This window comes from Rosa chinensis, chromosome 1, assembly GCF_002994745.2.
Source record: "Rosa chinensis cultivar Old Blush chromosome 1, RchiOBHm-V2, whole genome shotgun sequence".
Lineage (NCBI taxonomy): Eukaryota > Viridiplantae > Streptophyta > Magnoliopsida > Rosales > Rosaceae > Rosa > Rosa chinensis.
This window is the reverse complement of record NC_037088.1, coordinates 36,923,742-36,988,247: the sequence shown is the minus strand read 5'-3', so window position 1 is coordinate 36,988,247 and position 64,506 is coordinate 36,923,742. Positions and strand designations below refer to the sequence as shown.

Here is a 64,506-nt window from a genome sequence, read left to right as displayed (position 1 = left end):
CATCACACAGATCCCCAGGGAAAAGAATGCCAAGGCTGATTCACTGGCAAGACTGGCAACCGCTCAGCCACATCAAAGTCCAGCGGACACTAGAGTGGAGCGTCTTGACAGGCCAAGTCTTACAAAAACCCTGGCGGAGATCTTCAACATTGAGGTCAACCCCAGCTAGATGGACAAGATTATCGAGTACAAGCGCAATAGGACATTGCCCATTGCCAGAGGACAAAGTCAAAGCGCGACAGCTCAAGCGGAGGGCAACCCGGTACAACATCCAGAATGGCAAGCTTTACCGACAGGGATTCACCCACCCCAACCTCCGTTGTTTAACCCCAGAAGAGGGAAAGGTCGTGCTGGCAATGATACACGGCGGAGAATGCGGAAACCACTCGAGCGCCAGATCCTTGGCCAATCGTACAATGCGACAAGGCTACTTTTGACAAGGCTACTTTTGGCCTACACTTGGTGATGACGCCCGGCGGATATCGAGATCTTGCCACAAATGCCAACAATATGCTGATCTCCCACATGCACCGGCGGAATCACTGTCAATCATCATCGGTCCATGGGTTCACTCAACGTGGCGCTTGGACTTGATGGGAAAATTCCAAACCGCCAAAGGCCAGTTCAAATACATCATTGTTGCTATCGACTACAACAGCAAGTGGATAGAGGCAGAGCCACTGACGGCAATAACTACCGCCAAGGTAATTCACTTCCTCTGGAAGAACATCTACTGCCGCTATGGTGTCCCACATACAATCATTACAGACAATGGCACACAGTTCAACAACAAGGGGCTCATATCTTTCGCCGCCAACCTTGGCACCAAAATGAGTTTTGCATCTGTCGCTCACACCCAAACCAACGGCCAAGTCGAAGCAGCAAACAAGATAATCAAGAAGCTGCTAAAAAAGAAACTCGACAACGCCAAGGGTTTATGGTGGAGAAGCTTCCGGAAGTTCTATGGGCCATCAGGACGACCCCAACTTCCGCCACTGGCGAAACTCCTTTTTGTATGATGTTCGGAACTGAGGCTGTCCTACCTGTCGAGGTAACCCAACCTACAGCTAAGGTCGAAGGCTACTACCCAGAGACCAACAGCGACGACGTCAACCTTGACAAAGACCTCCTAGAGGAAAGACGACACAAGGCCCATTTGCACAATCTGCAAAACAAGCAGCGGATATCGCGTTTCTACAACACCAGGGTCAAAGCCCGGAACCTCCAATTGGGGGACTGGGTAATGAAGGAAGTAATTCCACCGCCAACAAAACTCCGCCCAACTTGGGAAGGTCCATACAAAATTGTGGAAGTCGTTAGCCCCGGCACCTTCTACTTAATGGACAAGGCTGGCGTCACAACGACCCACCCTTAGAATACCGAACACCTTCGGTATTACTACAAATAGTCATGCCACTACCCAAGAGCATCTTGGCTTAGCTAAATTTTTGTTCAATATTTAGCTAAGAGAAGCTACCCAACGGGTACTACCCCGCTTTTGTAAAACGCTGATCAGTCAGCTATCAATGAAACGAGGAATTATTCAAACCATTGTTACCAAGTCTGGCACTCTGAGCAACTGGCAACGCCAGCAATAGTCAGTGGACCACGTCCGCTACATCGTGCACTTGGACCAATCTTAATTCCTTTAATGTTTCATTGATTGACAAAAGAAAACTCAAGTCAAAACTCTAGCGGTACAAGCATATCATGACAACAAAATTTCCAAATGTCACTTCATATACGTAGGGCTGGGACTCCCCACCCAAAAATATTCATTACATTAAAATTTTTTTACACCTCAGCGGCTACAAAAAAGGGGGAGCTCAACATCAATTTCAAAGGTTGGCACGACTGCCATCAGCGTCTGCACCTTCGGCATGTGGCGACGGATGTAGGCGGCTTGTTTGGTCAGACCCTCAACCGGTGGGACTGGGAGTCTCTATAGTGCCATCCGCCCGGGTATGGGCAACCAGAAATCCAGCACGAGACACCTCCGACTGAGTGGGAGGAGGGGTTCGCTGAGAACCATCCGCCGGACGCGCGCTGCTTTCCCCACTACCCGAGCAAGCACCGTCAACCTGAGTGAGGGCCGTACCCTTCGCCGGCGGAGCATTCTTAGCTGGCGGCACTGCGGGCATGGATGCCTTCGCCCAATAAATGGCGCCCTTTTGCCTCAGCATCTCCACGTTGGCAATGGCACCAGCCTTCGCCTCCTCAGTCAGCGCCTTCTTATATTCCACCGACTGCTTGAATGCCTCCATAGCAGCGGCCGCAGCACGAATTCCCTCAGCTCCTAGGCGAGCGACTTCACCATCCAACCTCTTCACCTCGGCCAATCTGGCAGCAGACTCCCGCTGAAGGATCTCAACCTTCTTATCCTTGGCGACCACCCGATCTTGCAGCAGGGACACATCTTGCTCCAGCTTGGAGACATGATTATTCAGCTCCAGGTCCCGCTCAACGGCAACGGCCAACTTGCCACGGGCATCCGCTGCATCACAGTCAGCCTTGGTCAGACGCCGCTCCACGTCCGCCAGCCTGTCCTAGGCCTCCCCCACCTCCCTCTGAAGACCCGTCACCTCCTCCCTGAGCTCCCGCTCGACCCGAGGCTGTTTCTACGCCGGCAGGAACATCTCATGCAGTCCAACAGAGAGATGCCCAAAGGCCGTGCTGAAGGGCGATTGGTCAACGGCGGTTGAGTGTACAATCCCCTCCAGGCCGCTGAACCCAAGCCGCTAGCAGAGGTGGTAAAGAAACTCCCACTCACCGTCATTCAAGAACTCTGCGTACGCGGCAAAAGAGTCCAGGTCGCTCGCGGGCACCTCTCTCTCCGCGTCCACTGGAGCCTTGAGCAAAGCCTGTCGTGCTCTCTTCTGCTGACGGGCCCAGTGGTTTCCACATCATCCTCCTCTTCCCCGTCAGAGTCATTTTGAAGGCGCTTTCGCTGAAGGACCCGTGTACTTCCAGCGAGAGCAGGCCTCGATCCCCTCAGCTGCGGCTCCAACCCCGCAATGGTGACGGTCTCCGCCGGCCGCACCGTTTTCTCCTTGTGTGCCCCACGCCGGGTGGCAGGTGCCCTCTCTTTCAGTGGCACAGCCCCACTAGCCGTACCAGTCCCTGCCTGAACGATGGGCGTGCCGTCGCTATCAAGATGAGAGTGGTGCGGCATAGGTAGCACCACGGGAACCTCAGACTGACTTAGCGCCAGTGTTTCGGGATCAACAACCGTCGGCTGAGCCTCCAACCTGGAGGAGTACATGCTCGCCAAAAAATCATCGATCTCAGCACGATCCATGGCTTTAGCAAAGGCGTCCCAGCTCGCTTTGTTACCCGGCGGAGTTTCAAAAAAAAAAAAAAAAAAAGACTTAGCCTGGGGCAAACTTAACTAAGGCATACTGTGGAGGAAACTGCTTACCAACGGCACGAGTCAATTGTTGATCAACCAACAACTCCCACCCAGTGAGAAGGCGAAGGTCCAGAAGATTGCGATTCCGCCAACAGCCTCTGATACGTGCCACGCGACACTCTTCTTCACGAGTCAGATTATAGCGCAGGCCCGCTACAAAAAAAAGTGAAGTAACCGTTAGTACAAACTACAAGGACTCACAATAAAAATCACCAACTTTGGTCAGCGGAGAGCCGGAGACCGACACAACCTCGGATAGGCTGAAACTCCGACTTAATCCTAAACGCCGGTTCCCCCTCACTGGATCCCGCTTGGTATTCCCACCCTGCCGTGGCAATGCAGAAGGTACCCCGCCAATAGGACATGGAATCCTTCATGTTCTTAACAAGCTTGGGCGCCCCCTGGAGGCGACTCAAGTTCACCTGCCCTCAGCAACCTTGGCGCTTCACGTACACTAGCTTGTAGAAGTGTAACACCTCCGCCACAGTGGGCCCCTCACAACCGGACAAGTGCCATAGCTAGTTCAGCGCCATCATCAACCGCCACATGTTGGGACAAATTTGCCCAAAGGCGAGGCCAAACTCGCACACCAAAATTTGGAGATTTCGCAGTAGCGACACATCACTCCTTAGCGGAAGATCGCCTCATGCACGGCGGCACACCCACTGGCAGGATCGAAGCCTTTTCGTCCTACTTCGGCGGGCACAACTTCACTACACCTGGTAGCCGAAATATCCGCTTCAACCAGTTGACGGCAGCAACGGTCATCGGCCATCCCGCTTCGTCGACGGGTGTGCCGTCACGGAGGACCCACGCTGACTCAGTTTCCTCCCCATCCAACTCTCCCCCACCGGCGGAGCCGCTAGCAGCACTATTATTCGCCAACCGCTCCTCACGCCTATTTCGGGCAGCGACGGCCTCCCCCACCCTAGAACTCTCTGGACGCAAAGCACGGCCCATGGCTACCTCCCAGGGTATGGTTTGTAGCAGCTCGATCTCTAGCGGTTCTGGCAGTGAGGTTCCTGCACGGGCAGACGGACGCAACGAGTCAATAAAAATTCTATCCGCCACGCTAAACGACACGTCAGACCCGGAGTCCTCACTGCTTGAAATTTCTACGACGTTAGCCAACCCAAACCCTAAAACCCAAATCAGTCAGTTCACACAAAATCTAACCTATTCCTGTGTCAGTTGCATCAAAGAACATCAACAACAAGTACCCAGAAAATTCCAAAACAGGAACAAAACGCACACTCAACCCAGATTCGACCATCTACCAAATCCCTAAACACCAACTCTCTGCCAAACACCGTAAACCTACCCCCAAACTTCACTTTACACACTCGGAGCACACCAGGGGAGAACAGATCATACCCCAAAACAAAAACAGCAAAACCCAGAAACTGGCAGTAAACAACACAGATCCAATGAAACAGGAGTGGGATTCGAGATACCAACCTCAACAAAAACTCTGGTCCGATCGAGAGCGCCTGTCTTCACCGGTGAAGATTTCGTCCCCCCAGGTTCTATAACTCCACAGAATCGTGATAGTCTTCTTCACAAATCGCAGACGAACAGAGCTTGAAGACAACGACTCCGGTTTGAAGTTTTCGCAAAAGTGTCAAATCTCGCTAAGTTCCCCCCTTTTTATTTCAACAGAATTCTAGGCCGTCCGCTAAAAAACGACATTACACACCAGCCGTACACGTGTCCCACGTCTGCACTTATTCTCCGGATTAACCGAGGCGACAAAATCCATAATTACTCGCATTAATAGCGAGAAGACGGGCAGCCCGAGGAGACACGCCTCCACGAGCTAACCCTTTAGAAGCCAGCCACGTATCAACCACCTTCAGACGAAGCGTCTAATGGAAATAACTGGTAGAGGGGAAGATCGCCAAAGGGACGAAGTCTCCGCTAAGTGAAACTCCGCTAGCGAAACTTCCCCCTTGTCACCTCCCAAGGGGCGAAGTCTCCGCTAAGCGACACTCGGCTAGCGGAACTTCTCCCTTGTCACCTTCCAAGGGACGAAGTCTCTGCTAAGCGAAACTTTGCTAGCGGAACTTCTCCCTTCTCACCTCCCAAGGGACGAAGTCTCCGCTAAGCGACACTCCGCAAGCGGAACTCCCCCCTTGTCACCTCCCAAGGGGCGAAGTCTCCGCAAAGCGAAACTCCGCTAGCGGAACTTCTCCCTTGTCACCTTCCAAGGGACGAAGTCTCTGCTAAGCGAAACTCCGCTAGTGAAACTCCCCCCTTGTCACCTCCCAAGGGGCGAAGTCTCCGCTAAGCGACACTCGGCTAGCGGAACTTCTCCCTTGTCACCTTCCAAGGGACGAAGTCTCCGCTAAGCGACACTCCGCTAGCGGAACTTCTCCCTTGTCACCTGTCAACAGACGAAGTCTCCGCTAAGCGAAACTCCGCTAGCGGAACTTCTCCCTTTTCACCTCCCAAGGGGCGAAGTCTCCGCTAAGCAAAATTCCACTATCGGAACTTCTCCCTTGTCACCTTCCAAGGGACGAAGTCTCCGCTAAGCAAAACTCCGCTAGCGGAACTTCTCCCTTATCACCCTGCAAGGCAGATTCCGCCACACGACATACCTCAGGCGAAACTCCCTTCCCATCTTGCAAACTGCGTACTTTGCTGAGCACAACACCGCTCACTAAGATACTGCCAAGCACGTCCCCGCGATGATGGTTCCTGCTTACTACCAGCGGGGGGATTTTCGCCAGCGGCGGCTCCCGAGGCAACGCCTCATTCTGACGACGACCGCCACGTGGCGTTACAGTTAGATTACGTCCCTCAGGGACACGGGGACTTGTCAACAGTCTACGACGGTCCTGATCGGGCACGTTGACCCCCGTCACTTGGGTACTGAAGATTGGGCTCGCTACCCAACACCCTCTGCTCCGTGCAGCTCCCCCTCGACAAACAATTTACCGACCATCCGGAGGTCCATCTTCGCCTGGGAGTGGGGGACTCCCTAGGGGCCTAGCAGGGGCCCACCCGAAAGGGTATAAAGCGTTCGCTCAGTAAATCCATGGTTGACAACGCACTGACGCTAATTATGCCGTTGCAAGTCTAGCGGAAGGTAACGCTTCAAACCACTGGACAACTCCCCAACCAAGATTGCCCTCCTTGACTGGGGACTTAGGGGACTTGTACCTACATGCGCATTTGCAAGCATAATTAGCTATAATGAGCCACGCTCATGGTACCTCCAGAGGTACAGACTGTAACGCCCGGAAAGATTACGTTATAGCGCCGCAAGCCTCTGAACATGAGTCTGCAGCTTGTGCCACAAACCCATGCCACAAAAGCTTGCAAGGCCTTTTAGAATTGTGGTGAGAAAAACGTTTACAATTGAGGTTGAGAGTACGATTCGAAAGCTTAAAGATTTTACAACAAAAGAGTACTTTATTTACTGTTAACGTTTGGATCCGTGGGGATCTAATTAACGTAAAGAAAGAGATAGAGAGATTGACACAAGATGTATAGTGGTTCGTCTCCCGCCTTAGCGGGAAACTACGTCCACTTGAATGTGTACTAGTGTGTCGAGCCTTGCGGCCTAACAAGATTACAAGAGATGTAAATGGATTGTGTTTAAGTGGGAGGAGGCATTCCTTTTATAGGTGAAGGAAGCCATCTCCTTTACATGGTTTTCGATGTGGGACAAGCAACCACCATTTCTAGTCTAGAAAGCCTATTTGTGAGGGCATGTTGGCAAGGCCGGAAAGGTGGCTTCCCGGCGACAGATTTGCGACTTCCGGATACCGTGGCGTAGCTTGAACATAGGGCTACAAGATGCAAGTGGTGGTTGGATCTCATGAGGGTGTTGTTTATACTTGGTGAGGTAGCAAACTAGCTTTGCTAGTAGAGGTATCTACAAGTCCCCGAGTAAGAGGAGCTTCTTGGTTGGGGAGTTATAATCATGAAGTCATCAAGCATAAACAATGTCCGAGAGGCGCCTAGCCCCTACAAGTCCCCGAGCTCCGTAAGCAAGAAGGGACTCCTTTAACCTACACAATGAGACAAAAACGCGCATATGTAGAATGCTTGTTGTACTGGTTACCGCTCATATTAATGGAATGCGAAAAGAATTCGTTTTGTTGCAAACAACAAATGGTAGAAGAACTTAATATTCCATTAATGTGTATGAACATGTAAAATATTGGTAGTTGTATATGTGGATCTTATGGCCATATAACACGCACAATAGATAGTGGCAAGTGTAATGGGTGTCCAAAGTAACTTTGTGGGAGTAGTCCCGGTGACATAGAATGAAGCGTTTGTGAACTTGGGGCTTAAGTAAAACATGTTGGACATGATCGAGCAAGTTGGGTTGTTTGAGCAAGTTGGGTGTAGTTGAGTGTGTAGGCGTTGTGCGAGCATGCGAGGCGTGGCCCAAGCGCAAGTCGTGGCCATACTGGATACCCAAGCGAGTCGTAACCCGAACAAGTCGTTTATCCGAGCATGTTTTAGTAAGTCGTAAGTGTCACAAGCTTCTAGATGAGTGTCACATATTTATTTAATTGAGTTGCAATTAAGTAGTAGCATGGCATATGTGTATAGCATGTACTTGTAGTAAAGTTGCTAATAACATTTTATAGGAATGCTCAAGGGTTATAGAGACATGTATAGTCATGGCATTGGTGGTAGCTCAAATTGTAAGAGCGTAAAGATAAGAGGAAGGCACTTATCTTATGCCGATTTGAGGTTCATTTGCTTGTGGCGGATAAAGTATTTCGATAATGTACGTCAACTCGTAGTTGCGGTTGAAGAGCCTAGCGGCGTTGTCTGGCGGAGCGGAGAGCAGCGAAGAAGTGGGGTGTCCAGATGAAATCGATGGGTGTCCAGAGAGGTTTTGCCGCCAAGTTTTTTTTTTTTTTGGCAGTCAGTGTTGACTTTCTGACCATGGGCGTTAACTGAGCCTTCATCAGCGTTGACCAAGCTTGTCGGCGCTGACTAGCCTTGACCGAGCCTTGTTCGGCGTTGACCAAATGTTGACCGGCCCCGATGGCACAAGTTACCGCTAAGAATTTCAATTATATAACTCAAAGAAAGAAATTATTTTGAGCTTAGTTAAGATGACTTAACTCAATGGTAAGTGACGAAGCCTTTGTGTTGGCTTCCCACAGACGACGCCAATGTTAACGTTTGGATCCGTGGGGATCTAATTAACGTAAAGAAAGATATAGAGAGATTGACACAAGATGTATAGTGGTTCGTCTCCCGCCTTAGCGGGAAACTACGTCCACTTGAATGTGTACTAGTGTGTCGAGCCTTGCGGCCTAACAAGATTACAAGAGATGTAAATGGATTGTGTTTAAGTGGGAGGAGGCATTCCTTTTATAGGTGAAGGAAGCCATCTCCTTTACATGGTTTTCGATGTGGGACAAGCAACCACCATTTCTAGTCTAGAAAGCCTATTTGTGAGGGCATGTTGGCAAGGCCGGAAAGGTGGCTTCCCGGCGACAGATTTGCGACTTCCGGATACCGTGGCGTAGCTTGAACATAGGGCTACAAGATGCAAGTGGTGGTTGGATCTCATGAGGGTGTTGTTTATGCTTGGTGAGGTAGCAAACTAGCCTTGCTAGTAGAGGTATCTACATTTACATTCCACAAAAGTCACGAGTCCAAGGTTCGGGTTTCAAATTCACGCTAAGTAACACACACCAAAAGATAGGCAGGCGGATAATAACAAATTTACAAAGGTTCCCACAACAAGACAAAGTCACATTCACAATTTCAAAAGGAGGGAGACTGATCAACACCTGCCAAACCAATAGTCAAGTCCAAAAGAAGCTATTCACAACTTGAATATGCCAACACCCAAGTGTCTAAGTCTGGTCCTCAGCTGGCTCCTGCTCATTTCCTGGAGGGAAAGTAGGGGTGAGCATCACATACGTTCATCGCCCAGTAGAGGAGCTCAACCTCACTAGGTTTTATAAATAGCATGTAGTAAAGGATTATCACGAACTTAGAAATGCGTAAAACATATAAATAATGTAAAGAAAATCATTAAGTACACGACTCTTAGACGGGATCCCAATAGCTCACAAACCAGATGACCGGTCCCGTAGACCAACTACACGGCCTTACCTCAAATAGAATATTTACCAGGTAAGCGGAGCGAGAGCGTCCACTACCTAACTACACACACGTACCGGGCCCGTCATTACGATCGGAATACCCGGACGACTGGCGTAACTAACCCTCCGGAGGTTTTGGGGATCGAACCCAAGGAAGTCAGAGCCACCCTTAGCTCTCAAGTCATCTAACTAACTTGACCGTATAGCACGGCCCCGACACGTTAATAGTTATTTCCGTGCCGATAAAATAAAATAAAGTAGAAATATAAATATAAATAAAACATACCGAAACCGTGCATAAGTCATGCAACACTTAAAACGAATATGTGAATAAAACTCTAGCGAGGCGTAGGTGAGTCCCCCCTACCTGGAATCCGTGCTTAGACAATCTCTGAGCTTCCACCTTTGTTGCTCAAGCCTTGGGTAACTGGAAATCCTAAACCCGACAATCTTTGGTTAGTAACTCTCTAGAGACAAATGGTTATCCTTCACCTATATACCAATTTCGACCAAATATGAATTACAATCAAATGATCCTATAAAGAGTACATAACTTTCACCAAGGAGACGAGCTCACCGCCAAACATAGCATATACCAAACTTTAATAGTAACTTTCCTTTGATTTCAATCTAGTTTCTGTCAAGTACTCAATCACGTGTGCAACTTAATCTAGAATAAGACAATTATACCCAACAATCACGTCCATCACTTTGGCTCCCACAACACACAATTATGTATATAAATATACATATACCAAGACCAAACCATTGACTAGTCTTGCTGGACGTCACCATTCATAGAACATATTCCAAAGATCCTTTATTAAACAATTATAGTAACCTACACCACTACCAAAAGCTGACCAGATTTCTACTTTAATTATAATTAGGGTTAATGCTCATACACCCCAAATCCGGGAAAATACTTCTCATACACCCCAATGTCTTATTTTTGTTCCCCCTTACACAACCTTTTCTCATTTTCTTTCCTACCTACCCATCTTTTCAAAATCCCTACCATTAATACCCTTTCTGTTATCCTTTTGCTGTCTTTGTTTGTCAGAGTCTGCATATGCATCTGTCTCTTTTATAGTTTTACTATCTATTTTATTGTTATATAAAGGTTTTAGAAACGTGGTGGGCCCATCAGAGTTTTATTTGAATATATATGAAGTCGACAGTCATCCTCTAAATTCAAAAGGTAAACAGTACGAATTTACTATTCATAATTTCGATTGTAGACAGACTTGAGTTGATTGCAATCTGCAAAAACACTAGTAAAGAATTACATAAAGAGAGAGAAAAATTGAGAAAACTAAAACCTTATCGAGATAGTCTCGACAGAGAATCTCCCAATTATTGGGATATTATTTATAGACTACAGACTAGAATCTATAAAATAGAAGAAGAGATTGAAAATCTCCTATATGTTCTGGAAGAGGTACAAAAACCTCTTGATTATTTGAGCATTGGTTAGATCCGCACATCACTGGTATCAGAGCTTGTAAAAATAGCTCAAAGGAGAACCCCTCCTTAATGGGGACAATGTCAGAATTGTTATTAGAGAAAATAAACTCTCTACTAAAATCTTCTGATGAGAAATATCAGAAGCTGTTACTAGAAGTATCTAGATGTCAAAATCATCTAGAAAAACTACCTGCTATAACCCACCAATTGGAAAGATTGGAAAACAAACTGGATTATATCAAGGAACTTCCAAAAATGGAAGAAGAAAAACTAACAAGTGTTAGTAGAAAAATCAAAGAACAGCAAAAAACGTTGGATTCTATACTGAAGGACAAGAGAGTGCCTACAGTAAAAAAGAAGGCTAATGGGTTCAAACCATTAGAAAAACCAAATTCAAATCTTGTTCCAAACATGATTTTTCTGGAACCATCTACTAGTCAAACTAGTATTCGGTATGAAAAGCCGAAGGATACTCGAGATGTTAAAATGATGAGCATCTTCAGGAAAAAGAAAGGAGTACAACTCCTGAATTCTGAAGAATTTGAATACAATGAAATCAAGCAAGAGGTAAAAAACGCCTCAATTCCAAAGCTAGATTTCAAACAGATCTACAAAAGGGGATCATTTGACGTGATGGACAGCCATCATTTCAAATTACTTGAATTCACAACCCCCTCAACAGCAGGAGGAGAGACAGATCTCTTGATGATCACTCCAGCTGAAGTTGCCAGAGCACAAGCAAAGAAGTATCAATTTATGCACATTGGAGCAGTCCAAGTTGGCATAAAGCTCTTGGCAAGAGAAGGCATCAACTGTTCAGTCCTATGCGTCCTACAAGACAACCGACTGACAGACTTCCAAGCTAGTTTGTTGGGAACTCTAGAAGCATCACTGTGCAACCAAGTAGAATATTTCAACTGCTTCCCCAACTTCTCAACCAGCCTGAAGGATGCAGCCCACTGTCTCCGACTGAGAGTCAAGACAGATGGCATATCAATGAAAAATGATATGCAAGAATTAGCGATAGTATACAGAATATACTATAAACTGATGAGCACCACAGTAGAGCCGAAGACACGGATTTCCAACATCCCTGGTCTCACTACTGGATTCCTCACCAGCCAGAAGAACCATTCACAGCGGATTCACAAGGTTGCTTGGAATGAAGTAACTTTTCCTATTGAATGGAAATTATCAGGTCTGAAGCTACCAGCAGAAAGTGCAAAAGCAAAAATCTACGAGAGTAGAAGAACTGGAGAAATCAGCCTCAACTTCGACAACCACAGGAAAAGTGATGTGGTCCTGAGAATTTCAGGATAAACAACAACCTTCTGAGAAAAAGCTACAGCACTAGAGAAGCTAGTGTCAGTGGTACAAAATCCACCATTGAAGAACCAATATCAGAAGAAGATCTAGAAGCTGATCTGAACAGACTAGTCCACATGCTCAGAGCTAAGAGGCTCTATGATCTTTATGAAGAAGCTGAGAATTGTGAAAGTCCTAAACGATTAGAAAAACTAATCGCAGAAATGAAAGAATTCAAAATCAGAAAGACAAGAAAAGTCTTTCCTTACCAAGATCTTGAAATGGAAGATGGAGAGAGCTCCAGAACTTTCATTAGCAGAGAAAAAAGGGAAACAAAACTCCCATTTCAGAAAGCCCCCACGGGTAAAAAAGGGGAAAGAAATTCCCAAAGATTTGTCCCAGAGGACAATCTGCCAAGAGTTCCTATCACGAACTATGGCATCTGGTTAAATCTAGACAAGAGTCTAGACAAAAGAAAAACCATTGACCAATGGGTAGATAGCCTGATGATGGCTTCTGCACTTACCCTTGGCAAATTTGAAGCACCAGATTTGCAGGTATACTATGAAACTACTCTTACTGGAGTGGCAAAAAAGTACTACCTATCCTTCAAAGAAACTGCCAGAGGAAGAGACTGGCTTGAAGAGATCAAGAATTCAAAGTCTCCGTATGATTTTGCAGTACCCCTGTACGATCAGTTCTGTGGAGATCTCTCAAATCTGAGTGAGAAAGCCAAAGAAACGGCAAAGTCGAATATCTATGCTCTCAAAATCTGTGACATGAGATATTTCGAAGAATACCTGAATGAGTTTCAGGAATATTACTGTACAATTGGTGAACTAGAGAATACTGATCTAGTTAATCTGTTGCACAGAAAGCTCCCTAAACCATGGAGAACAGCTGTGAGAGAAAGCATAGCTGAGAAACCAATTGAAAGATTTTCAGTGGGAGGGATTGCCGACAGAATCCGGCAATTACTGAAGGAGCAATGCAAAGCCAATCTTAGAGCTAAGATGGCCAAGAAGCAACTCAAAGGAGTTGAGAATTTCTGTTATGGAATATTAGATAAGCCCACGAACTGGGGATGTCATGATTCTAAGTTCCACAGAAAAAAGAAGAAAGAAAAATATTACTCTAAAAAATTCAAAAAGAGTAATCAGAAGAAGGATTGGAAATTCAAGAGAAGTTCCAATTACAAGAAACAGCAGGATGAAGATCCTAAAAAGAAATTCTTCAAGAAAAAGAAGAATACTCATCCGCATAAACAACCTAGCAAGAAAGCTTGCAGGTGTTGGTTGTGTAAAGCTGAAGGGCACTATGCCAATGAATGCCCGGAAAATGGTAAAAGATCTACTAAAGCTCTCTTTGAAGAATATGAGCAAATAGTAGAAGTAGCAAACATGAAAGGCTACGAAATAGCCTATTCTGATGATGAAGAAGACGACAGGTCAGTTTACTCTACCTGGTCTGAAGATGAAGATTCATCAAATGAGTCTGAGATAGATTCTGAAGTAGAGTACTTCGAATCCAGACAAATGAATGTTTTGAGAATCAAAAACTGGGAAGAAAGCAAGACAGAATCTTTCATGTCTTCTTATCAGGTGAACCCTGGTACATTCGTTTGTGACTACTGCCTGTGTCACGAAAAGAATGGTCTCCCAATGTTTTGTGAAGAGTCTAAGAATACTTATCACAAAGAATGCTTCATAGCTGAAGCAAGAAGGAAAACCAAAAATGGCCTTGTCAGCCAATTGGTTGAATAAGAATATGAAGAGTATTTCACTGAGAAAAAAGCGAAAGAAGTTGAAACTCTGTTCCAAGAAACCATGGAACCATCTTCCTCAGAAATCAAGGAAGAAATCATCGGTGAAGAAAAAATCGATGAAGAGATTGAACTGGTTGAAACACCAGAAATTATTCCAGAAGAATGTAATCCATTCATTCCTCAGGAACAAGCTCAGGAAAATGAGCTTCAACAATCGAAGGTTGTCTCTACCAGTAGATACAGCAACTACATAGAGATCGGACTGAAATTCCCTGATCACAAAAAATATCATCTACATGCCTTTGTAGATAATGGATCGGGATTTACTGTTGCAAAGAGATTTGCAATTCCAGATGAACTCTGGAAAGAAGATAAGAAAAAATCTGCTACTGGTGTTATATTTGATGGGAGCCATCTCACCATGAAAAAAGTAGCAAAAAATGTTCATATCACTGTTGGTGGAGGAACATTTATCATCCAGAATGTTTGGCAATCTGAAGGCCAAGGATCTGATTTCTTGTTGGGAAATGATTTCATTCTCCAACAAAGATTTATTCAGGATGAAGAAGCGATAGGCTTCAGGAAAGGAGAACGGGTGTTCTGGGCAGACCGACTCACACAAGCAAAAAGTGTAGTAGGTCCCGGTTTTACTACTCAGTATCAGAGATCGCAACAGAATAGTGGTGATCTTACCCCCTACAAGCCCAAATTTGAGCCTATACTCCAAATCAAGCAACAAGAAGAATTACTTGTTGAAAAATCAGAATCTTCTGAAGAAGAAGAAGAAGAAACTAGTGAAGATGAAGAAGCTAGTTTCATCCATGAGCATAACCTCAAGCACTTTCAGAACAAGCTTGAGTCTCAACAAATTCCCACTCTTGAAAAAATCAAGAAACTACTCGAGCAGAATATGGATACAAATCCTCAGAAGTTTTGGGAAAAAGACCCAGTGATCTGTGAATTGAGATTGCATGACATGAATGCCATCTGTCATGTCAAAGCCATTCCTTAGTACAAAGAGGAAGATCAAAAAGAATTCAGAAGTGATATTGAAGATCTCCTGAACAAGAGATTAATTCAACCTTCCACTAACCCTCATCATGCTCTAGCTTTCTACGTGAGAAATCATGCAGAAAATCTACCAGGAAAAGCTAGAATGGTGATTGACTACAGAGATGTCAACAAGAAGACTGTCAAAGATGGTTATCAAATTGCTCAAGTAAGAGTACTGATCAACCAGCTCAGAGGAGCCAAAGTCTTTTCGAAATTCGATGCAAAGTCGGGTTTCTGGCAAGTCAAGATGCATCCTGAGAGCATTCCTCTCACTGCATTTGGAACACCACAAGGTCATTACGAATGGTTGGTAATGCCTTTTGGTCTAAAACAAGCTCCCTCAATCTTCCAAAGAAAGATGGACAACATCTTCAAGCAAGTAGCGGAGTTCTGCGTCGTCTACATAGATGACATCCTTGTCTTCTCCAAAAACAGAGAAGAACACATGAAACACCTCCATGAGGTAGTAAAGCTGATAGTTCAGCATGGAATTATCCTAGGCGAGAAGAAAATCTTCTTTATCCTCGATGAAGTTGATTTCCTAGGGATAAACATCAAGAATGGAGTCATAAAGCTCCAACCACATATTCTTGAAAAGATCTGGAAATTTCCAGACAGAATTCCTGATGCTAAGAGTCTAGAGAGATTCCTTGGTGTCATAAATTATGGGAGAGATTTCATCCCTAAGATCTCAGGGTTAACAGCAATGTTATCTCCTAAGACAAGTTCCAAAAGAAAATGGAGCTTTACAGAAGATGATGAAAAGATCGTGAAGCAGATAAAAAATCTCTGCAAAAACCTCCCTCCTCTTCAACAACCAGAAGAGAATGATGAAATTATCCTCCAGACAGATGCAAGTGATAATTACTGGTCCGGTGTGGTTCTGGCGAGAGCGCCTGGAACTAACATTGAAAGATTTGCAAATTTTGTAGTGGCAAGTTCAGCCCTGCAGAACTGAATTATCCCACAGGGGAAAAAGAAATTTTAGCTGTCAAGAAAACGATTTTAAATTCTCCAGCATATCTTGGAAAACCATTTACTGTCCGCACCGATTGTGCTGGAGTAAAGAATTTTAAAAATTTTAAACTTGACAAAGCTGCTGATAGAGGAAGATTAGCAAACTGGCAATTATTTCTTAACCAATATGATTATACTGTTGAATTAATTGCAGGTAACAAGAATTATCTTCCAGACGCATTGACCAGAGAAATGGCAATGTTCAACCAAAGAGAAGACGACGAAGGTAGTAATCCCAGAAGCAGAAGAGCTGGGAAAGAACAGGAGCCTGAAGAGGATCCAAAAGAAACCAAGGAGAAAATCCTTAAAAGGTTTCTGCTAGGCTCAAAAAGCTTGGCCTCAACTGATCAATCCCAGGGTAAAGGATTGGCTAGCCCGTCTCAAACGGCAGACGGTAAAGGCACATCAAGACCGTTGATGGCTGCTGCTTTGCCAAAAAGCAGACCAACTCCAAGTAGAGTTATAAATGTTTTTAATTATGAATTAAGAACTTTTGATACTCCTGTGTTCAGAACTGGCAGAAGACTAGCTTATCACCAGAAGGCAATCCTGGATAATCTCTTATTTGCCTTTCAATGAAAGAAGCAGTGGTCTACTGTTCCCAGCCCTCTTTGCATTAGCTGAAGAGCTTTATGAAAATGGCAGACCACAGGGTGAAGAGCTTCATACGCAGCAGAGTGCTGTCAGAAAAGAGAAAATTCACTTCCTTGAAAGCCCAGAAAGTGCTAGGGTCCCTATCATGGCACTCAATGAATCAGATTGGCATGAATTCCATAGTCTGATAGGAAGGCATAATCCAGAAAACCTAGTTCCTCCAACTCTCTTCATCGTCGCAGGACCATATGTTGGAAGATACCTGGTAAATGTTCAGAGTGAACATCCCCAAGAACACAAGTTTTGGCTTGTTGAAAATGGTTTTGTCCATAATCTGTGGACTAAAACTAATGATGATCTAAAAAGTTTGCCACCTATTATTGTCAACACAGTCAAAAACATCAGAAAAAATGACTGTATGCTTCGTCTGAAGTTCAGATCCACTCCTCCAGAATGGATCCAGAAGGCAAACGGTGAAGTTGAATATATTTCTCCATATCACTATGTGAGAATTATCCCAAGGAAATATCTTCAACCAGCCTGTGTTGGGTACAATGGTCAACCAAATTCAAGCATTCCCTGGATGAAGGCCTGGCCCTGGAATACATGAAGAAGATCATCGCTGAAGATATCGGCAATACCTTCCTGGCAGCAGGAGAAAAAACAATCATCACTGCTTACGATCATCCTGACGTAGTCAGTAGTGACCTATTCCTATCTCTAACCATAAAAGAGATAGACTCGACAATGGCATGCATGCGATGGGTGGAAAAGCTTGAAAATGACAACCACCACAAAATGTATGTTGATACAGACGTCGAGGACAATGCTACAACGACTAGCATGGCTCAGGCAGACAACAACTCCTTTGTCTTTGGCCACCAATCTGAAACAGATGAAAATATGTAGCATCACGGGTGAAACTACGGGTGAAAGAAGAAAGCATCAAGACAAAAGGCAACTGTTTTCTTTTTCAAAAAGAGAAAGTGAAAAACATTTCACCCTAACCACTTTTGCTTTTCCCTGTCCGACCTCCACCAGCAGGAGCACTCAGAAAAGCAGGAGTCACGGAGTTGTTCTGTACATTTTTATGTTTTGAATTCTAGTTTGAGTTCCGCTCCCTATATAAGGAGCTTTAGCTTCTCTTAGAAGGCATCGGATACCGCCGATAGCAAAAAATTTCATATCAGTTAAAATTAGAATTGAGTAGAATAGTCTTCTCTCAAATAGTATAGCAGTGTGCTTCCCTTCCTGTCTAGGTGTGAAGTAGTGAGCTTTCATCAAGTAAGTAACTGTTCTCATTCTTATGGATAGCTAAACAGCTTTTGCTGTTTACCTGAGAATGAGGCTCTGAATGTTTTAGCTATATGTATATTTGAATAAATTCAGATGGTTATTCCCCCACTTCTTTAACCAATATTGTCTTTATCAGTTCATTTAAATTATCAAGTTCATATCTATCATGATAAATGTCATTCTTAGTTTACTATTCAGAATGCATGCATTCCATGGAAATCCAAGGTTCTAAAACTTTACTGTTCATTTGAAAGAATCAGTTTTAAAACAGAAAAAATTAGGACAAGCAGCAGTGATTCCGCCCTGTCAGTAGCCGTTTAGACAAGGAGTTGTTAGGCGAAATGTGGCATGTTGAAGGCTAGTCTTGTTTTCGTTTCGATGCTTTAAATACTGTTCCTTTTGTTGAATAGAACTGTAGAAGAATCCAAAGGTCAACATAGGATCCAAAAGGCATTTGTTTCTTTAAACCATCCCTGTTAGTCTTTTTCTATCAACAACAGTGTAATACCAAAGTGTTGGGCAGTTGGAAAAAATACCAAGGCTTTTTGGGTATACGGGAAAAGACCCTTATAATTATACCCAAGAATGCTTCTTACCTCAATTTGATCAATACCCAGTCAAGTAGCCTTCACCCAAAAATCCTTCTTCTTCGATTTATGTACTGCACAATCCCACCTTTTACCTGGCAAGAGCCTTCGATCAACCTCCAGCTCCAATTCTCTACTCTTCCCCAATTCCAAACCTTGATTTAAGAAGAACTATAAATTTCCCAGTCTTATAATCAAATCAAATTTACCAAGTCAACACCAGGGATGAGTTGCGATTACCTTAAGAGTGAACTGATCTCAATCTAAATTCCAAAGCCCAAGCTTCTACACTCGGCAACAGAAGAAAATGGGGACTTCAGTGGCTTCTAACCCGTTGCCATGGCTGGTTTCTTCGTTCTTGGCAAGGTTGGGTAAGAAAGGTGATTTGGGTTTTGGGTGGATGCAGATGAGATTAGTGGGTGTAATTTGTGGTTCTGAGGATGGTTTGCATGCAAGTGACGGAAAAATCTAGAGATATAGGTGGAGAAGGCTGTCAGTGAGGTGGTGAGCGTTGTAGGCAGGAGGTGTAGACGTGTGACTGACCAAGGCTAACGTGTTCCTATTTCAGATACCCACCTCAACTATCTCATGCACTCTTAAGTCTTAAGTTAGCTACTGTTCCAATTAAACTCCTTCTCCACATTTACCAACACGGGCGGGCTGAAATCTTCTATAGGCCCAGCTGGTACTAGTTTACTATAGCCCAACGAGAACCATTAATTCCGAACTTAACCGAAAAGTTCCTACCTAACAGGAACTAGCTCAACTCCCAACTCTCGGAATTAAAATTTGAAACCAACCCTATGAAAATCCAAAATTAATAAATACAATTACAGGGGCTCACAGTTCCACCCCCCTAAAAAAAATTTCGTCCTCAAAATTACCTGATTGGTCGAATAGGTGAGGATACTTCTTCTTCATGTCGGATTCCAGTTCCCATGTGGCTTCCTCAACTCCATGGTGAATCCACTTGACCTTTACAATTAGTACTTGCCAATTTCGGAGCTGTTTATTCTGTCTCTCAAGTATACACACCGGTCCTTCTTCATAGGACACATCTTGCTCCAACGACAATACATTCCAGGTCACTATTTGCCTACTGTCAGGTGTACTTTTCTTCAACTGAGAGACATGAAATACATTATGTATATGTGAAAGTTCTCTTGGCAGCTCAAGTTTATATGCCGCTGCCCCAATTTTGTCCACAATCGGAAACGGCCCGATATAGCGTGGAGCCAACTTCCCTTTGACACCAAACCGGTGAATACCTTTGCGTGGACTAACTTTAAGAAACACACTGTCACCCGGTTGGAATTCCAAGGGTCTTCTTTGCTTATCCGCATAGGACTTTTGTTTGCTCTGAGCAACTTTCAAACGGTCTCGAATAACTCAAATTTTCTCGGTAGTCTCCTTAATAATGTCAGGACATAAGACAATATGGTCCTCAGCATCAGCCCAATGATAAGTGGTTAAAAATGCAGTCATATCTTCATAATTGCTTGGCTATTGAGTCTTTTGTTGGCCTAAATTATTCTAATTATATCATTTTTCTGATTTGCTAGGTCTGATACTTGGATGAAGGAATTGGACAATTAAAGGCCCATTGCTGCACTTGGACTTGGAGGTGGATACGTTGACTTGTGTGGTCAATTACTAATATGTATAATTAATTTTTGGAGAAGAGATAAGCCTCTCACGTGACCAGCTTCCTATCCTCTTCTCTACTCATTTGAAGACACTCCTTTGCTTTGCAAAACGCAGCTCAAGCTTTTCTGACATTCAGATTCAATTGCCTTCTAATTAAGGGGATTGAAGGGGTACCTAGCAATTAAGAAGAGCCCAGTTTTTACAAGCTCCTTGAAGTCAGTAGAAAGAAGAGTTCAATTACAATTGAATGTCTTCATGAATTGGGGGATTTTGGCCTACATGAAATCAGGAAGTTCAATCAAAAGAAGACGTCTTCAGGCATTAGATGTCAACGAATGGCTGGGCAATGAACAACATAAAAGAAAGGTTCGGGCAGATTGGTTTTCTTCTTCCTTTCCTTCAACCTCAGTTCATCTTCTGCGTTGTACTCTTCCAAACTTATGGATCTTTTTGCTTTCATTTTTCTTATGGAGAACTAATTTCCTAGCTAAGGCTAGGGGAGAAACTTTGGATTTCCTATGTAGTTTTTATTAATTCGATTCAACAAGAACTTCAATGCAAATTCAGTTTTTGGATGTTCAAGTTTAATTTATGCATTTACTTTTTGATTGATTGATGGGTATTTGATAATCTATTTCATAGGATCAGCCATGTTTTTCCTATTGTGTAGTAAAAATATCCATGCTTTTGAGACTAAGTAGAGTTGCAGATTGATAAACAGTTTCGTTGGAATTGTTTCTTGATAGGTTGTCGCCATAGGTACAGTTTATACTTGAACTATTCCTACAGAAATTGATTGGGCCTTGTGTATTTGAACTACCTTAAATTAAATTCATCCTTAGTGTCAGTTTTCTTGAATAAGTTTCAAGGGAGAGAGTCGTATTAATATGATTGCGTAGGTGATTTAAGGTGGAACCCCGAAACCTTAGTGTATGTCCTTATTGAATTTTCTCCTCAACTAAACTCATTCAAATTGTCTTCTTTTCAGTTTATTTATCATTCTGTGTTTTTCTCACTGCTCTCGGCGGAAACGACACTCGTACTTCTGAGTCTATACTACTACACGATTCCTGCACTTGGGATTAGCAAGCAATTTTTGGCGCCGGTCGCCGGGGAGCGTTTGACGAAGCACACAGAATATTTCGACATTTGGTACATTCGTTCCATTTTCTTTTTAATTTTGTTAGTGTTAGTTAGTTTAGTTTGTTTTCATTCTTATGCGTTATAGAGATCAGTTAGGTAGATTTTCTAAAAAGCCTGAGTGTGAAACTTTGTTTGGCAATTTGTTTGAGTCTTCGAGTTCGTCTGCATCATCTGTAAACATGGTAGACGACGACAATAATAATGTAAACAATGACCAAAACAATGTTTTGAATAATGTGCTCAACAATAATCTTCTTCCCCCACCTCCTCCACCTAGGACTTTGCAGACTTACTTGCATCCTGCACGTAATGCTCAGCCTTCTTGCATCATGTTACCACCTAACATGCCCAACATTGATTTTAGACCTGGCATTGTTCAACTCCTTCCTGCATTTCATGGTTTGGAAAATGAAAATCCATATGTGCATGTTAGGGCATTCGAGGAAGCAGTTACTGCATTTTATGATCAAGTTGCAGCCATTGATTTTGTCAAACTAAAATTCTTTCCATTTTCTTTGCGGGACAAGGCAAAAGCTTGGCTGTATTCTTTGGGGGCTAGATCTATAGGTTCTTGGGCTGAAATGACTGAAGCATTTTTCAATGAGTATTTTCCTAATCATAAGACAATGGCTTTAAAGAGAAAGATCGCTAATTTTGCTCAAAATGAAAATGAGTCATTGTATCAAACTTGGAAAAGATTTAAGGAACTCTTGAGCTTATGCCCACATCATGGTTTTGAAACTTGGCGATTGGCCAGTTGCTTTTATGAGGGACTTCTCCCTCGTGACCGTCAGTTTATTGAGTCTATGTGCAATGGAAATTTCCTGAAAAAAGATCCTGATGAAGCCATAGAATTTTTAGATGAGATTGCTAAGAAGGCTCACCAATGGAGTGACTCTTCTATTTTTGAGAGCACAGATCGCTCTAAGCCCTCCACACCTTCTGTGAGTAAGGGAATTTTTCAATTAAAAGAAGAAGACCACTGGAAGATGAAGTATGAGACCTTACTTGCTGGTTTGAATAAATCTCACGCGCCTCAAACGGTTAATTGTAATCAAGTTTGTGATTATTGTTATGAGATTGGTCATTTTGGTCAAAATTGTCCTTCTTTGCAGGTGATGAATGAGCCACAAGTCGCTGCATTAGGAAATTTTCAGCGACAATATTCGCCTTATTCGGAGACTTACAACCCAGCTACAAAGAATCATCCCAACTTTCGTTGGAGGAATGAGTCTCACCCCCAGGTAAGTGTCCCTAACCCTCAATTTTCAGCACCTAATACATTTAATTCTAAGCCATCTCTGGGAGACACTCTTCAGACATTCATGCAAGAGCAGCAAAAACAAAGTCAAAGGTATGATGCAATGTTCACTAAATATGATTCTATGTTTGGTCAGTTAGTTGAAGAGAATAAGGAAATTAAGAATCAGATTTCTAAATTAACCAATTCTCTTGCTTTTAATGAAAAAGGGAGGTTTCCTTCTAATACTGAGCCAAATCCCAAACGTGTCAATTTAGTTGAAATAGTTGAGCATGCTGATTCTATTACTCTTAGGAATGGAAGAACAATTGAAAATGCTGCGCCTATGAAAGAGGTAGAGGAACCCAAGAGTAAAAATGAATTTGATGAGTCTAAAGAGAATGAAATTGTTGAAAATCATTCTATGCCTGCACCGTTTCCCAAAGCTTTACTTCCTCTAAAGAAAGTGAATCAAAATTCTGAAATTTTTGATCTTTTTAGGCAAGTAAAAATAAACATTCCCTTGTTAGATGCAATTAAGCAAGTGCCTTCCTATGCAAAATTTTTGAAAGACTTGTGCACTGTGAAAAGGAAGCATAATGTGAAGAAAACTGCATTTTTAGCTGCTCATGTTAGTTCAGTACTTCAAAGTAAAATTCCTCCAAAATACAAAGATCCCGGTAGTCCTACTCTTTCTTGTGTCATTGGAGAACATTTTATTGATCGTGCTTTACTTGATTTGGGTGCTAGTGTAAACTTACTTCCTTATTCAGTGTACCTGCAGCTAGGTCTTGGTGAGCTTAAGCCTACAAAGCTTAAATTGCAGCTGGCTGATCGTTCTGTAAAAATTCCAAGGGGAATGATTGAGGATGTGTTGGTCCAAGTGGACAAATTTTATTATCCTGTTGATTTCTTTGTTTTGGATACGGAACCTGTTTTACACTCTGAGAATCAGATTCCTGTTATTTTAGGACGTCCATTCTTAGCTACATGTGATGCTAACATTAGTTGCAGGAGTGGAGTGATGAAATTGAGTTTTGGGAATATGACAATGGAAGTTAATATTTTTAATGTGTTTAGGCAGCCATATGGAGATGAGGAATGTGAATTTGTTGATTTTATTGGAACTCTAATGCATGAACAATTTGTGAAGAGTAGCGTTGTAGATGTGTTAGAAAATTTCCTCATGAACTCACATGATTCTAATGCTGCTGAAATTGCTGAAATAAGTTCATATTTTGATTCTTTTCAGGTCCAAGGAGTGAATGGATGGACACCTAAATTTGAGAAGCTTCCACCGCGAGTTGAGAGCAAACCATCAAGTGTACAGGTGCCAAAACTGGAGCTGAAACCTTTGCCAACAGGCTTAAAACATGCATTCTTGGGTCCAAACGACACTTTTCCTGTGGTAATATCCTCTTTACTTACTATTGAACAAGAAGGTATGTTGTTAAATGTCTTGAAGGCCCATAAAGCTGCTATGGGTTGGTCTATTGCTGATATTAAGGGAATTAGCCCTCTTGTTTGCACACATAAGATTTTTTTAGAAGAGGATGCTAAACCATCTAGGGAGCCACAACGTAGACTAAACCCAAACATGAAAGAAGTTGTTAAAACTGAGGTCTTGAAATTGTGGGATGCGGGTATTATTTATCCAATTTCTGACAGTAAATGGGTTAGTCCTACACAGGTTGTACCTAAGAAATCTGGAATAACAGTGATCAAGAATGATAAAAATGAATTGGTTCCTACTAGGGTTGTTTCTAGTTGGCGCATGTGCATAGACTATAGGAAACTTAATTCCGCAACTAGGAAAGATCATTTTCCCTTACCTTTCATTGATCAAATTTTAGAAAGGGTTGCAGGCCATGAGTTTTATTGTTTTCTAGATGGTTACTCAGGTTATTATCAAATTGAAATTGCCATTGAAGATCAAGAAAAAACTACTTTTACATGTCCATTTGGTACGTTTGCTTTTCGTAGAATGCCATTTGGTTTGTGTAATGCCCCTGCCACATTTCAAAGATGCATGATTAGTATTTTCAGCGATATGGTAGAGCAATTTCTTGAAGTTTTCATGGATGACATATCTGTTTTTGGTGATTCATTTGATGAATGTTTGTCTAATCTAGAACGAGTGTTGATAAGATGTGAAGAGAAAAATCTTGTTCTGAACTGGGAAAAGTGTAATTTCATGGTCCCTTCCGGAATTGTTCTTGGTCACATTGTTTCTTCTAAAGGAATTGAAGTAGACAAGTCTAAGATTGAACTGATTGCTAAATTACCTGTTCCAAAGAGCATAAAAGATGTTAGATCCTTTTTAGGACATGCTGGTTTTTATAGGAGATTTATAAAGGATTTCAGTGCCATATCTAGACCTTTGTGTAATCTCTTGTCTAAAGACACTCCATTTGTTTGGACTGATGCTTGTCAGGTTGCTTTTGAAAGATTAATTGCATTGCTCACTTCTGCTCCTATTATGCAATCACCTGATTGGAATTTGCCTTTTGAAATTATGTGTGATGCTAGTGACTTTGCAATAGGGGCTGTTTTGGGGCAAAGAAAAGATAAGAAACCATATGTCATTTACTATGCAAGTAGAACTTTGAATAGTGCTCAAATGAATTACTCGACAACTGAAAAAGAGCTCCTTGCAGTAGTATTTGCATTAGATAAATTTCGTGCTTACCTTGTTGGATCGCCTATTGTTGTTTTTACTGACCACGCAGCTCTAAAATACCTTCTCACCAAGAAGGATGCTAAGGCTCGACTTATTAGGTGGATCCTCCTACTCCAAGAGTTTGATATCACTATCAAAGACAAAAAGGGAGTAGAGAATGTGGTGGCAGACCATTTATCCAGATTGGTTTTTGATGAAAATCCTGACTTGCAGCCTATTAATGATTCTTTTCCTGATGAGCAACTTTTTGTTGTTTCGGAATTACCTTGGTTTGCTAACATTGTTAATTATCTTGTCACAGGTAAAATCCCTCCAGATTGGAATGCACAAGATAGGAAAAAGTTCCTGGTGGAGGTACGCAGTTTCTTTTGGGATGACCCTTATTTATTTAAATATTGTGCAGACCAAATTTATAGGAGATGTGTACCTGAGAATGAAATGCATGATGTGATTTCCTTTTGCCATAATGAAGCATGTGGTGGACACTTTTCTGTTAAAAAAACAGCTGCTAAAATTTTGCAATGTGGATTTTATTGGCCAACTCTGTTTAAGGACACCAATGCATATTGTCGAACATGTGAGCGTTGTCAAAAGTTAGGAGCCATAACTCGTAGAAATATGATGCCTTTGAATCCCATTTTAGTCATTGAAATATTTGATTGTTGGGGCATTGATTTTATGGGTCCGTTTCCCTCATCTTTTGGATATCTGTATATCTTGGTAGGCATTGATTATGTATCTAAATGGATTGAGGCTGTTCCTTGTAGGAAAAATGACCATAAAACTGTTTTGAAATTTTTGAAAGAAAATATTTTCTCTCGACATGGAACACCTAGGGCTATTATTAGTGATGGGGGTAAGCATTTTTGCAATAAGCCTCTCGAGGCCTTGATGAAGAAATATGGAGTTACTCATAAAGTGGCCACCCCTTATCACCCACAAACAAGTGGCCAGGTTGAACTTGCCAATAGGGAAATAAAACAGATTTTGGAAAAAACAGTGAACCCAAACCGCAAGGATTGGTCTTTACGACTAATTGATGCACTTTGGGCTTACCGTACAGCTTATAAAACCCCAATTGGTATGTCCCCCTATAGATTAATCTATGGAAAAGCTTGTCACTTACCTGTAGAATTGGAACACAGAGCCTATTGGGCGATCAAGACATTTAATTTTGGTCTAAATGATGCCAGTTCTCTTAGGAAACTTCAGTTGAATGAATTGGAAGAAATTCGGAATGAAGCATATGAAAATTCTAGGATTTACAAGGAACGAATGAAAGTTTTCCATGATAAGAAAATTTTGAGAAAAACCTTTGAACCTAGTCAAAAAGTTCTTTTGTATAATTCTAGATTGCATTTGTTTCCTGGTAAGCTTCGCTCTAGATGGACAGGTCCATTCGTGGTTAAACGAGTTTTTCCATTTGGTGCTGTTGAAATTGAGGACCCAAAGAATGGTAATGTGTTTAAAGTCAATGGGCAGCGTTTGAAACCATTTTTGGAGAATATTGTTCTAGAGGATGAAACCATCTCTCTAGAGAATCCTATTTATGCAGATTGACTTGTTGGACTCTCAGTCCGTCTGTTGTAAAGTGTAACATTGTTTTCAGTTTTGTTTATTTTTCTTTTCTTGTCCGGTCACTAACAAGTTGCAGAGTCTTGCTTGGGAACATCTCTTCTTTCAGGTGCACTCTTTCCTACTCACTCTTTACTTTTATTAACTTGTCTGTTATCTCTTGCTATTGATTATCACATTGAGGACAATGTTTATTTGAAGTTGGGGGGAGCAGCAACTTGTCAGTTGTGTCTTGGTTTATTTTGATTACTATTTATTTCAATTTTGGTACTGTTCACCATCGTCACTGTTCACATAGTGTCCAAAAAAAAAAAAAAAAAATTTGTGTCATAATTCCTTTGAGGTTGCTTGCTTCCCAATACGATGATGAGACATTAGTGATACTTCCTGTATGGCATGGAGAAATACTTGAGATTTTGGTGGTTAATTTGAGATATGAGCGTTAGCTTTGCATGTTGTCCTTTTGCGAGATAATCTTCATGACATTTGGGGTTGTTTCAGCCACGTTAGTATTGTTCAAGGTTTTGGAATTTACATGGACTGGAAAGTCATAAAAATAAGTGGAGACTTATAACCTAAAGTGAGATTTGAGCTATTCTTTTATTGTTGAGGGTTATATATGAAATCTTATTTTATTTCTGTGCTAAATACATTTTCGATGATCTCATTATTCTTCTGTTTTGATCAATCACCGAGAATTCATTGCCTTGGATTATTGCACTAGAACTTCCTTTAATGTCTCTCGAAGCGTAAAAGTTGACCACATGATGACTGGGAAGGGATTAAGGCATTTAGGATTACCTCCATTGCCATATATGCCTGTGTCCTATACAATCATCCCCTAGATAACCATTTTGAGCCTTAAAATAAGCCTTTTTCATTCTTAACCATACTCCCCTACCATGCTCCAATATTGGAGTTAAGCCTCATATATATACCCATCCCCATATTTTCTGAGAAATTATTAGAGATGGTTTGTATTCACAGAAATGTTCTCCTTTGATTATTGCTGTACTATTGTTGGAGAAATGGTTAGGAGAGTTAAAAAAAATGAATGAAGGGAGTGAAAAAAAAAAAAAAAAAGAGGTGCAGCAGAAAAAAAAAAAAAAAAAGCTGCTAGTATAAAATATATATATATTCGAAACAGAAAGAGAAGATGAGTAAGCACGGTTCGTTGCAGATTATTTAGATGCAGACTCATAGAAAGCAAGATTGTCTAGTGTATAATTTGAAGGCCTCTAATAGTTTCTCAGGAATTCTTTGAATATCCTATCCGTTCTTTGTTTAGCCATGTCCCTAGCCCCATTACAACCCTATATAAGACCTCTATGATCTTGGGCGTTGTGTGGTACAATTGTGGAGAATAGATAGAGAGGGAACTATGGGGTGTAGTCCGATATTCTCAATGGTGATTGGTATCTTTTCATGAGATCTATTTTATTTTACCAGAAAAAGCTATTTTTCATGACTATATGTGAGACTCTTTGCATCCATGTACATCAATTCTTCTCACATATGCATTGAGAGAAACACCTAACCAACTTCTGAGCGATTTTATTCTGAGTGATATATCCTATGTGAGAGTTGAAGTTGAGGCTTGCTTATGATGATTTGGTTTGTGTCGAAATTGAGATCTGGAATGGTACTAATTGTGGCTGGGCAATTTTGGGTGTTTATGAGTTGAGTCTGGCACTTGGACAACGTGTGGAGCTCTTGCTCAGTCTTCTTTTAGTTCTCTGAAATTATAATATTGGATGATTCGATTCGGTGTTGACATATTTTTGTTTGGTATCTCTGAGTTTAATGATGGGAAGTAGTAATCTCTTGGAATTGATGTTTGTGGGTATCATCCCTGGAAAACCCTCACGAGACTATAACTCGTCTGCTAAGGAATTCTTAGTGGAGTTAAAGGCTTGTTGCATATGCTAAATGCAATCGTGATCCCTACGAAAGTGGCTTAGATAGTTTGGTTTTTAGTATTCTTTGAGTTGGAGAGTCGTCTTGAGTCGCTGTCAATTGCTAGAGACTAGCAATAAGCTAGTTGGGGGGTGTGATAAGTGGTTAAAAATGCAGTCATATCTTCATAATTGCTTGGCTATTGAGTCTTTTGTTGGCCTAAATTATTCTAATTATATCATTTTTCTGATTTGCTAGGTCTGATACTTGGATGAAGGAATTGGACAATTAAAGGCCCATTGCTGCACTTGGACTTGGAGGTGGATACGTTGACTTGTGTGGTCAATTACTAATATGTATAATTAATTTTTGGAGAAGAGATAAGCCTCTCACGTGACCAGCTTCCTATCCTCTTCTCTACTCATTTGAAGACACTCCTTTGCTTTGCAAAACGCAGCTCAAGCTTTTCTGACATTCAGATTCAATTGCCTTCTAATTAAGGGGATTGAAGGGGTACCTAGCAATTAAGAAGAGCCCAGTTTTTACAAGCTCCTTGAAGTCAGTAGAAAGAAGAGTTCAATTACAATTGAATGTCTTCATGAATTGGGGGATTTTGGCCTACATGAAATCAGGAAGTTCAATCAAAAGAAGACGTCTTCAGGCATTAGATGTCAACGAATGGCTGGGCAATGAACAACATAAAAGAAAGGTTCGGGCAGATTGGTTTTCTTCTTCCTTTCCTTCAACCTCAGTTCATCTTCTGCGTTGTACTCTTCCAAACTTATGGATCTTTTTGCTTTCATTTTTCTTATGGAGAACTAATTTCCTAGCTAAGGCTAGGGGAGAAACTTTGGATTTCCTATGTAGTTTTTATTAATTCGATTCAACAAGAACTTCAATGCAAATTCAGTTTTTGGATGTTCAAGTTTAATTTATGCATTTACTTTTTGATTGATTGATGGGTATTTGATAATCTATTTCATAGGATCAGCCATGTTTTTCCTATTGTGTAGTAAAAATATCCATGCTTTTGAGACTAAGTAGAGTTGCAGATTGATAAACAGTTTCGTTGGAATTGTTTCTTGATAGGTTGTCGCCATAGGTACAGTTTATACTTGAACTATTCCTACAGAAATTGATTGGGCCTTGTGTATTTGAACTACCTTAAATTAAATTCATCCTTAGTGTCAGTTTTCTTGAATAAGTTTCAAGGGAGAGAGTCGTATTAATATGATTGCGTAGGTGATTTAAGGTGGAACCCCGAAACCTTAGTGTATGTCCTTATTGAATTTTCTCCTCAACTAAACTCATTCAAATTGTCTTCTTTTCAGTTTATTTATCATTCTGTGTTTTTCTCACTGCTCTCGGCGGAAACGACACTCGTACTTCTGAGTCTATACTACTACACGATTCCTGCACTTGGGATTAGCAAGCACCCAACACATTGGTGAGCGACATGGTCTACCGTACAGAGCTTCGTAAGGTGCCATTCTGATGCTACTTTGATAACTGTTGTTATATGTAAACTCTGCAAGTGGAAGGTATTCGTGCCACTTACCTTCGAAGTCCAACACACATGCTTGTAGCATATCTTCAAGTACTTGAATAACCCTTTCTGATTGACCGTCACTCTGTGGGTGGTAAGCTGTACTAAAATCTAAGCTAGTACAGAGTTCAGTTTGTAACTTTTTCCAAAGATGTGACGTAAATCGAGGATCTCGATCCGAGACAATGCTTGTCGGAACTCCGTGCAATCGGATAATCCAATCAACGTATAATTTGGCGAAATAGTCGATCGGCGAGTTAATCTTCACTGGCAAGAAGTGAGCAGACTTCGTAAGCCTATCGACTATAACCCAAATACCGTTATGCCCGTGCGAAGACCGAGGTAGATCGGTGATAAAATCCATCGTAATGCAGTCCCATTTCCACACAGGAATTTCGAGAGGTTGCATTAACCCTGATGGCTTTTGATGTTCTGCTTTCACCATCTGACAAACCGCACATTGGCCAACATACTTTGCAACATCGCTCTTCATTCCCTTCCACCAATAAGTCATTTTCAGATCCTTGTACATTTTTGTACTGCCTGGATGAATGGTAAAGCAAGTACGATGAGCTTCGTCCAAGAGCTGCTTTCGCAGATTCTCGTCCTTCGGCACAATGAGTCTGTCCTTGAACCTCAAACTACCGTCAGAATGAACTTTCCATTCTGTAGGCGTTTGATTCGACATCACTTGTTGGAAGATTCCTTGCAACTCCTGGTCATTCGACTGCTGCTGAATGACACGTTGCCTCATTTGTGGTTCCACGTTAATGTGAAACAAGAACATTCATGTGTCTTGTTGCTACAGCTTTAAATTATACCCTTCTATAGTGGTGACTATTTCACAATCTGCGAGCATTAAACTACACAAACTACCCCTTGTCTTTCGACTTAGGGCGTCTGCAACTACGTTTGCTTTACCGGGGTGGAATTGCAAATCGAAGTGGTAATCCTTCAAGTACTCCATCCATCTCCTTTGCCGTAAATTTAAATCACATTGCATGAATATATATTTAAGGCTTTTATGATTGGAGAAGACGCTAAACTTGCTTCCGTACAGGTAGCACCTCCACACTTTTAACGCGTGCACAACCGCAGCAAGTTCGAGATCGTGTGTAGGATAATTCACCTCATGTATCTTCAGTTGCCTCGATGCGTATGCCACAACTCTTCCATTCTGCATGAGTACACAACCAAGTCCTTGGCCTGAAGCGTCTGTGTAAACTTCGAATAGGTCATCGCTGTTTGGCAAGACAAGTACAGGTGAGGTAGTCAACTTTGCCTTAAGTTCCTCAAATGCGGACTCACATTTGTCACTCTACTCGAACTTAACACCTTTTTGAGTCAACCTTGTCAACGGATTCGCAATCTTAGAGAATTTTAGTACGAATCGTCGGTAGTACCCGGCCAGACCAAGGAAACTGCGAACTTCCGTGACGTTCTTTGGTTGCTTCGAATTCAATACAACCTCGACTTTACTTGGATCAACGGATACTCCATCACCGGAAATTACGTGTCCAAGAAATCGAACTTTCGACATCCAAAACTCACACTTTGACTTTTTGGCGTACAGTTGCTTCTCCTGCAGCGTTTGTAGGACGATACGAAGGTGTGCTTCATGCTCCTTCACCGTCTTTGAATATACGAGAATGTCGTCTATGAACACAACGACGAACTTATCCAAATACGGCCAAAAGATGCGATTCATGAGATCCATAAATGCAGCTGGTGCATTGGTCAAGTAGAATGGCATCACCACTAACTCGAAGTGTCCATATCGCGTTTGGTTACTCAAAGTTGGTGATAACCCGACTGCAAATCAATCTTCGAGAAATGCCTCGCACCACTAAGCTGATCAAATAACTCATCAATCCTTGGTAGGATATTTGTTTTTGATCGTAACTTGGTTCAGCTTGCGATAATCCACACAAAGCCGCAAAGTCCTATCAGCCTTTTTAGCAAATAGGACAGGTGCTTCCCACGGTGATGTACTTTTCCGAATGAATCCCTTCTTCTCTAACTCCTCGAGTTGAACTCCAAGCTCTTTCATTTCTACAGGTGCCATTCGATGGGCAGGCAGTGATATAGGCGTAGTCCCCGGCACTAAGTCAATGCGAAACTCCACCTTGCTTTGCGGAGCGACCCCGGGTAGGTCATCAAGAAATACGTCGGGATACTCGTCGACAATCGGAATAGATTTCTTTTCAACATTCCTAGCTTGTGTTGCCGCAATAAGCGCGTAACACAATAGTGGTCTCCTGCTTTGGAAACACGTTTTCAATAACGGGCTAGGTGGCATGTAACGATTGTCAAAACTCACTACCAAAAGTTCCCCGTTAGGTAGGGTTATCAGTACTTTCCACCGCTCACAGTCAATGAGTGCCCGGTACTCTTCTAACCAGTCCATTCCCAAAATTAAATCGTACTCTGGTAAATCCAACGGATACAAATTGGCTGTGACCTGGTGACTACCAATCAATAGTTGGCATGTAGGATAGATCCTATCAACTATTGCTTTGCCTCCTAGCGGTGCATCTAAACACATTGGACTCTCTAGAAATACTGACTCTAGATTTAAGGCTTTAGCAAACCAATCTGAAACAAAAGAATGCATTGAACCAGTATCCGCTAAAACTTTAACTTCAGAGCTAGACAAAAGAAGCATACCCTCGAGTGCAGTACGAGGTTCATTATGCATTCGTCCTCCAGTTACAGCAAACACTCTTCCTCCACGAGTAGGACCTCGTCCCCCAGCACCGCGCCCTCCAGTACCACGACCATGACTACCCTGACTTCCTCCACGTAGTGGAGCATTAACTTGCTGGACAGTTTCAGTGTTTGTTGGTCATTGTGGTCGAGCAAGAGGAGTCATTGCAGACCCAGTAGCCTCTCTGTGGGGACAATTAGTCCTAATGTGCCCACGTTCTCCACAATGATAACATTGATATGGCGAAAACCTTTGACCAGCAGAGGTTCTGCTGCTGCTAGCTTTCTCTTTCCTAACCTTGAACCTATTCCCCTTTTTGTTTCCCACACCGGTAGAGCTTTCACCGCGCTTAAAACGACCACGAGTGCCATTCAGGAAATCTTGCTCAAGGCTAAAAGCTGCCTCAACTATTTCATTGTACGTCTTCAGCCTAAGTGCTACAATATGCCTTCGAATTTCATCGCGTAGACCTTGCTGAAACTTAGTGGCTTTCAAGGTCTCATCTTGCATAATCGAAGGGCAGTACCTACCAAGTTCGGTAAACTTTCCTACATAATCTGCTATGGAGGAGCATTAACTTGCTGGACAGTTTCAGTGTTTGTTGGTCATTGTGGTCGAGCAAGAGGAGTCATTGCAGACCCAGTAGCCTCTCTGTGGGGACAATTAGTCCTAATGTGCCCACGTTCTCCACAATGATAACATTGATATGGCGAAAACCTTTGACCCGCAGAGGTTCTGCTGCTGCTAGCTTTCTCTTTCCTAACCTTGAACCTATTCCCCTTTTTGTTTCCCACACCGGTAGAGCTTTCACCGCGCTTAAAATGACCACGAGTGCCATTCAGGAAATCTTGCTCAAGGCTAAAAGCTGCCTCAACTATTTCATTGTACGTCTTCAGCCTAAGTGCTACAATATGCCTTCGAATTTCATCGCGTAGACCTTGCTGAAACTTAGTGGCTTTCAAGGTCTCATCTTGCATAATCGAAGGGCAGTACCTACCAAGTTCGGTAAACTTTCCTACATAATCTGCCATGGAGGAGGTCTGTTCCAATTCTAGAAACTACTTGATTTTAGTTTGCCTCATGGCAACCAGAAAGTAACGTGCGTAGAAGTGCTGCACAAACTCCTCCCAAGTCATGATGCTTACGTCATAACGTTCCAAAATGGATTCCCACCATGCGTCGGCATCGCCCTCCAAGACATGAGCAACCAAGTTGACTTGATATTCTGGTGGGGCATGTAGAGTTCTAAGCTTTTTCTGCATACTCTTTACCCATGCTTCTGCCTTCTCAGAATTCGGAGTACCAGCAAATTTCATTGGTTTTAACTTCAGGAACCTATCAAGGTAGCTCAGTTCCCATTCACATTCTTGATCCTCGGCAGTTAGCCTATAACATGGTCTAGCTCGAGACTAACATGCTAAAACCTCTGAGCCACACGCCGAGCAGCAGCTGAGTTACTAGAACCTGGCTTGGGTGGCATCCTTCAGAAAAGTTAACAAACAGAAATTCAAGAACACAATAATTATCGAACACTAATTGAACGACTCCAAAAGGATAGTTAAGCAGAAAATGGACTTAAAAAAAAAAAATTTAGGTCGATTATGGAATGAAACAAAGTTATAAGGAAAAATCAATTTCAAAAACGGAACCAATAAAAAGATAAGGATCCGAAAGGAGATTGGAAACGAAAGCTCTGATACCACTTTTTCTGTAACTCCCCGGAAGGATTACGTTACAACACCGCAAGCCTCTGAACATGAGTCTGCAGCTTGTGCCACAAACCCATGCCACAAAAGCTTGCAAGGCCTTTTAGAATTGTGGTGAGAAAAACGGTTACAATTGAGGTTGAGAGTACGATTCGAAAGCTTAAAGATTTTACAACAAAAGAGTACTTTATTTACATTCCACAAAAGTCACGAGTCCAAGGTTCGGGTTTCAAATTCACACTAAGTAACACACACCAAAAGATAGGCAGGCGGATAATAACAAATTTACAAAGGTTCCCACAACAAGACAAAGTCACATTCACAATTTCAAAAGGAGGGAGACTGATCAACACCTGCCAAACCAACAGTCAAGTCCAAAAGAAGCTATTCACAACTTGAATATGCCAACACCCAAGTGTCTAAGTCTGGTCCTCAGCTGGCTCCTGCTCATTTCCTGGAGGGAAAGTAGGGGTGAGCATCACATACGTTCATCGCCCAGTAGAGGAGCTCAACCCCACTAGGTTTTATAAATAGCATGCAGTAAATGATTATCACGAACTTAGAAATGCGTAAAACATATAAATAACGTAAAGAAAATCATTAAGTACACGACTCGTAGACGGGATCCCAATAGCTCACAAACCAGATGACCGGTCCCGTAGACCAACTACACAGCCTTACCTTAAATAGAACGTTTACCAGGTAAGCGGAGCGAGAGCGTCCACTAGCTAGCTACACACACGTACTGGGCCCGTCATTACGATCGGAATACCTGGACGACCGGCGTAACTAACCCTCCGGAGGTTTTGGGGATCGACCCAAGGAAGTCAGAGCCACCCTTAGCTCTCAAGTCATCTAACTAACTTGACCGTATAGCACGGCCCCGACACGTTAATAGTTATTTCCGTTCCGATAAAATAAAATAAAGTAGAAATTTAAATATAAATAAAACATACCGAAACCGTGCATAAGTCATGCAACACTTAAAACGAATATGTGAATAAAACTCTAGCGAGGCGTAGGTGAGTCCCCCCTACCTGGAATCCGTGCTTAGACAATCTCTGAGCTTCCACCTTTGTTGCTCAAGCCTTGGGTAACTGGAAATCCTAAACCCGACAATCTTTGGTTAGTAACTCTCTAGAGACAAATGGTTATCCTTCACCTATATACCAATTTCGACCAAATATGAATTACAATCAAATGATCCTATAAAAAGTACATAACTTTCACCAAGGAGACGAGCTCACCGCCAAACATAGCATATACCAAACTATAATAGTAACTTTCCTTTGATTTCAATCTAGTTTCTGTCAAGTACTCAATCACGTGTGCAACTTAATCTAGAATAAGACAATTATACCCAACAATCACGTCCATCACTTTGGCTCCCACAATACACAATTATGTATATAAATATACATATACCAAAACCAAACCATTGACTAGTCTTGTTGGACGTCACCATTCATAGAACATATTCCAAAGATCCTTTATTAAACAATTATAGTAACCTACACCACTACCAAAAGCTGACCAGATTTCTACTTTAATTATAATTATACCCAAGAATGCTTCTTACCTCAATTTGATCAAAACCCAGTCAAGTAGCCTTCACCCAAAAATCCTTCTTCTTCGATTTATGTACTGCACAATCCCACCTTTTACCTGGCAAGAGCCTTCGATCAACCTCCAGCTCCAATTCTCTACTCTTCCCCAATTCCAAACCTTGATTTAAGAAGAACTATAAATTTCCCAGTCTTATAATCAAATCAAATTTACCAAGTCAACACCAAGGATGAGTTGCGATTACCTTAAGAGTGAACTGATCTCAATCTAAATTCCAAAGCCCAAGCTTCTACACTCGGCAACAGAAAAAAATGGGGACTTCAGTGGCTTCTAACCCGTTGCCATGGCTGGTTTCTTCGTTCTTGGCAAGGTTGGGTAAGAAAGGTGATTTGGGTTTTGGGTGGATGCAGATGAGATTAGTGGGTGTAATCTGTGGTTCTGAGGATGGTTTGCATGCAAGTGACGGAAAAATCTAGAGATATAGGTGGAGAAGGCTGTCAGTGAGGTGGTGAGCGTTGTAGGTAGGAGGTGTAGACGCGTGACTGACCAAGGCTAACGTGTTCCTATTTCAGATACCCACCTCAACTATCTCATGCACTCTTAAGTCTTAAGTTAGCTACTGTTCCAATTAAACTCCTTCTCTACATTTACCAACACGGGCGGGCTGAAATCTTCTATAGGCCCAACTGGTACTAGTTTACTAAAGCCCAACGAGAGCCATTAATTCCGAACTTAACCGAAAAGTTCCTACCTAACAGGAACTAGCTCAACTCCCAACTCTCGGAATTAAAATTCGAAACCAACCCTATGAAAATCCAAAATTAATAAATACAATTACAGGGGCTCACACAGACTCCCACCAAAGGAGTGACCTACGGATACACAGCCAGGAGAGCTACCGCCTGAGCCTTGGATTGCCCCCAGATCACCGCCGACGCGCTGCCACTCACCGTGCCAAGATAGCATCAGAAGCTCCTGACACTGGGAATTGAAGCATATCAGTCCCACATCAAAAACAAGGAGAAGATCAGCCTTTTCCTCATCTATAAAAGGTTCTCTCCTCTCTCCTCATTAATTACGCATATTTTACTACTCATTTATTGTTATGCTGTCTATATGCATCGACTGACTTAGGCATCGGAGAAGTGAAGATAGCCCAACGCGGTCTCCCTCTGACACCCTGTCTTTCATTTGACAGCTAGCAAAGATCACCAAGTCCTCAGAGTAGCGGTCCGCCCACCGGACCCGCGTTGAACGAAGGTTCGGCTACTGTCGGACTTTGAGCATTAACATTGCTCAAACTTCTTCCATGTGCAAGTAGATGGAGGTATAATATTCCTATCCAGGAGTGATAATCGCCTCACTACGTACTTCTTTTTTTTTATCAAATAAGAACTTCATTAATAATGAACTGCTTACAACGAGTTTTAGGCAACATCTCTTACACAGAAATGGCCACTAGACTTCACACTGGAACTCTATAATGACTGACTCCAAACTTGCACTACAACTATATAGCAAAGACAACAAGCGCAGGAACAGTGAATCCTTGATATCTCACCTCTCGTCCAGTCAATTAGAACTTTGAAACTAGACAACTCACTTGTGTCAATACTAACTCACCAACCAGAGTCCTCCTGACCAGCTTTTGATCGACCAAGCCAACACTCGTTGTGACCTAAACCCGACCAAAAGGATTGCCGGACATTCAAATCTGGGACTAAAGAAAACCCAACACCATCACCACCCTATTGTCAACACCATCAATCCACAACTGCTCCAAATCGCCATCCTCTCCGACCTAAAACCAGACAGGAACGACCCACTAGAAGGCCAATAATGCTCGTCTATGGCACAGCCATACTTTTTCGCTGACCCAAAACCAGATAAGAACGACCCACTAGAAGGCCAAAGAGAAAATTGTCTCTGCCAGAAACTGTAGTGCACACGACCAAAAGCTAAAACCTAACACAATTGGAACAACATCTAATACTACAAACCAAATCTTGGTAGTGACTCATTACCCAAAAAAAAAAAAAAAAAAGCATTAAAGTAAAACCAAGCCCTAAAGCACTAGTAACAGCAGCCCACCAACACCACCCCCGCTACCAGCACACTCTGTCGTCACCCCGCCGCAGCCGCCTTGCACCGCCATGGAGCCGCGCCATATCCCTACACCCCTGCACCACCGCACCACAACGCCAACCACCCCAATCCTCGACTGAATGTAACTAAGCCACTTCGGGTTCGTCTCTGCCATGGGATCGAGCTCCCATCCACCTTCCATATCCCAGAAGCAATGGTGACGCCAGATCCGCCGTCGACAAGCACCCAACGCTGCATCTCGCCTTCTCTTGCCCTGGATCCAAAAAGAACATATCGAGATCGATCTGCCCGATCCAAGATCCTCACCCTTTCTCCAAACTTGAACCGCATCTCTGCCACAAGACCACGCCGTTAGCCCAACCATCTTCCTCTCCCGGACCGGAGCACAGCGGCTAGATCGCCTATGGCGCCGACCGGGAGAGAGCACACTCAATAAACTCTGTCCTCTTTCTCTCCTCGAATAACTAGGTTTCGAATCTTTCAAAAAAAAAAATCCTCACTACGTACTTGAGAATTGAGATAATAGTACGTATGTATCCCGGCAACAAAAAAATCAAGGTGTCTTCCTCGACCGTACCCTCTTCTTTTGAGGGAGTAAAGAAGAGGATCGTGACGTATAGGTTTTGGATTCATTAAGGGAGTCATGGCATGGACATTGATTACAAAGTGGTGTGGAAGTCACAAAGTGGTGATTGCAACGATCGTGGAGAATTAACAGATTATAATTAACCTAGCAGAGCTAGGATCGATGCAGAGAAATCAGAAGTAAAACTTGGAAGCCTAGCCATGTTTACATGTCATAACAGATTTGAAAAAGAAAAGGTGTTAGATAGAGATTGACATCTGAATGAAAAGAAATTGATATCCGCATAGACACTGGAATACGTATATATTTTATATGCTGTGCGCACTGCCCCCTAATGCCATGTTTATCATATGTACCGGTCAAGACTCAAGAGGCATCAAACGTATATAAAATTAACCAAAGCCAATCAAATCAAATGTTGAGACGCATAGTATGCATCCGAAACACCTAATTAAACATTGACCAAATTAAGAATGCCCTACTCGCAAGATCTACAACTTCTTTGCCTCTAGCAAACTGTATTTTCTATTTTTCACTTTGTATTTAGCCCTAGCAAATGCCATTTGTGGGTACGTGGCTGTCAACTTCATTATTACCGATAAGAATTTGATACTTCCTTATATTAATTAGCTAGCTTCTCGAGTAAGCTAAGAATATGATACCCATCCACATGCACCAGTACGTTGCCAACTAGATCCACCTTGATAGATCTCTGTGCATAAATCTTTATATTCATAACTTCCGCTCCCACTTAACCCTTCCATGCATGAGCTTCTCCCCCGATCCAGATTCAAATATGAGTACCACCACGGGCACCCAAGTAGCGATTGACTGTTCCAAATTCCAAATTGTCATAGCCAACTAAAGCTGCCCTCTATCATGTACACAACCCGAGTCCGCTGCCTCCGATGCTATCCCATAACCTGCGTCGCCCATCCATACTTCCCCTACCTCGGAGGTGCGAAACCCTATGCAGTCTCCCCCAAAAAGCCCTCTCCGCAAGATGAGAAAGCCAACTCCAGCAATTCCACCAATGAGTTGGCTGGTCCTTCTCAAATAGAACCCAAGAAAGACGACGGCCAACATAACATTATTGTTTCAGGTAATCAAGTCTGTGGAAACAAAGGAGACAATGATGGGGAGTTCTCCGTTGGCAAGACTATACACAAGACTGTCCATAACTCCATATCAACATTTAGTAATGTTAAAGAAGCCTTTATATATGTATGTATATGCATTTTTATGAATAAACTTACTACATTGTTAATTTTCTGATCAATGTAGGAATCAAAAGGTGAACGATGAAGTCAATGAAGTCAGGGTCAATGATCAAGTCAATGTTATTTCAGATGACACCACGTGTAGTGCTGAGATTGCTCAGCCAGATACGAATGTTAGAAAAGTTTGTTGAGCTTAATAGAAAGCTCTTAAGCATTGCTTAAAGACTAAAGCAAATTAGTTACTACTAGGAGTTCTTTTCCTTTTGAGCTTATTCATTCTGATGTATGGGGACCTTCTCGTGAGTCAACCTTGTCTGGCAAACATTGGTTTGTTTTGTTTATTGATGATTATACCCGTCTTACTTGGGTTTCTTTATTGAAACACAAATATGAAGTCTTCTCTGCTTTCCAAGAATTTTTTGCTCTTGTTCAAAATCAATTTGGAGCCAATATTAAAGTCTTTCGTTCTGATAATGGGGGGCCGGGGGGGGGAGTTTGTCAATTCTCAGTTTCACCAATTCTTTCATTCTCATGGGATTATTCATCAAACTACTTGCCCTCAAACTCCTGAACAAAATGGGGTATCAGAAAGAAAGAATCGTCATGTTCTTGACATAGCCCAGTCTCTTCTATTTAGTGCTCATATGCCTAAGTATCTTTGGGGAGATGCAATTCTCACTGCTTGTCATCTCATCAATCGGCTACCTTCCTCTGTTCTCAATGGTCAAACCCCTTATGCTGCCCTTTCAAATCATGTGTCTGTCCCTTCATTTTCTAATCTCCCTGCTCGTGTCTTTGGGTGTGTTGTGTTCGTCCATGTTCCTAAGAATCAACGGTCCAAACTCGATGTCAGGGCATTAAAGTGTGTTTTTGTGGGCTATGGTGTTAATCAGAAGGGCTACAAGTGTTTTCATCCTCCTACACAGAAAGTTTTTGTTACCATGGATGTCACCTTTTATGAGGATGCATGTTATTTTTCTCCCATCAATCCTTCACTTCAGAGGGAGAAACACACTTTTTGGAAGAGAAGTCTTGTGGGATTAAAATTCAGCCCATTAAAGCCAACAACACTCCTGCAAAAACAGAAAAGGCAATTGCCGAAGAGAGCATTGCGAGTTCCGAAACAGAAAAGGCAATTGCTGAATCATCTACCCTTCACCATGCAACTGTCGAACAGTACATTTCGAGTTCCGAACCAGAAAAGGCAATTGCTGAATTGTCTACCCTTCGCCATGCAACTGCCGAATAGAGCATTGCGAGTTCCGAAACAAAAAAGACAATTGCCGAATCGTCTACCCTCCAAGAAGGCCAAGCTCCTCCACCCCTCTTAGATACAGATAACCCTTGTCAACCAAATCCCTGAGGAGCGTCCCAAACTTAAGGTTAGTGGTGTTTCTTCTAACTCTGATATTGGTGATAGTGTGTATGTTTTGCCTCCTAGGTCCACCCGTGGTAAACCACCTAGTCAATATGAACCAAGTTTAGATGTTAGGTCTAAGTATGCCATAACTAACTTTGTATCCACCCACCGGTTATCCAAATCCCATGCTTCTTATGTGAATCAAATATCCTCTGTATGTGTTCCCAGTAAAGTGCAGGATGCTCTCAAGGATCCCAAATGGTCTAAAGCGATGAATGAAGAGATGGATGCATTGGAGAAGAATAATACTTGGGAGTTGGTGCCACCTCCACAAGGGAAGAGAGTTGTTGGATGTAGATGGGTGTACACTATCTAACACAATGCAGATGGTTCAGTGAACAGGTATAAAGCAAGACTTGTTGCAAAGGGATATACTCAAACATATGGCGCAGATTATGAGGAGACCTTTGCTCCAGTAGCAAAGATTAATACTGTTCGAGTGTTGATGTCTCTAGTAGCTAATCTAGATTGGCCCTTCCAACAGTTTGACGTGAAGAATGCCTTTTTACATGGAGAGCTATCTGAAGAAGTCTATATGGATCTACCACCAGGATATGAGGCAAGCACAGGAGGTAGATTTGTGTGTAAGTTAGATAAGTCCTTGTATGGACTCAAACAATCACCACAAGCTTGGTTTGGAAGATTCTCTCAAGCCACTACACCAATTTCGGAATCAGACAACACATATCAGACGACAACAAACATTTTAACTGTCGTCTGAAATAATCAGACGACAGCAAGAAATATTCTGTCGTCTAAGTTTTCGAATCCAACAACAGTTTTTTCTTGGCTCTTGTGCAAAAGCATTTCAGACAATGGTTGATTTTTTTGATGTTGTCTGAATGAGTCAATTCAGACAACAGTTATTACGTGATGTTGTCTAAGGTTCATTTATACAATGGTTGATAAAAGATGTTGTCTGATTGTTTTTAATCAGACAACAGTTATTATTTCTCTGTTGTGCAATTACCATTAATACAATGGTTGAAAAATATGTCATCTAATTGTTTTGATTCACACAACAGTTTTTCAGTTGTCTATTGTACAACTCTCTTTCAGACAATATACTGAAATTACTGTTGTCTGAGTTTTAAGGTTCAATAGATGCTTATTGGCGCCCTTCTTAATTGACTTGGCCAAATTTTCAATTTTTCATTTCCCACCATTCGGCCAAAACCCAAGCTTGCTCTTCTCTCTCTCAAAATCACTCTTCATCTCCCCGATCTCACCAGTCATTACCTCTCATCTCTCTCGTTCTCTTATCTTATCCTAAACAAGATTAGATCAGAGAGTCGGGTGTTCGAGAGGGCGGCCATACAAGGAAGGGCGAGCCCATCACAGTAAACCTTTCTCAGATCCAATCTCTCTGCGCCGATATGGACGACCTCTGGCTCTCCCAACGCCGCCACCACCACTCGGACAAATATGACGACAGCCGCCGTGCCCAGCCCTATAATCTGTCCCGCAAAAAGGCCCAGCCCCCTCAACCAGGCAAGAAGCAGTTCATCATCGAACCCTTCAAAGGTTTGGCCTCAATCCCAAAGCTCGCGTCTGTCACGGTAATTACAATCTACCACTCTCCCTTCCCCAATTCGGCCTTGATTTTATGAATTTGTTTGCCATTTTGAGTTTGGGCTGATCTTAATTGCAATTGGGTTGAATGGAGCAGCCGAGAAGTGTATCAAGGTCGTCGCAAAGCCCCTAGATCGCTGCCATTGCAGCCGCGGGTCATTCTTGTCACTTTTATCTTTCTGCGAGATGGTCATAGCTAGTATCTAACACAGTTGCTGCAGCATGAAAAGTGCAGTAAACTAACTCAAATTGGTGAGAAGTCCTTGGAGGAGGGGAATTTTTATCATGGCATTGAGGCATGCAATGAGGTGCTGGATGGATATGGTCGCGATATTGGGCCCATACTAAGGCATGATTGTCTCTGTATTCGTGCCGCATTGTTCCTGAAGGTTCTTTTGATATCAAGCAAAGTTACATGGTTGGATTATGGTACCTTAATTTGAGATTCTCTGGGGCTTACTTCTTTCCCTTTTTTTCTTTTCCAGCGAAATTGGAAAAATGATGCTCATATGGCTATAAGAGATTGCTAAAATGCCCGGAAAATTGATAACTCCTCTGTCAGAGCTCATTACTATATGTCTGATGCTTTATCACAGGTAATATTGTACTGCACTTGAGTGTATGATGGTCTGAGCTTTTATTGTTTCGTTGGATGGGTTAGGGGTGGAGGAAAATTGGAGTTGGGAAATAAATTGTACGTATATATAAAAAAAAATCAAGTAATTTTTCCATTTAAAAGCTACTGCAATATTGCCACCAAAGGATAACGCCAAATATATAAATTCTTTTGACCTTTGTTTTTCCACTTACCATAACATATGCAAGGAATTGTAGAAGGGAAAAGTTTATAATAAACATAAGGAAAGGAAACATGTAGCTTATCTATAACCATATAGTTACCTAAGCTTTCTTTTAGACGGTTTTTCAACTCGACTATTGTGGATATGGTAGTGGAAATTCAGATACACATTTACTTAATACAGTTATCCTAATTCCAATTTGAAATAGTTGAGCATTGTAAAACACTTTTGGCTCCTATTCCTCTTGCTGACAGACCTGCAGTGAAAGCAAGGGTTTGTTTGAAGCTAATTATCAGTTATTTTGAGGAGCAATGCTGCGAACAAATTTCTTAAAGAATTGGGTTTATCTGTTACAAAAAAAAAGAAAAAGGAAAATACTGTTCATTATTTTTACGCATCTGGGTTCCTGATAGTCTGATACTGTTCTTCAAAGGAAACTATAGCAGATATAAAGTTGTGGCATCAATGGCTTAATAGACCCCGTCATATCTCTGCCAGAGTATAATCACATATTCATGCAATATCTGGTGCTTCTTGCTCTCAAAATGTTGTCAGCTTGGCTTGATAAACTACTTTATGATTATATGTTTTCTGTATATAGCTAAGAAACATGTGTTAGATCATGAATGAAGTGAGAGAAGTTTGATAAGTATGGACTTTGGACCTGTCTTTGTTTTTGGTGAAGTATTTTTTTTATTGATGAATGCTATTTTCTTGCAGTTGGCCAAACATAAAGAAGCTGTAGAATTTGCTATGGCAGCGCAATCTTTAGCTCCGTCAAATCCTGAGGTAACAGCACAATTGGAGAGTGTAAAAAGAAAGCTTGCTGCAGGTTTGTGACTTTGAGTGTGTTGTGCATTCTTTGATTCCCAGTAAAGTAGATTGTATATTTTTGAGTGCATCCTTTGATACTTTACTGCAGGATTATAGATTTTTAATTCAGCTGTTAATTTTATCTAGTGTAGTAACGGTGTGGCCTCTATATGTTGAACTGAGACTAAAACCTTTAGATAACTAGGGTAATAGCATACCGGAGTAATGTATTGTTTACAATTTTTTATATTCTGTTGTAGACAGACATTACTTTTTCTGTTAACACAGACACGTCCATATCTGTCATGTCAACATCCTAAATCTGGATATATGGCCTGCTGATATATTTGCCTTGTTCATTTGGATAAAGATCTTCTGAATTTGAATATGTAGTCTTGGAAACGAACCATATATTAATCAAGTCAAATTAGAAGTGAAAGTATAACCTTTTTCATTTTCTTGACAAAGATAATTGAACACCTTGATAACTCTACAAATTTTCCAAGTATGAAATTGACTGTCAGTCTCGCGAAATTAGGAGCCAAAGCCAAGCGCCAATCCGCCGCCTCCTCCTCCGCGCCAATCCTTCTTCTTCTCCGTTACGCTTCTCCCCTCCGACGACATCGTTTACTGCTTCGTGCTTGATCGACCAGCTCAGGGCTGTTTTCCCGGACATGGATAATCAGGTTTCCAATTTCTCATCTTTCTTAAATTATAGTAGGCATGATAATTTTCAATTGGGATTGTAGTTTAAGCTTATAGTTTAGCAATATGGAAGCATAAATATGGAATCTTGCGCTGTTGAATGCGCGTGTGCTATGGGTTTATTTGTTAATTGGTGTAAATCTTGCTGATATTTTGGTTGAATTTGTGGTCCTGAAGTTGAGTTGATGCCTAATGACATGTTCAAAAGTTGGTTGTCCGTGGATAAGTGATTGACTGCCCTTATTAACTTGATCATCCTCTGCATCCTTTGTTTCAGGAAGAGTCTAACCTCCTAGATTAATATATTAATACATCATAATTGACTTGTTCTTTGTTACATCTGCTGTTAAGGTATAAAGTTGACGAAATAGAGCAGCTGGAAACTTCTGATCAACCAAAAGCCAGAGGAGCCAACGCTGTAAGTTGACAATGCCAATCTTTTGAGATATAATATCTGTTTTTCCTTTTTTGATCTTGTCTTTTAATCCAACAGTAAATCAGCATGTAAGTTTGCATAATGATCTGAAGACAAAGTTTATTGAAGGGGCCAAAGAACGTAAAGAACTCTACAACAAGGTGTTAGAGTTGAAAGGTTAGGTGTATGTTGTTCTATAGAGGTCCAAGCGATTGTGACTCTAAAGAGGGTTTCTGACATCAGTTTCGCTCTCTTGTAGGAAACATAAGGGTCTTTTGCATAGATATGATGTGTCTGTTAGTGTTGTAGAAGTGTACAACGAGCAAATACGGGATCTACTTGTTCTAGGGAATCAGCTGGGAGCAGCTGCCAAAAGGTCCAAGAGATCCTTAAACATTTCTCATATTTTTCCCCCTTCGTGAATATGTTGAAAGTTCTGTATGATCTTGCTTGTATCTTACTATATGGGTATAATCTTGTATGTTTCTTCATATATGGGTTCTCTTATCTCCTTGTTTAGATGGAAAGTCATTTACCTATTCAGACATTGCATAATCTACTTTTCATGAATTCCCACTTGTTTAGCTAACAGTTAGAATAGCACCATGGCCTCTCATTTCTGTATCTCAAAGTTGAAATCTTTTCTGTTACGTTAATATAACTCTCCTTTCAAAATGTGAAGATAGTGTTATATGTGATATCCATGTTTTCTCCGTACTTGTTGCTATATTTTCATTTCTAACAATTCACCAATCTGTTGGGTACTCTTGATGAGCCACGTCTTTCAGTGCTATATGAAGGATACAAGTGAGGTGAATTCCAAGATAATGGTATCTAACAATACTGCAATGTCTTGTAGGCTTGAAATTAGACAAGTTGGAGAAGGGACACATCATGTTCCAGGACTTGTTGAGGCACACGTGAAAAACATGAATGAAGTCTGGGAAGTGATACATCATAGAATGTGGCTGATTTTATAAGATTTTGTGCTATAGGGACATGCCAGATCTAAACGACTTGCATCTTTAGCATCATCTCTGGTTGTGGTAAATTGTATGCCACCTTACTCTTTCATGTAGTGTAGCTTATGGTGATTTATGAACTTGAATGTATGGATGAATGTATCGGATCTTTACATAAATGAATTTGTTTTGAATGTGTTGTCATTTGGATTCCATATATGCAGAATGTCGGTCTTTTGAATGTCTCTCAGACCATTCTATTTCAGCTAAAAACTATTGTCTAATAATTATTCATCATAAAATGCCTAGCAAAAACTGTTGTATGAGCTATCTAACTATAATACATTAAGGACTAAAAGAATGAGAAAGTCATTGTCTAGCAAAACAACAGACAACAGTTTTTCGGAGAAACCTATAATATCAATAATGGATAGACAATGGGAATTTCAGCTACATGTTGTCTGACCTAACCTTCAGACAACAGCAAGCATATAAGCCCCTGTTGTCTGGCACAGCCTTCAGACAACAGCAAGCATATAAGCCCCTATTGTCTGGCACAGAATTCAGACAACAGCAAGCATATAAGCCCTTGTTGTCTGGCACAAAATTCAGACAACAGTAAGTATATAAGCTGTTGTTGTTCTTTGTGGTATTCAGACAACAGACTGGGTAGTAACTTCTATTGTACTAAATTTTATCAGACGACAGTTTTCTGGTATTGTCTGATTCATGTATCAGACGGCATTGAGATAGACAACAGCAAACCTTATAATCAGACGACAGTGAAAAACTGTCGTCTGATTGAATTTTTGGCCTAGTGAGCTATGCATCGTTTTGGGTACAAGCAGAGCCACTCTGACCATACATTGTTTCTGAAACACTGTGAAGGTAAATTAACTGCCTTGATTATTTATGTTGATGATATGATAATTACTGGTGATAATTCAGAGGAGGTTGAAAGATTAAAAGATCTGCTTGCATCAGATTTTGAGATGAAAGATCTTGGTTCTCTTAAATATTTTTTGGGGATTGAGGTCGCCAAGGGGAGTTCAGAAATTTTCTTGTGCCAGAGAAAATATGTGCTTGATTTGTTGACAGAGACAGGAATGCTAGGGTGTAGACCTGCTAATACTCCTATTGAGCAAAATCATAAACTGGCTGAGTACCCTAATCAAACTCTTACAGAGAAGGCTCGCTATCAGAGGTTAGTTGGCAGATTAATCTATCTCTCACATACTCGGCTAGACATTGCATATGCAGTTAGTGTTGTGAGTCAATTCATGCATAATCCAAGTGAAACTCATATGGAAGCTGTGATCCGTATTATGAGGTATTTAAAGTCTGCATGCACCTAGAAAAGGCTTGATGTTTTCAAAGCATAGTCATCTAGATATTAGTGGTTATACATATGCAGATTGGGCAAGTTGTGTTACGGAAAGAAAATCCACTTTTGGTTACTTCACTTTTGTAGGTGGTAATCTTATTACTTGGAGAAGTAAGAAACAAAAGGTTGTGGCCAGGTTAACTGCTGAAGCAGAGTATAGAGGTATGGCTCATGGAGTTTGTGAATTACTTTGGTTGAGAAATTTACTTCTTGATTTGGGATTTAAACCCAAACGAGCCATGGATTTGTATTGTGATAATAAGGCAGCGGTGGATATTGCTCACAACCTAGTTCAACATGACAGAACTAAGCATGTTGAGGTTGACAAAACATTTCATTAAAGAGAAGCTCGATGCTAAGTTTATCTCTTTTCCTTTTGTCCACCCAGAATAACAGTTAGCTGATGTTCTCACAAAGGCAGTATCGAGTAAAGTATTTCATGACTCACTTGACAAGTTGGGCATTCGTGATTTGTATGCGCCAACTTGAGGGGGAGTGTTGGCGTGAGTCATACTTAGTTACTTGCCTTATTTATGTAGATATTCTGTAATATTCCGTGATATGTAATATTTGTAGTTTTATTAGGTTTACTACTTGCCTTAGGAGTATTACTTGTCTTATTGGGCGTAATTGTAATTTGTATATAATTCCTTCTTGTAAGGTGAATGATATATCTGAGTGATTCAGTCAAAATTATCTCTTGTTTTTCGTTATATTTGATTGTTGCCATTGTTGCCTCTGTAAGCATTGTTCCGTCCACCGGCCAACATTGTTTCCCCCATTGTTATATATTTTTGAAACCTCCAAAGTTGCCACCATTGTTTCTAAATCCTCCATTATTCCCCCCACAGCTGTTGCTGAACCATCTCAATTTGTCAAGAGTTCTGGTTCTTCACAAGTTTATTTACTCCTCTATGTGGATGACATAATCATTACTAGTAACAATGGTAATGCAATTCAACAGATCAAGGATGCTCTTCAACAAGAATTCAAAATGAAGAGTTGGGATTGTTGCACAATTTTCTTGGCCTGCAGATCACATATCTCCCTGATGGTGGTCTTTTTCTTCTACAGACCAAATATGCCATTGATATCTTGCATAAAGCTGGTATGACAGATTGCAATGCTAGTATCACACCTTGTCTTCCCTATTCCAAGTTGCTTAGAGATGATGGAGCACCATTTACAGATGTCAAGACATACAGGAGCATTGTTGGCTGCTTGCAATATCTCACCTCTACAAGGCTTGACATTACTTATAGTGTAAACTCAATTTGTCAGTTCATGCAGGCTTCTACTGATGTTCATTTTCTTGCAGTGAAACGAATTCTTCGCTACATTAAAGGTACCTTGAACTATAGTGTTACATTCAGGGCAGCTCCACTTGAGTTGAGGGCATACACTGACTCTGATTGGGCTGGGGACCCTAATGACAGAAGAAGCACAACAGGCTTTGTCATTTTCCTTAGCAATTTTTCGTGAAGCTCACGCGAGCAAACCTTAGTTTCTCATTCTTCCACTGAAGCAGAATATAGAGCAATGGCTGACATTTCTTCTTAGGTTCTTTGGCTCAGACATTTGCTGAATGATCTGCATATCACACTGCCTTCTGCTGCTACACTCCATTGTGATAATGTTTCTCCTACAGGGAATGATAACAATTTAGATAGAGTGTCTTTGATCTACACTCCCCGGACTTGTAATTATGTGGCAAACAGCCTAACTAGTATTGGTTTTGAAGCAGCACAGGCTGTGGTGTGCTTAAGTCAAGCACCAAAGTGTATACTCGATGTGCTTGAAAATGATTGTAAACAGCTCACTTGAGCTTATTCTCAATGAAAGTCATTTCTTTGATTAATATATATATATATATATATATATATGCTTTCGCTTTCTGCTGTTCATTTCTTTACTTTTTTTTTTATTATTGCTACAATTGTTTCTTTACTTTTGATTTCTCTAGCCTTTGCTTGTTTTGGCAATTTGACTTTATTGGGCTGTCTCTTGTACTGTTGTTGTGGCCATCTACCTTCTTAATTGATTCAACCCTTCGACCAATTTATATATGTGTGTGTGTGTGTGTGTGTAACACTATTATTTTGAGAAAAGAGCTTACACTCCAAAACTGAATTTTTTTACCAATTTAACGTTTTTATAATAAAAAATTATGAAATATAATTAATCAATAGGGATAATATAGTAAATTGAAATATAGAAAACAAAAGAATAAATTTTAAAAAGGGCGGTTCTAGTTAGACCTCCAAATTTGATATTTAGACCTCTAATTGTTTTCCAATTATTAATAAACTATTTCAAGTCATATGAAAAGACAAATAAGGATAATGAGAGAAAAATGGAAAAAAAAATATACTCTTCATACCTCCCACAAATATAACATTGTTCAAGGAAAACCTAATTTGTGTTTAGCCCAAACTCTAGGTTACTTGACCTAGTGGTAATAGGATTTAATTAGAAGGATCTAGAATCCTAATCAATGTAGAATTACTTTCCTTGTATGATTGAGATTCTATGCATTGTAATCCTCTATATAAAGAGGCCCTTATTATCAATGAGAATACACAGCGATTATCTCTCAATTTCTGATTCCCTAAAACACGTTATCAGCACGAGCCCTAACCCTAGCCCTAAAAACCAAAACTCTTCTCACCAAAACAGCCGCAAGCTCCTAGCCCTTGCTAGCCATGCCGTAAGCTGCCCCTGCAGCCCTTGCGCACCCATGTGCCACCTACTGCCCATGCAGCATTGCGGCACTCCTGCTGCCCCTGCAGCATAGCAGCTCGCTCGTTCTAGTGCAGATCAGCCTGCTTACACGCCCCGAAACATCTTGTTCGGGACCTCTGATCAAAATACTTTCTTCATCAAAGTTGTTCATCTCTATCTCATATATCTGACCTAAAAATTTCAGCCCTATTGGAGACGTTTTGAGACCTGTAAAGTATTCAAGGTGGGAGCTGTTCAGCATGCTCGTTCCTGTGCATATCAGTCAGTTTGCAAGCCCCGAAACTTCTATTTCGGATTTTCAGATCAAAATTATTCCTTCATCAAAGTTGTTCACCTAGGTCTCTTCTTTCTGAATTCCAAATTTCAACCCTATTGGAGACATTTTGTGACCTGTACACCAATCGGAGTGGGAGCTGTTTAGAAGCGAATCTGCTCCGAATTTCAACAAGTTTGATTCGCCTAGAACTGAAGCTTGTTTGCAATCCTACAATGAGGATCAAATGCGATCCGCAATCCTAAGAGGTATGGTTTACTAAAAGTTCCTGTTTTTGAGTTTTTATTTCAATTTCTCTTCTCTTTCTCGGGGACTTGCAACCTCCCTTCTTCTACCCCCCTTTCTTCATTATAGGGGAAACCAAATTAAGCCGAACTGTGGGGGTTCGTGCTCACTCCAAACTTAGAGTTTGTTGAGATCTCCAAACTTAGAGTTTGTAGAGAATTTATGATCGACCACTTACATCATTGTTTCGATCTAATCCAATATCTCTTGGAATCGAATTTCTTGGAAGCGACTACGCTCGGAAATTCCTAATTTCTTGGAAGCGATTACGCTTAGAAATTTCATATGTTTTCGTGGTAGCCTATTTCACTCCGAAACTAACCCTAATTTCTTGTTCTCTTTCAGGATGAGTAGCCTGAACAAATTGGACTTTGCTCCATTGGAAACAACTGGCCCTGAATATCACAGGTGGGTTCGTGATATCCGCCAGCATCTCAAGGCCAATGGAATCTTGGATATGATTCTTGAGCCTAGCCAGGACGTGATAACTGTTGAGCAAGCTCAAGCTTTGGAAGCAAATAGAATAGCCTTAGAGGCAAATAAGGCGAAAGCCATCATCCTAATGACTCGTCATATGGATGATTCGCTCCAGTACGAGTATATGAATGAAGAAGACCCCAGAAGGCTGTGGGTCTCACTAGAAAAAAGATTTGGCAATGTCCGTGACTTCTTGCTTCCTGACCTAGAAGTGAGATGGCATAGCCTCCGCTTCTGTGATTTCAAGACAGTTCTTGACTATAACTCGGAAGCACTTCGCATTAAATCCTTAATGGAATTCTGTGGTAAAAAGATCACAGATGCGATGTTGATTGAGAAGACTCTCTCTACCTTCCCCGTCTCTGCATTGATGGTTGCTAAGAACTATCGAATCGATGTAAATGCAAGACGGATCACAAGGTTTCATGAGCTCATTGGAGCTATGAATGTCGCTGAAAAGCATGATAATATCCTTGTGAAGAACTATAATTCGAGATCTGTGGAAACAGAACATATTCCGGAATCCAATTATAGTCGCACCTCTAAGAGAGGGCGCCAAGAGCGAAACCCTAATCTTAGGTATACTTCTGGACATTCTGATCCATATAATAGCTCTACTTGGGAAGGTAACCGCCAAAATAGGCGAACACGGAATCGAAGAGGTAAACGTGGAAAGAGAGAGGGAGGCAACGCCTCTGGCCATGTTGGAGGCACCACCAACATTAAGAGCCATCTAAATGACGCTTTCAAAGTGCCTCAATCAATGGAGTTTGAGCAAAGAGATGTATGTTCTCGATGTGGAGTGTCTGATCATTGGGCACACATTTGTAGAGCTCGTGAAGAACTTGTCACCGCCTACAAAGCATATTGTGAAGCAAGAGAAGCTCACTATGTGGAACAAGAAGATCAAGAAGATGATCTAGAGTGAAGGGTTGAAGACTACAAATCTGGCTAGGATCAATAGATCGCCAATTCTATTTAAGTCTTTATTTTCCAAGAGATGTAGGCGATTGCCATATTACTTTTTATTGGATTAGATTTTCTTTGATCAAAGAAACAATGATGTACTCCATTGGCTTATGAATAAAATTTCGAGTTCTTTTCATAATGACTCAATTTTGATTCTGAGCATATTACTTTGTGACTACGATGGCTGGGCCATCAATATTAATTCAAGGACATGGAATAGCACAAGTTCCACTTGCCAAATGGCACCTTGATTACTGCTGTCACAGAAACTCTCTACGCTCTTAGGGTAAATCGTACCCTATGAATAGCCAACGAATTCTATGCGAACATGCATGTAGAGAATGGAAATGAGTTCCTTTGCATTACCTCTAATGATTACGAACACAGACGCATCTTAGAGAAGTTTATGTGTCTCTCTAGTGGATTCTATGTCACTATTCGAGCTATTAATCCAATAAAGTTATGAGAGAAGATCTCTTAGATTTAGACACATATTGGCTTTGTCACGACAGGATAGATCATCCTAGTCATGATATGATGATCCGTCTACAAAAGACTTCACATGGACATCATTTCTTTCGAGCGAAATGAAGCATGAATCAAAAGTTGATTCCTAGACTAAGTGTGACCGACGCTGTTGCCTAGGGCACCGCCTCCGTCCACCATCAGCCTAGGGCTGGCGTAGTCCATATCCATCACGCCATGGATAGCGTCCATCATGGTGATGGCGCCCCAGGTGATGTTGCAATCACCAACTTGCTTCACATAGCGTTTCGAACGCTCAGGCCTAACCAAAATACTTAATGGTTGCTTCTAAGGCCTCTCGCTCGTTTTACAAAGCCCGTTCCTTAGGGAAACTAAGACTGAGACCGTCCTATGCAAAGGATATGACAGTACTCATTCTGTTCTTACAAAGAATCCGTAGGGATTTTGTGGATTAATTCAACCAACTTGCGGACGCTTAAATATTTTATGATGTTGGTTGACACGCAAACACGCCGGTCACGTGTTGTGCCATTGTCCACCTATAAATGCATCTTATGCTACACTCCTAGCACATATCATATGACAACGGGCTCACTCCCCAGATCATCCTATTCAGTCAATTGGATTTGACTATGCTAGAGAGTTTACATCGATAGACTTTCGATGGATATTGCAATGGGCTTGATGTTGGACATCACATTTCCATGTACACACCCAATTGGTCTTGAGGAAATGACTACGATGGTAGTCCGAACATTGGTAATGCGCACCAATCTTCTTACATCTGCTTGGCGTGATGCAATATCGCATGCAGCTATGCTAATTCGTCTACGACCTACCGCCACTCAATGTACCTGTGCGTTACAGCTAGTGATTGGGTACACGTCTTTTGTACTTACGCACATTTGAGTGAGCCATTTATGTGCCAATTGTGCCTCCACAGCGCTCTATGATGGGTCTTTACAGACGAATAGGCAACTATGTTGGATTTGAGACTCCAACAATCGCCTGCCACTTAATGCCCTTGCAAGGCGATCTCATTACCGCTAGATTTGCGGGTTGTCACTTTGATGAGACAGTCTTCCCGTCATTAGGGGGAGATAAGAACACAGATGTTCAACAGGAACGACAGGATTTGTCGTGGTCTGTCCCCACTATGTCTCATCTTGATCCCTATTAAAGTGACGAGATCACACAAATATGCTGCAAACATGCCTGCAAGGAAGGACGTCCCTACGAGAGGACGTAGCGCCACCCTACACGGAGATAGGCATGGCGCCAATGCCAAAGAGAGTGGCACTATGGCGTTACAGGCCCTGGCCCCAGCTAGGATGCGTGGGAGGCCCGTGGGTTCAAAGGATACTTTGGCACATTCCAATCCTTTGATCATCAAGACTCAAAATCCGTCTCATGAGTATCTTCCGGGTTATGGTTACAGTTGGGGGACGCCTCAACATCAGAACCTATTCCTGAGAATATAGAGCTCTATGAACTTACACTAGTGTCCATGAGACGTTGGATAAAAACTCCATCATAATTGATGATGTAGTTGCGCATTTTGTTGCGCATGAGTTTGTTGAGTCAGATGATATCGAACCACGCTCCATTGATGAATGAATACCAACGTAGAGAGTTTTTGGCCTAAATGGAAAGATGCGATCCAGGTTAAGATGGATTCTCTAACGAAGAGGAAGGTTTTCGAGCTAGAGATGCCAACACCCTCCTAACATAAAACCTGTTGACTAATGGATCTTCATTAGAAAGCGTGATGAGAAAAAGAGATGGCAATCTCGCCTTATGGCGCAAGGCTTCTCACAAAACGCCCTGGAATCGACTACGATGAGACATATTCTCTCGTAATGGATGTCATTGCACTCCACTACCCTGTCAGTTTGGTAGTTTCCGAATAACTGAACATGCAGCTTACAAATATGGTCACTACGTATCTCTATAGGGATCTAGATACGGAATATACATGAAGGTTCATGGCGAACTTCATTTACCCAAGTCAAGTGGCTCTAGACCATGGAGCGCATTTACAATAAGGTTGAAACGCTCACTAAAGTGACTACTTGATTGGGAAGGGATATGCCCACGCGTTTCTATGACAAGTTTCGGATTCTATCGCCGTTCATGTTGGACATGATCTTCATTAGAAGCCCTTAAAGAGTTAAGGGAAACCGCTGAACACTTGAAATCCGAGTTTGAGATGAAGGATTTTGGGAAAACACGATTATGTCTCGGTTTGGACCTTGAGCATCGTGTTGATAGATGCTTAGGCATTTTGACAAGGTCAAGCCTTCAAGCACACCCATGATCGTTCGTAGTCTTGATCCTGAAAAGGATCCTCTTCGTCGAAAGGATGATGACGAAGATGTGCTAGAGGCAGAAGTGCCTTACTTAGTACAATAGGTGCATTATTGTACTTATCCCAATGCACAAGACCGGACATCTCATATGTTGTGAACTTGTTAGCTAGATATAGCTCTGTGCCAACGTGACGCCATTGGAATGGTGTAAAATATATCTTTCGATACTTGAGATGTATGAGTGATATGGGCTTGTTCTATCCCTACGAAGAGATGATGGATTCGGACCCATCACACACCAGGTACGCCGCCAACCCTGGCTTGCGTCCACTATCCCCATCCCAAAACGACATGTGTTTTGGAAGGTTTTGCTGATGTTGGGTATCTCTCTGACCCACACAGATGTCATTCATAATCCGGTTAAGTGTTCACCATGGGAAAAGACCGTGACATCTTGGAGGTCTACAGAATAGACCATAGTCGCTATATCTTCGAATAATGCAGAGATCATTGCTCTTCATGAAGTGGTTCGTGAATGAATATGGATTGGATTCATAATTATGCATGTTCGAATAATTGTGATTTGAAGTCTACCACAGATGAGCCTACGAGCATTTAGGATAATGCTGCTTGTTTTGAACAAATGAGGCAAGGCTACATCAAAAGCGATAACACCAAGCACAATCAGCAACAACAGACTCTCCTCGAGATCAAAGTGAACTAGATTCAATCTGAGGACAGTGAGGCAGACTTGTTTACTAAGTCATTGCCCAAATCCACGTTCGAGAAACATGTGGCAAGAATTGGCTTGCGGAAATTATCTGAACTCTCATGATCGTAGTCATCAGGGGGAGACGCAGACATCAGGGGGAGATGTCTACATGTTCACCTCGAAACGTGAAGGGTGTGTTGTGCTCTTTTTCCCCTTCGACCGAGATTATTTTTGTCCCACTGAGTTTTTGTTACTCGGCAAGGTTTTTAACGAGACAACGAGAGAAGCACCGCGTTTGGGCAACACAAGGGGGAGTGTTCAAGGAAAACCTAATTTGTGTTTAGCCCAAACTCTAGGTTACTTGACCTAGTGGTAATAGGATTTAATTAGAAGGATCTAGAATCCTAATCAATGTAGAATTACTTTCCTTGTTTGATTGAGATTCTATGTATTGTAATCCTCTATATAAAGAGGCCCCTATTATCAATGAGAATACACAGCGATTATCTCTCAATTTCTGATTCCCTAAAACAAACATTCAATTAATTTTTTTTTTCTGGAATTTCCTTATATTACCTATATATGGCCCATCATTTAATACAAAAGTAAATTCAAAACAATCTTATTTGGAATTTCATTAACTAAATTCATTAAATATTAAAATATAGTTATTGCTCGATCTTCCAACCCAAAACCCTTGAAATCCTTCTTTTAGCAAATTCAAAGGAATTCCAGGCACATATCAAGATTGAGAACTAACCTTTGACTAATTTTGGTGGAGGAGAGACCTACTCATAAGAGAGCAATATCATGTCATTTTGATTTATTTTTCTTCTCGTGGTTGAAGATAGATATAAAAAGTAGAGACATCTAATGTTTAAGGGTGTTTTGGTAAAAATAAGGAGGTCTACTTAGCTTTTTAAGTATTCTAAAAAGTAAATTAGAGGTGTACTAAGTATGGGAGGTCCAAATAGCAAATTTGGAGGTCTAACTAGAACTACCCTTAAAAAAAAAACAGAAAATGTAATAGTCGTACGAAAAGTTTTTCCACTACTTTTAACTTCTCTTCACAGTGAGTCCTACTAATATATATAATCAAAATGTAACTGTTAATATTTAAAGGTCCGCAACTATGCCGGCCGCAATAGATAGTTAGATACAGCCCCGCATCGCCGTTGTTGTCGGTTTCATTATCAATATGAATTTGATAAGAAGAATTTGATTCCCAGCATCGCATGGGCCAGCTCATGTCCCCAGTATCCATCTCTCTCTGTTCGTTTCAAAAATCCTTAAATTCAAGCATTCACTCCCCTTCAACTTGTGCATGCACTTCTCCTCCAGATTCCATGATGATGAGCAATTATGGAGGCCAACGACTACTAGCTAGTGGTCGACTGTTGCTATTGCCAGACCCAAATCCCGCTGCCTTCTGTGAGTCCGATATCTGTCCGCTGCTGCCGCTGCTATGCCAGTACCCGAGTCGCCTCTCCAGGCTTCCCCCGCTCCCCCTATAGTGCTGTACCCTACTGTGTCCTTATAAACCCACTACCACACGCCAGCTTCCCCTACAGATGACCAGGACCCCCGCCGAACGTGCACAGGCGGAAGAAGGCTGTGATCTACGGGATATTGTATAGATACAAGAGCCATGAGCTCAAGGGTTCCATCAATGAGGCATCTCCTTATTAGCAAGTACAAGTTTCCAGAAGATTCCATTGTCATGCTCACTAGTATGGATTGATCATGTTCATGAACATTGCTTGTTATGTATAATTTTATATTTAAGTGTTATATTGGACTCTTTTGACCATATAAAGGATGAGACTTGAGAAATTATCAAACACGTAACTGTCTCTTGAAAACAAATCCTGTTTGCCTCGAAAAATTCTCAGGCCTTGTAGAGGACCCAGTGGAACACAAATTACAGTTGCTCCATCTGCAAAGTCAGCCATTTTATGTGGTAAGCTATCTGGACCTCCTTTGCCAAGCTAAGCGAGTGTGCAAAGGATTTGATAATGGTATCCTCCAGGTCCAAACTTATATAGCAATGCAATCCAACCATTACAAGGATCTTTTAATCTTTTAATGCAATCCAACCCTAGCATACGTAAGCCTATACTATATAAATGGTAGCGAAATTCCATTGATTAGTAACACGAAGAAATAGATAAGGGTTACCTGCAAACAGCTAAGTTTACAGTCAATGTAGCCAATCCACCTGAACAAATTTTTCAGCAACACACCCCCCGTCCTCTGGACTTCCATAAACTGGATTTTGACTTAAATTCCAATTCCATGTTTCCTTTCCTATCTTCCTTGCTCGACCCTATCACCTGCTGAAAAGTTCATTGTTAAGACACTGGCAAGTGGTCACCATCCTTATCTGGCTACTCGACTGGTCCTTAATTGATAATTAATCCAACCTTGTAAACACTCCACATGCATCCCCTCCCTGTGCTTATATTGCACATAATTTCATCAGACTTAATGACAAACCACAACATTAATTTTCACATGTTAACATGTTTTGCATTTGCTCAGCAATCAATTTTCAAAAGCAAAGCACCAAGAACTATATATTACTTTTTAACTAGTGTCCTAGCATGGGGATTCCCCAATCTTCAAATCTCGGTCTCCTCATCGTCAAATAAATGATTATTTTTCTACATTACTAGTTACTATCTCAAGTTTCCATAATTCATGTAATTTCTTATATCAGGTTAATTTGTTTTTGGTTTGGAAATTCAATTGTTTTATTAAGGGAAAAAAAGAAAAAGAAAAAAGAAAAATGAACAACATCGGATGGATCCCAAAAAAGGATCAACAGCAAGCTCGTACGAACCCAGCAACATATTGCAAGGAAAGAATAAACAAAGCCTCGACACTTGACCAGACTAACAGGCCAATTTCTTTTTTGAAGGCGTGCTCAGTGACTATCCGCACAGGAAATTTAAGAAAACAAAAATTAAATGAGCGATGATAGAGAACCCAACTGCAATTGATTTGATATAATGCTTACACTGTCCTACAGGTAGATCGATGAACCGACTAATATAGTGTTCCAGTTCAACTGTCGCAGGCGGGCTTAGACAATTCTTGAGCCAACCTATCTATTCCTCGGTTGGCAAAAGATCTCCCGAGAAGGATTTTTTCTGCTTAAAGAACTCACCCGGCACTGTGCTCTCTTGTCCTTTGCTCTTCTTCGTTGCAGTATCTTGAGTCACAAGAGAGGAAGCACAGGATATATCAGATATGCCTGCATCAACATCATCACCACAAGATTCACCCTCTTCTTGGACAGTTAAAGGTCTACCAGCTTGCATCCTCTGATAACATTTTCTCTAGCATTGCCGGCACCAGTCTACAACAATAAATCCAGTACCAAGCAATGCAAACGAAAATATAGGCTATAGACTAGTCTATGGGTTTTAAAGATTAAAAACAATACATATACATAAACAGTAGATATCTTCCTATCCAAGAACCTCAGAATCCTGAGGCGTCTGTCACTTGTGCTAAATAAAAAAAACCCATAGAGAATGTTTCCAAAATGCCTAGAAATAAAGGAAGGAAAAAACAGAGAAAGGTAAGAGGAATAATAACAAAGTAATCTAAGAGCCATTAAGAACGAAAGCTGGATTTTTTTTTCTTCTCTTTTGATCTTTAAAATACTTCTTCTTTTTCACATGAAGATGTAAACCTATGGCCACTACCCTCTCCCCACCCCATTTGTGCTAAATAAGCAAAGGCTAATGAGCCAAGAAAATAGTTGCATGATAATAGCACAACTGTAAGTGGCTTCTATGTGTCTAAAACAACCTTCAAATCAAAGTCAAAAATATTTGCTAATTAAAGTGATAGAATGATTCACAGAAGTGGAATCGAAAGAAGCATTAAGCACTGAACATGTTTGTTGCCTAACTAGATTCAACCAGATATTACCATGCAACTATCTGAAACAAGATATTTTATGCAACTATCTGAAACAAGATATTTTATGCAACTACCTGAAACAAGATATTTGCAAAATCTCCATCATTCCCCCACAACATCACCTTTCATCACGAGTTCCAATTTGGTAATATCTGGTTGAATTATCTGGTTAGGCAACATCACCAAGAAGATATTACCAATGCAACTATCTGAAACAAGAAGATATTACCAATGCAACATCACCTTTCATCACAAGTTCCAAAGGACATTACTTAAATGCAAGGCCAAAGGACATTTTTCAACCTTAAACTACCCCCAAAAAAAGAAAAGTACAGAAATTAGAACATCAACGAGAAGGGACAAGGCATAAATTTCTTAAAGCACCAAATTAAGCCCATAAAGCACTAAGTTTACTCCACCAAACTTCACTTACAAACTCTTGGATTGTTCGATGATGCTGACAGAAGAAGCAGGTTCTCTGTAGAAGTTTGTAAAGAACACTGAACAACAAGGGAATATAGACGGGCAAACCGATGTCAATATAACCAAAATGACCCCGGCAATTAAACACAACTAAACATAAACACTAAAGATTGAAACTTTTCAGCCAAGACCTGAAATCTAATAGAGAAACGCCAAACTACTTCACCAATTCATTCAACTGATTCAATGCAAAACCCATGCTAGCAATGCCTGTATCCGTTTTGCAAGCATATCAGCTAATGCTAATAACTAACACTAAACCCACATACATTATTAATGAAAACTTCCAACAAAGACTACCAAATTCAATAATCACAATTCAAGAGTCCATTAGCCCAGAACTAATTCTATATTCAATATTTCATTTTTTCTATATTTAATATTTCATTATTTCTATATAAAGCACGTACAATCTCATAGATTAACAATCAAATCAAAGCAAAACCTTATACCAGATTGAATCAAGCAATGTTTTAACAGAGAAAAGTATCCAAACATGTAGCTTAGCTAATATGCATTACAATGAAGAATTACGTCGTCTGAATAATTCAGATCATCATTATTCTAAAACACAAACAAGAACAAAAACTGATCTTCTTTGGCTATATTCCTTGACACTTCTTTTCACTGTTCCTAGGCTTCTAGCAAGATCAAATCTAAACCTCCATAAACGGAGTGGAATAATCCTAAAGACAGAGTCTTTTTCTCACTGCACCAAATTCCCAGGAAAAAAAAAATATACCCTCTAGTAAAAGCACAGTCAATCCAAGAATTCTCAGTTGTGGATTTGAAACCCATAAAGAAATTTGGTCGATCAGGCCTCTCTTTCTTCATAATCTTCTTCTACAAAATGCTATCTCTCTCACCTCTCCACCCATTCCCTCCAAAACTCGATCTTACTTGCTGTAGACTCACTTTCTCTTCTTCAACTCCCAAAGCCTCAACCTTTACACCCAAAGCCCCAACCTTTCCCCAACCCCAATTCGCCGCCGTACCCTCGAAATCAAATCCCTAGACGCCGCCCAATTCTTCGAATACGAAACCAACCTCACCACCCAATGCCAATCCTCCCACAATCTCAAGATCGCCGTCATAGGCTTTGGCAACTCCGGCCAATTCCTCGCCAAAACCCTCGTCCGTCAGGGCCACACCATCCTCGCCACTCCCAAAACGACGCCCTGCCTCGTCGCTTCGTTCTTCTCCGACCCACATGAGCTCTACGAGCAACACCCCCAAGACTCTGCAACTCCAACATCTCCTTCTCCTCTGGTAGAGAGAACACGAATATGAGGATGATAAAAAGTGGAGATAGACTTAACTGTTTGATTTAATTAATTTTCAAAATTTATTAATTTTTTAGAGTCATTTTTATAAAATTCTAAATTTTTACTAATAAATTCTCTTTTCTTAATAATATTCTTAATAAATAATAGTATAAGATATATATTTATATAATATTCAAAATGTGACCAACGGTCAATATTTAAAGGTCCGGCCGCAATAGATACAGCACGCATCAGAGAATTTGCCAGTGGTATCATTATCAATATGAATTTGATAAGAAGAATTTGATTCCCAGTATCGCATGCGCTAGTTCATATCCCCAGTATCCATCTCTCTCTGTTCGTCTCAAAAATCCTTAAATTCAAACATTCACTCCCCTTCAACTCATGCATGCACTTCTCCTCCAGATTCCATGATGATGAGCAATTATGGAGGACAACGACTACTAGTGGTCGACTGTTGCTATTGCCAGACCCAAATCCCGCTGCCTTCTGTGAGTCCGATATCCGTCCGCTGCGGCCGCTGCTATGCCAGTACCCGCGTCGCCTCTCCGGGCTTCCCCCGCTCCCCCTATAGTGCTGTACCCTACTATGTCCTTATAAACCCACCACCACACGCCTGCTTCCCCTATAGATCACCAGGACCTCCGCCGAACGTGCACAGGCAGAAGAAGGCTGTGATCTGCGGGATTTCGTATAGATACTCGAGCCATGAGCTCAAGGGTTCCATCAATGACGCCATACGCATGAGGCATCTCCTCATCAGCAAGTTCAAGTTTCCAGAAGATTCCATTGTCATGCTCACTGGTATGGATCGATCATGTTCATGAACATTGCTTGTTATATATAATTTTATATTTAAGTGTTATATTGGACTCTTTTGACCATATAAAGGATGAGATTTGAGAAATGGAGCTGTTCGAAGCTTTAGGGTAGTTTTTATGAGGAGACAGTTTAGACGGGAAATGCAGTTGTATATCTTGTTAAGTAAATGTTGACAAAAGGGGTTATCTTCTGGTGTGTCATTTCTTTCAAAATATGCCTTCACCTCCAAACAGAGAAGCTTCCTAATAACCTTTCCCCTTCTAGTATGAAATTATCCTTCTCTGGTAACCAAATGACACAGAAAAATTATATATCCGGCCATCTCAAAGAAAATACTTGCAAATTTGTCTGGATGAGAAAACAGCCTCTGGTAAAATGTATTTATTATTCTTATTTTCTGACATTTATACTGTTAATTCTTTACATATTTTGTACTGCAGAAGAAGAAACTGACCCATATAAGATTCCATATAAAAGCAATATTAAAGGGGCATTACGTTGGCTTGTACAAGGATGTCAACCGGGTGACTCCCTTCTGTTTTACTTCTCTGGTCATGGTTCACAGCTGAGGGAGCAGTATCGTGGTGATGAACTTGATGGATATGATGAAACCCTTTGTCCCCTTGACGTCGAAACCCAGGGTATGATTCGTGATGATTGGATAAATGCAACAATTGTTAGGCCCATTCCATATCGGGTCAAGCTTCATGCAATTATAGATTCTTGTAATAGTGGCACCATGCTGGATTTGCCATGGCTTTGCAGAATGGACTGGTAAGTGGGTGTAATATGAAGTTATGCATTTCTTGCTTCGCTTTCTATATCTACATACTTGAATGGTCGTTGTCTAAAACAGATTTTTATATGTGGATATCCCTTGTTGATTTAGGGGTGGAAACTATACATGGGACAAGGCATCAGGCGTATGGAAAGGAACAAGTGGTGGAGAAGTTATATGTATCAGTGGTTGTGATGACCATCAAACCTCTGCGGAAACACAATCAGTAAGTTTGACCAAAAAAAAAAATGTCTCGAGTTCAGTAATGTTTATAGCTTCAATTTCCACATCTGATTGATGCTTTTTGGGGTTATCCAAGATCCCAACAACAGGTGTCATGACTTCCTGCTTCATCCAAGCAATCAAGAGTGGACAGGCAGCCACATATGGGAGCTTACTCTATTTTATGCGTAATAGCATTCGAAGTGGTGGTGGTGGTGGTGGTAGTGGTAGTGGTGGTGCTGTTACATCTCTTGCAGGCATGCTTCTAGCAGGCGGAAGTGTTGGTGGTGGTGGGCTGACACAGGTATTGGCTTGCACAACATTCTTTGTATTGGTATTGAAATTTAATGATAGTCGTCGTTATATCACTATGGGCTTTCTATATAAAAACAAGCTTCATCTTCAAATGAGTCTCATTCGTTTATAAGCATCCGGTCAATTTCTTGTCATTTTGTTT

General features: G+C 41.4%; 3 protein-coding genes, 1 long non-coding RNA gene and 1 other non-coding gene across 7 annotated transcripts in view; 2 read left to right on the top strand and 3 right to left on the bottom strand.

Annotated features, from left to right (window-relative positions):
- Positions 1-20,047: 20,047 nt before the first annotated feature.
- On the top strand, positions 20,048-29,681 carry LOC112196673. The gene is made up of 2 exons (XM_024337081.2): positions 20,048-20,595; positions 21,218-29,681. Exon 2 carries the CDS (start codon positions 21,447-21,449, stop codon positions 26,850-26,852), a length of 5,406 nt encoding a protein of 1,801 aa, XP_024192849.1. The 5' UTR covers positions 20,048-20,595; positions 21,218-21,446; the 3' UTR covers positions 26,853-29,681.
- Positions 22,001-22,108, bottom strand: LOC112183177. Its single transcript, XR_002929768.1, has one exon. It is a non-coding gene; the product is annotated as a small nucleolar RNA R71 (small nucleolar RNA).
- Positions 29,682-31,627: 1,946 nt separating the features above from the next.
- On the bottom strand, positions 31,628-32,062 carry LOC112166047 (uncharacterized mitochondrial protein AtMg00860-like). The gene has a single exon (XM_024302804.1). The coding sequence runs from the start codon at positions 32,060-32,062 to the stop codon at positions 31,628-31,630; it is 435 nt and encodes a 144-aa protein (XP_024158572.1).
- A 25,504-nt stretch (positions 32,063-57,566) lies between these two features.
- On the bottom strand, positions 57,567-62,248 carry LOC112196724. Its single transcript, XR_002935357.2, has 3 exons — positions 59,545-62,248; positions 58,704-58,858; positions 57,567-58,461 (listed from the first exon to the last, which is right to left on the bottom strand). It is a non-coding gene; the product is annotated as an uncharacterized LOC112196724 (long non-coding RNA).
- A 300-nt stretch (positions 62,249-62,548) lies between these two features.
- The window catches only part of LOC121048781 (metacaspase-1-like), a 2,359-nt gene continuing 401 nt past the window's right edge, over positions 62,549-64,506 (top strand). For 2 of the 3 annotated variants that reach the window (XM_040514477.1, XM_040514480.1), the window contains exons 1-4: positions 62,549-63,031; positions 63,490-63,823; positions 63,939-64,053; positions 64,147-64,353. In XM_040514477.1, coding sequence (XP_040370411.1) covers positions 62,638-63,031; positions 63,490-63,823; positions 63,939-64,053; positions 64,147-64,353 — 1,050 coding nt within the window. In that variant the 5' untranslated portion in view covers positions 62,549-62,637. Of the gene's footprint in view, positions 63,032-63,489; positions 63,824-63,938; positions 64,054-64,146 lie in introns of all 3 variants that reach the window. The other variant, XM_024337106.2, reaches the window with a different exon arrangement.

Excerpts from the sequence above, each read along its gene's own strand:
- LOC112196673 (XM_024337081.2), top strand. The coding sequence starts at position 21,447 with ATGCGTTATAGAGATCAGTTAGGTAGATTTTCTAAAAAGCCTGAGTGT.
- LOC112166047 (XM_024302804.1), bottom strand. The coding sequence starts at position 32,062 with ATGCCATTCTACTTGACCAATGCACCAGCTGCATTTATGGATCTCATG.